The following is a 66,933-nucleotide window of genomic DNA, read 5'->3' as shown; positions in this document are numbered from 1 at the left end:
ACAACCCTCCGGACGAGTGTGAGTGGCACTACGAGCCCTGCGGGAACCGCAGCTTCGAGACCTGCAGGACCATCAACGGCATCCACTCCAACATCTCCGTGTCCTACCTGGAGGGTGAGCCGGGCGCCGGGCCGCCACCGGGGGGCGCTGCGGGGCGGGCCGAGGTCCAGGGCGGCGGCTGGTCCCGCTGCAGAATTCCTCCATTGAAGCGGGGGCTTGGAGCCTGAGCTAAGGGGAGAGGCAGGAGAGAAACAGGTCACCCCCACCTGTAAGGTCAGGCCTGGGAGTGCCAGGGACCGGCAGCGCCGGATGGGGGCGCATTTCCGAGGAGGGGCTGGGGGGCCTCTGAGTGGAGAACTAGCGGACATGAAGCAGTGAGAATGGCCAGGTCAGGGATCCGGGGTGCCGGACGTGGGCGGGGCCTGGCTGTCCCTGTACCCCTATGGGTGTTCCAGGCTCAGCCGGGGCGTGGATCTGGGCCCTGCCTTTCCCATCCTGCCCTTCCCGGAGGAACGGCCCAGCGAGAAGGACCTGCGGGCGGGCGGGCGGGCGGGCGGGTGGCCGCCGGGTGGGGTCTGAGGGGTATGGTTCCAGCCCTGTGCCCGGTGCCCACCAGGCTGCTACCCCCGGTGCCCTGAGGACCGGCCCATCTACGACGAGGATCTGAAGAAGTGTGTCACCAGAGACCAGTGTGGCTGCTACGTGGAGGACACCCACTACCCACCCGAAGCGTCCGTGCCCCCCAAGCACGACTGCCAGTCCTGGTACGTAAGCTCACATCTCAGGGGCCCTGGGGGCGGCCGGCACACACACGGGCCCCGTGCACACCCGTGCACACGCCTGCACGCGGGAGCCAGGGCCCAGGCCGCCCTTCTCGTCCTGGCCTCTCGGGCGGCTTGGCCTGCCTCCCCCCACCCACCCCCTGCCCTCTGTCGGGGCCCCGGGGGCTCTGGGCTGCACCGGGCACGAGACAGCCAGGTGCCCGGACTGCAGCCTGCACTTGCTTTGCAGCGTGTGTACCAACTCCTCGCAAGTTGTCTGCCAGCCGGAGGGAGGTGAGCTGCCCGCTGAGGCCGCCCTGAGAGCCCGTCCCTGGACGCCTGGGCCGGGGGAGGGGGATGGGGGGTGTCTCCTCTGGGTCCTTCCCGCCCAGAGCCTCTCTGGTCTGGAGGCTCCACCACCCACTGTGCTTCCCCGGGTGGCGAGCCCGTGACCCTCCTGGGATGCGGCTGCTGTTTGGGGGGGCCCTTACGGTTCTGGGATGGGGTTCCTGTGGGGTCCTTGGCTCACCACTGGCAGGAGTTGGGGGACGTCTGCCTGTGGCTCTGGGGCCAGGCCATGGGCTCTGGTTCCCTGTGTGCTGACGGCCGCCCCCCTCCGCCCCCAGGGAAGGTTCTCAATTTCACTCAGGACGGCTCCTTCTGCTACTGGGAGGTCTGTAGCCCCAACGGGACTGTGGAGAAGCACTTCAACATCTGTGTGTCCACCACGACCCCCGTCTCCTCCCCGACACCCATCACCACCACCCTCCCCACCACCACCACCACCACCACCACCCCGACCCCGACGCCCAGCACAGGTGAGGCCCAGGGCCACCCCCTCACCTCGGGGCCCCGCCTCCCCCAGCCCCCGAGCCAGCAGGAACTGGGGCAGGAGCGAGGCCCGTGTGGCCGGGTCTCACCCTCTGCTCCTGGGCGGGAGGTGTCACACACCTCTTGGCTCAGGGAATGGGTGTCCCCGGGCCCCAGCCTTGCCCGCGCCTGGACCGCACCCAGCCCTGGCTGCAGCGGAGGCGCCAGGGTCATTTCCTAAATCCAGCCAGAAAGTACCCCTGTGGGTCAGAGGGAGCAGAGGCTGTCCTTCGAGGCCTGGGCATTGGGCCGGTGGAACCGCAGCCTCACCGCCCGCGGGAGGGACAGACAGCCACGGGAGAGGGAAACCCGTGGGGGGGGGAGGCAGCGCCTGGGTCTCCAACCGTGTAGTGACGGGTCTTCTTCCCGCTCCCGCAGTGTCACCGCCCGCCTCCACGACTCCCAGTAAGTGTGTGGGCGCTGTCCCCGTGGGGGCCGGGGTGGGGGGCAGGGAGCGGCCCTGAGCCCCCTGGGCACCTGCTCTGAGGCCACAGATGGTCTGGGGGCTCATGCGAAGCACATGGCGAGCTCGGGGTGACATGTTGGTCAGGACTTGCGACCAAGCCCCTTCCGCGTGCTTCCTCCCTGGGTTGGGTGACCCTCCCTTCCTCCTTCCCTCCCTTCTTCCCTCCCTCCCGCTCTCTTTCCCCTCCCTCCCCCTCTCTTTCCCCTTCCTTCCTTCCATCCATCCTTCCTTCCTTCCTTCCTCCTCCCTCCCTCCCTCCCTCCCTCCCTCCCTCCCTCCCTCCCTTCCTTCCTTCCTTCCCCTCTCTTTCCCCTCCCTTCCTCCCTCCCTTTGTTAATCCTCACCTGAGAATCTTTTTCCCATTGCTTTTCCCAAAGAGAGTGGAAGGGAGGGAGGAAGGGGGAGAGGGAGAAACAGAGAGACAGGCACAGCCATCGGTTGTCTCCCACACACGAATCCACAACCCATGTCCTTCCGTGCGCGGGCCAATGCTCTACCCATTGCACCACCGGCCAGGGCTGTTACCTACTTTTTGGCACAAGGAGTGGACCGTAGCCGACGAAGGGGCCCGGGCTGGACTGTGTGGCCAGGGCCTGTCGCCTGGTGTGGGTCTGGGCCCCCCTCGCTGGGCCTCAGTGCTCAGCTGCAGGGGGGGTGGGGTGGTGTCCGGACCTCCAGTCTGGGCCTCTCAGGGGCAGGGACCGCCAGCCGGGGGCTCAGAGCCTCCTGGGTCCGGCCACCTCTCTGGAAGGTGCCACCGGGCACAGAGGACCGAGGCTGGGCCTTGCTCCCCAGAGCTGTGCTGCTTCTGGTCCGACTGGATCAACGAGAACCGCCCGAGCCAGGGCCCCGGCGGCGGCGACAGGGAGACCTTCGGCAGCGTCTGCCCGGCGCCGGAGGACATCCAGTGCCGGCCGGCCAAGGCGCCGCACCTCAGCTGGGAGGAGGCGGGCCAGAAGGCGCGGTGCGACCTCTCGGTCGGCTTCCTCTGCAAAAACGAGGACCAGTTTGAAAACGGACCGTTCGAGATGTGCTATGACTACGAGATACGCGTCAACTGCTGTCTGCCAATGGATGAGTGTCCTGTGCCCCCACCCTCGACCCCAACACCGACCCCCACCACCACCTCCACCACCACCACCACCCTCATCCCAACCACACCCACCACCACCACCACTGAGACACCAACCCCAACCCCCACCACCACAGTGACCCCGACCCCCACCCCCACCACCTCACCCACCACCCCCACACCAGAGCCGACCACCACCACCACCACCTCCACACCAGAGCCGACCACCACCACCACCACCCCCACCACCACCACCACCACCACACCAGAGCCTACCACCACCACCACCACCCCAACACCAGAGCCGACCACCACCCCCACCACCACCATTATCACCCCCATACTAGAGCCGACCACCACCACACCAGAGCCGACCACCACCACCACCACCACCACCACACCAGAGCCGACCACCACCACCACCACCACCACCACACCAGAGCCGACCACCACCACCACCACCACCACCCCCACACCAGAGCCGACCACCACCACCACCACCCCCACACCAGAGCCGACCACCGCCCCCACCACCATCATTATCACCTCCACACCAGAGCCGACCACCACCACTGCCACCACCACCTCACCCACCACCTCACCAATCACCTCCACACCAGAACCGACAACCACCGTGACGACCACTACTACGACATCCACTGCTACACCAACGCCCACCACGACGCTGACCACCAGCACGCCCGGACCAACATCCACGCCATGTATGGATGAGTGCCGATGGACGGGCTGGCAAGACAGTGGGAAACCGAGCTTCGGGGGATCAGGTGGAGACTTCGAGTCCATTGAGAAGGCCTGTCAGGAAGGCTGGGCAGCCAACATCTCCTGCAGAGCCGTCATGTTTCCGGATCGTCCCATCGGAGCCCTGGGACAGAAGGTGCTGTGTGACCTCGAAGAGGGGCTGGTGTGCAGAAACCAAGACCAGCTAGGGATCCCCGGCGGCATTCCCATGTGCTACAACTATGAGATCAACGTCTACTGCTGTGGGTACTGCTCTACCACCACCACAGTGACCCCGACACCCACACCCACCACCACCACCCATAGCCCCACCACCACCACCACCCCAGTGCCCTCCACCACCACACCCACCATCAGCTCAACAGAGATACCAACCACCACCCCCCATAGCACCACCACCACCGCCACCCCAGTGCCCCCCACCACCACACCCACCATCACCTCAACAGAGATACCAACCACCACCCCCCATAGCACCACCACCACCGCCACCCCAGTGCCCCCCACCACCACACCCACCATCACCTCAACAGAGATACCAACCACCACCCCGCATAGCACCACCACCACCACCACCACCCCAATGCCACCCACCACCACACCCACCATCAGCTCAACAGAGATGCCAACCACCACCCCCCATAGCACCACCACCACCACCACCACCACCCCAGTGCCCCCCACCACCACACCCACCATCAGCTCAACAGAGATACCAACCACCACCCCCCATAGCACCACCACCACCACCACCACCCCAGTGCCACCCACCACCACACCCACCATCAGCTCAACAGAGATGCCAACCACCACCCCCCATAGCACCACCACCACCACCCCAGTGCCACCCACCACCACACCCACCATCAGCTCAACAGAGATGCCAACCACCACCCCCCATAGCACCACCACCACCACCACCACCCCAGTGCCCCCCACCACCACACCTACTACCACCTCAACAGAGACACCAACCCCAGCCCCTACCACCACAGTGGCCCCGACCACCTCACCCACCACTTCACCAACCACCCCCACACCAGAGCCGACCACCACAACCACCACCACTACCGCCTCCACACCAGAGCCGACCACCACCTCACCCATCACCCCCACACCAGAGCCAACCACCACCACCACCACCACCTCACCCACCACCTCACCCATCACCCCCACACCAGAGCCAACCACCACCACTGCCACCACCACCTCACCCACCACCTCACCAATCACCTCCACACCAGAACCGACAACCACCGTGACGACCACTACTACGACATCCACCGCTACACCAACACCCACCACGACGGTGACCACCAGCACGCCCGGACCAACATCCACGCCATGTATGGATGAGTGCCGATGGACGGGCTGGCAAGACAGTGGGAAACCGAGCTTCGGGGGATCAGGTGGAGACTTCGAGTCCATTGAGAAGGCCTGTCAGGAAGGCTGGGCAGCCAACATCTCCTGCAGAGCCGTCATGTTTCCGGATCGTCCCATCGGAGCCCTGGGACAGAAGGTGCTGTGTGACCTCGAAGAGGGGCTGGTGTGCAGAAACCAAGACCAGCTAGGGATCCCCGGCGGCATTCCCATGTGCTACAACTATGAGATCAACGTCTACTGCTGTGGGTACTGCTCTACCACCACCACAGTGACCCCGACACCCACACCCACCACCACCACCCATAGCACCACCACCACCACCACCTCAGTGCCCCCCACCACCACACCCACCGTCAGCTCAACAGAGATACCAACCACCACCCCCCATAGCACCACCACCACCACCACCCCAGTGCCCCCCACCACCACCTCAACAGAGATACCAACCACCACCCCCCATAGCACCACCACCACCGCCACCCCAGTGCCCCCCCCCACCACACCCACCACCACCTCAACAGAGATACCAACCACCACCCCCCATAGCACCACCACCACCGCCACCCCAGTGCCCCCCACCACCACACCCACCACCACCTCAACAGAGATACCAACCACCACCCCCCCATAGCACCACCACCACCGCCACCCCAGTGCCCCCCACCACCACACCCACCACCACCTCAACAGAGATACCAACCACCACCCCCCATAGCACCACCACCACCGCCACCCCAGTGCCCCCCACCACCACACCCACCACCACCTCAACAGAGATACCAACCACCACCCCCCATAGCACCACCACCACCACCCCAGTGCCACCCACCACCACACCCACCATCAGCTCAACAGAGATACCAACCACCACCCCCCATAGCACCACCACCACCACCACCATCACCACCACCACCACACCCACCGTCAGCTCAACAGAGATACCAACCACCACCCCCCATAGCACCACCACCACCACCACCCCAGTGCCCCCCACCACCACACCCACCACCACCTCAACAGAGATACCAACCACCACCCCCCATAGCACCACCACCACCGCCACCCCAGTGCCCCCCACCACCACACCCACCATCACCTCAACAGAGATACCAACCACCACCCCCCATAGCACCACCACCACCGCCACCCCAGTGCCCCCCACCACCACACCCACCACCACCTCAACAGAGATACCAACCACCACCCCCCATAGCACCACCACCACCACCACCCCAGTGCCCCCCACCACCACACCCACCACCACCTCAACAGAGATACCAACCACCACCCCCCATAGCACCACCACCACCGCCACCCCAGTGCCCCCCACCACCACACCCACCACCACCTCAACAGAGATACCAACCACCACCCCCCATAGCACCACCACCACTGCCACCCCAGTGCCCCCCACCACCACACCCACCATCAGCTCAACAGAGATGCCAACCACCACCCCCCATAGCACCACCACCACCGCCACCCCAGTGCCCCCCACCACCACACCCACCATCAGCTCAACAGAGATACCAACCACCACCCCCCATAGCACCACCACCACCACCAGCCCAGTGCCCCCCCCCCACCACACCCACCACCACCTCAACAGAGATACCAACCACCACCCCCCATAGCACCAGCACCACCACCACCTCAGTGCCCCCCACCACCACACCCACCGTCAGCTCAACAGAGATACCAACCACCACCCCCCATAGCACCACCACCACCACCACCCCAGTGCCCCCCACCACCACACCCACCACCTCAACAGAGACACCAACCCCAGCCCCTACCACCACAGTGCCCCCGAGCACCACCTCAACAGAGATACCAACCACCACCCCCCATAGCACCACCACCACCACCACCACCCCAGTGCCCCCCACCACCACACCCACCATCAGCTCAACAGAGATACCAACCACCACCCCCCATAGCACCACCACCACCACCACCCCAGTGCCCCCCACCACCACACCCACCATCAGCTCAACAGAGATACCAACCACCACCCCCCATAGCACCACCACCACCACCACCACCCCAGTGCTCCCCACCACCACACCCACCATCAGCTCAACAGAGATACCAACCACCACCCCCCATAGCACCACCACCACCACCACCACCCCAGTGCCCCCCACCACCACACCCACCATCAGCTCAACAGAGATACCAACCACCACCCCCCATAGCACCACCACCACCACCACCACCCCAGTGCCACCCACCACCACACCCACCATCAGCTCAACAGAGATACCAACCACCACCCCCCATAGCACCACCACCACCACCACCACCCCAGTGCCCCCCACCACCACACCCACCATCAGCTCAACAGAGATACCAACCACCACCCCCCATAGCACCACCACCACCACCACCACCCCAGTGCCCCCCACCACCACACCCACCATCAGCTCAACAGAGATACCAACCACCACCCCCCATAGCACCACCACCACACCCACCACCACGCCTAAACCCCCGCCTGAGTCCTCCTCCCCTCCAACATCTCAGTCCACCTCCCCCTCTACCACGGAGTCAACCACACCTCTGACTACCTCTCCAACAACCGTGAAGACAACCAGCATTCCTTCACCCCCCACGGAAACGAAGCCCGTGGTCAGCACCCCGGGGAGCACCGTTTCAGGTATGGACACCGGAGCCAGTGTGGCAGCTGGCAACTCGCCCCGGTCCCTTATCACCCAGGGGAGCTTTGTAGGCCCTCGGACCTAAACCCTGGGCGCTGTGCTCTGTCCAGTGAGAATGGTCGCCGGGAGGGTCCAGGCCGGCTCGGCGAGCCTGGTGCCTGCCCAGCCCAGCCGGTGAGCGTTCCGTGGGCCACGGCCATGGGCCTATGCGAGGCCCCCACTTGCCCCACAGGATGCCTCTCCGCAGGCACAGGGCCCTTGGCCACCGCTGAGTGGTGGGGGGCGGTGCCATGCTGTCGGGAGGGGGGTGTGGGGCAGGGACAGGGGCTCCACCCTGCGGGCCTCGCGGCTACTCATACTGTGGACCGTGGGCCTTGCTCATCGGCCCCACCTGAGACTGAAAGCCCGACATGGGCGTGAGCCCTTCCGTGCCAGGCGCCACGCGGTGGTGAGGTGCCAGGCCCCTGCAGCATCGAAGGTGAGTGACGCCACCAGCCTCCCTGTAACCTCCGTTCTCGCAGGCACGCAGACCACCTCGCCTTCCACACGACCCCCGTCCACCCCCACCCCCACCCACACGACTCTTGCAACAACGACCACGGGAACCCCTACTCCGCCCGGACACCCGTCAACCACACCGATCACCACCGCCTCCACCGGTTTGCCCACCTCCTCGTCGACCCCGACCGTCACCGCTCACAACATCACATTTTGCTGCGTTTTGAATGACACCTACTATGACCCAGGTACCCAAGCGCTCTCTGCCGATCTCAGGGAGAGCGGCTGCCGGGACAGTGGTGGGGAGTCAGGCCCGCGGTCTAGCCCGGGAGCTGCTGGGGAAGCCGCACGCTGCGGGTGGCTGTCCCTGGCCGGCCCCCGCTCGCTGCGGCCACGGCCGGGGACCGGCCTCTCGGACGGCGTAGGGACCGCGCTCTCCCCTGCAGGTGAGATGGTGTACAACGGCACCCATGGGGAGACCTGCTACTACGTGAACTGCTCCCTGAACTGCTCCTTTGAGATCTTCAATTGGCCCTGCCCGTCCACACCCTCCACGCCCACCACGCCCTCCACGCCGCCCACGCCCTCCACGCCGACAACCCCTTCGACACCCAGCACGTCCACGCCCACCACCCGGCCACCCACCACGTCAAGCACGCCGACCACCACCAAACCCCCCGGGTGCCCAGACTTTGATCCTCCCAGAAAGGTCAGTGGGCTGTGGGCGGCTTTGGTCCCCTCGGCGCTGGATGCGCCGTCCAGGTCTGAAGCCCCGGGGGCTGCCTTCCTGCCCCCTACGTCCCGAGCCGCCCCTGTAGAGCCAAGCCTCCCGGGCACAGGGTCTGCAGAGCCCCCCCTTCTCGCTGGAACGAGATGCAGCTGCCTCCAGCCCCGGGGAGGGCTCCTCGGCTGCCCCTGGGCCTCACGAGCACAGCCCCTCCTGAGTGGGCAGCGGGGCTGGCCGACCCCGGCTGACCCCGGCCGGCCCCGGCTGACCCCGGCTGACCCGCGCCCTCCCGCCCGCAGGAGAACGAGACGTGGTGGCTGTGTAACTGCACCATGGCCGTCTGCAAGCACGACAACACGGTGGAGCTGGTGGAGGTGGAGTGCAAGCCCCCGCCCATGCCCACCTGCTCCAACAACCTCACTCCTGTGCGCGTGATGGACCCCGACGGCTGCTGCTGGCACTGGGAGTGTGACTGTAAGCCCGCCCAGGCCAGGCCCGCCCCTCCCGCCCCTCCCTCTGTGGGTGGAGGCTGCAGGCCCAGGGTGGGCTGGTGGCTGATGGCCAGGCACATGCCCCAGGGCTTCTCACACCCCACTTCTCATCCCAGGCAGGGGGCGCACAGGGGGCGGGGCTAGCCCAGCGGAGCTCTGCCTGAACCCAGCCCTCTGGCTCCAAAGCCAGGCCGGTCCTGTGGGAGGAGCCGGGAGAGGCCCTTCTGGGGGCTGGAGGCGGAACCAGACCCTCTGGCTTGGCCGCCTGGGAAGCAGTCTTTTCTGCCCCTGGTTCCCGCCCTGGCTCACCCGGCCCCCTCCGCAGGCTACTGCACGGGCTGGGGGGACCCCCACTACGTCACCTTCGACGGGCTCTACTACAGCTACCAGGGCAACTGCACCTACGTGCTGGTGGAGGAGGTGCGGCCCACGGTGGACAACTTCGGGGTCTACATCGACAACTACCACTGCGACGTCAACGACCAGGTGTCCTGCCCCCGCACGCTGATCGTGCGCCACGAGACGCAGGAGGTGCTGATCAAGACCGTGCAGATGGCGCCCATGAGGGTCCAGGTACGTCCACGGCCGGCACCACCCCCTCGGCGGGAGGCTGGGTGGGAGGGACAGCCCGCCCGGCCCTGACGGACGCATCGAGCTCCCGTCTCAGGGGGATGGGGCGGGCCGGGCGGCGGCTGTGGCCACTCGCTCCGGCCCCGGCCCCTGACCCCGCATGTGGGCCGCAGGTGCAGGTCAACAAGCAGGCGGTGGCCCTGCCCTACAAGAAGTACGGGCTGCAGGTGTACGAGTCGGGCATCAACTACGTGGTCAACATCCCCGAGCTGGACGCCCTCATCTCCTACAACGGCCTCTCCTTCACCATCCGGCTGCCCTACCGCCTGTTCGGCAACAACACCAAGGGCCAGTGCGGTGAGCGTGGCTCTCCCGCTTCTCTGCTCGGGGACCTGTGGGCTCAGGGACTTGGGGACCCGAGGCTGCTGGGGGCGGCCGGCACCCTTCCCGTGCGTTGTCCTGGGTTTGGCGCGTGTGGGACGCGGACAGGAGTCCGGTGCTGCCCGGCCAGCGGGTCACGGGGCGGCTGCGTGGGGGGCGGAGGGTTCAGCGTGGGTCTCTCGCCGCCGCAGGCACGTGCACCAACAACACGGCGGACGACTGCGTGCTGCCCAGCGGCGAGGTCGTCTCGGACTGCGAGGTGGCCGCCGACCAGTGGGTGGTGAACGACCCGTCCAAGCCGCACTGTCCCCACACCAGCTTCACCACCAGGCGCCCAGCCACCACGCTCCCCGGGGGCAGCACCGGCCCCAACAGGAACTGCTCCTCTCCTCTCTGCGAGCTCATCAAGGACAGGTGCCGGGCCGCCGCCAGCCGCAGGGTCTCAAGGGGCAGGCTCCTCTGTGTCTCCCCCCCCCATCAGCAAGGAGAGGAGGCGGGGCGCTGAGGGTGCCCGTCATAGAGGGGCCCCGGACTCAGGCTCCTGCTTCCTGTGGGCCGAGCTGCCTGGTCAGACGTCCCTCTGCCTTTTCTGAGCCCTAAAGCTACCCTGGGTAGACCAGCTGACTGGGTCAGGGTTGATATTGGAGGGAGAAGTGGGTTAGACAGAGGGGCCACTCCCAGAGCTGGGGGGAGGGGGGGCTCATCCCCAGGGGTGGGCAGGTGGAGGCAGGGTGGCCTCTGCTGCAGCTGCTGGGGCGGCTGGCCCCCCCTCACCCTGGGGCCACCGTGCTGGTGCCCTTCCCAGAGCCACCCACCCAGGGCCTCTCGGGGGCAGCGCAGGGCAGGGCTGGGTGGAGGGGAGTGTGAGAGGTGGGCCGTGACCCGTGTCCCTCCCCGCAGCCTCTTTGCCCAGTGCCACCCCCTGGCGCCCCCCCAGCACTACTACGAGGCCTGCGTGTTCGACACCTGCAGCGTGCCCAACTCGGGCCTGGAGTGCGCCAGCCTGCAGACCTACGCGGCCCTCTGTGCCCACGAGGGCGTCTGCATCGACTGGAGGAACCACACCCACGGGGCCTGCCGTAAGCACCCGCCCACCTGCCCGGACTGGGCTCCCGCAGGGCTCGGCTGGGTGCTGTGCCAGCCTGAAGCCAGGATGGGGCGGCCGGGCACGCATGGAGCGCAGGCCGGGGCCGGGGTGGGGGAGGGCTGGCTGGAGGCTGGGAGGGGGGAGGCTGCCGGCCTGGCTCAGACCACTGGGCACCTGCCGCTCAGCTGGAGACAGGGTGGGGTGCCGAGCCGAGCAGTGCGGGCGGCCCGCCACCCTCAGCCGTGTGGGAGGGAGGGGCTGGGTAGGACGGTCACTTTGGGGGCACAGGCTCCTCCCTCCTGACCCTGGCCTCTGCCTGCTGCCTCCCTCCTGCAGCGGTGACGTGCCCGGCTCACAGGGAGTACCGGGCCTGCGGTCCCGCGGAGGAACCCACCTGCAAGTCCAGGTCAGTCTCGGCGGCGGCTCCCCGGCCGGCGGGCGGCACTGCCAGGCTTGGTGCTCAGCCGCCCGCACACTCCGCTCACGATGCCTTCCTTCCCCCAGTGCCCCGAGTCTGCCCACCCCCAGCACCCCGCAGAACAGCACGCTGCTGGTGGAAGGCTGCTTCTGCCCCGAGGGCACCATGAACTACGCCCCCGGCTTTGACGTCTGCGTGGAAGTGTGTGGTACGTCTCCCGCCCTCGGGCCTCCCTCCGGCCTCCACGAGGCTGAGCCTGTGCTGTGGCCCCCGGACTCTGCTAACGGGATCTGTCTCCTCTCTCCTAGGCTGTGTGGGGCCTGACAACGTGCCCAGAGAGGTAGGCCTGCCCCTCGGTGTGGGGTGGTACTCTCTCACGGACCCTGAGTTTTTTGGGGTGGGGTGGGGTGGACATGAGAACCTGGGAGTTCAAAGACTCTGTAACCAGTCAATTAAGTCCTGCAAAGCTTGGCTAGCAGGGCCGTCCACCTTCCACCCAGCTGTGCCAACAACCCCTCCTCCCACCCCTCTGTCTGTTTGCCTGTCCCTCCATCCTTCCATCCCTACATCCTCTGTTTTTCTGTACATCATCCTTTTGCTCATTCACCTGTCCATCCATCTATCCATCCATCTATGCTTCCAACAATCCCTCCATCCATCATCCATCCATCCATCCATCCATCCAACCATCCATCCATCCACCCACCTACCACCTATCCAGCCAGCCAGCCACCCATCAATGTCTTTAACAATCTATCCATCCATCCATCCATCCACCCACCCACCCACCATCCATCTATCCATCCAACCAACCAACCATCCATCATCATCTGTCCAACCATCCATCCATCTGTCCGTCTGTCCATCCATCCATATGCCCATCTGTCCGTCCACACATCCCTCCATCCGTCCATCCACACTCCATGGTTCCCAATGCCCTGTCTAACCCTGAGCTGCAGTCCCAGCCACTGCCCGGTTGTCTGCCTCCTGCACGTGGTTGACCCCTTAGCTCTCCCTCACACACCCAGTGGCCACGTGTGGTTTGTCTGCCACATGCGTGGCCGCGGAGGGAAATGCTGGCGAGCAGGTCCCGGTTGTGTTATTCGTGGCCTGGCCCTGAATGACGGCCGCTGTCCTGGACCAGAACCCCCTGGTGCTGAGGTGCGGGGGGGCCGTCAGCGGTGCCCAGCGCAGTGCCTCTCCCTGCTGACCCCAGATGCGCCACGGAGCCGCCCGGGGGGGGGGGGAGGGGGCACAGCTCTCGTCCCCACTCACCGCGGCCCTCTCTGCAGTTTGGGGAGCACTTTGAGTTCGACTGCAAGGACTGTGTCTGCCTGGAGGGTGGGAGTGGCATCGTCTGCCAGCCCAAGAAGTGCAGCCAGGAGCCGCCCGCCCAGTGCAAGGAGGACGGCACGTACCTGGTCACGGAGGTCAACCCCGCGGACACCTGCTGCAACATCACCTTCTGCAGTAAGGCCCGGCCCTGCCCCGCCCTGTGACCCCCGGGGTCCCCGAGCCAGGCCCCCACCCCCGGGCCCGATTCCACCTCCTCTGTGAGCTGGGAGCCACCGACCCGGGGTGCTGAGGCTGGGGGGGCGGGGGGGGCTGGGAGCGGGTGCTGCTGGGGCGAGGCGCTCAGCACCGGGCCCTGCACGGGGGTCACCGTGTCCCGCGTCCCCGCCCTCCGCCCGCAGAGTGCAACACCAGCCTGTGCGAGGAGAAGCCCCCGCAGTGCCCGCTGGGCTTCGATGTGAAGAGCGAGATGAAACCCGGGCGCTGCTGCCCCTTCTACTCATGCGGTGAGAGGCCGGGCGGGGGCCAGGCGGCGGGGGCTGGGCTGTGGCGCGAGGGGCCCGTGGGGTGCAGGGGCTCACTTCTGGGGGGTCCCACCCACCCCCGGCCCCAGTGCCCACGCGGCCCCTGGGCTGTGCCTCTGACCCACGGCCCTGTTCTCTGTCTCCCCAGTGCCCAAGGGCGTCTGTGTTGTTGGGAACGCTGAGTACCAGGTGCGCCAGGGGCCGCCCTGGGGGAGGGGGCGGGGCCGGAGGGTGGGGTCCCAGCCAGGCTCGGGGCTCGCCCGCCTCACGCGCCCCTCCCTGCTCCCAGCCCGGCTCCCCAGTGTACTCCTCCAAGTGCGAGACCTGCGTCTGCACCAACATCACAGACAGCGCCACGCAGCTCAACAACGTGTCCTGCAGCCACGTGCCCTGCCCCAGCACCTGCAACCCCGTGAGTCCCCCGAGAGGAGCTGGGGGGGGGGGTGCCCCGCGCCTGCTCCCCAGCGCCGCGCTGAGCCGGCCTGTCTCCTAGGGCTTTGGGCTGGTGACCGTCCCGGGCGAGTGCTGCAAGAAGTGCGAGCAGACGGACTGCATCATCAACAGGCCGGGCGGCCAGAACCTCATCCTGAAGGTGCAGGGGCGGCCCAGAGGGGGCGGGGCTGCCGGGAGCCCAGGGCACACCCACGGCCCCTCCAGCCTGGCGCCAGTCACATGGCCTGGGGCCTCCATCCTTGGCTGGGGGGGGGGGCCTGCTGGGTGCCCCGTCGGTCTCTCGGGGAGGCCCTCACACACTGCCCTCCGCCCGCAGCCCGGGGACATGAAGAGTGATCCCAAGAACAACTGCACCTTCTTCAGCTGCGTGAAGATCCACAACCAACTCATCTCGTCCGTCTCCAACATCACCTGCCCCGACTTCGACCCCAGCGCCTGCCTCCCGGTGAGCGGCCGTCCAGGCGGGCTGTGTGCCCTCCACTGGCGGGGGGGGGGGGGGGCATTCCTCATGGTCCTGGAGGGCTGGCTCTATGCTGGGATGGTGGCCTCTGGCCTGGGCCCCTTCTGTAGCAGCTGCCCCTCTGACCCTGGTGACCGGGGACCTCCCCATGGGGGGGTCTGGGTCCCAGGCTCACTCTCCCTCTCTGTAGGGCTCCATCACGCTCATGCCCAATGGCTGCTGCAAGAAGTGTGAGTACCCTGACCCTGACCCTGACCTTAACCCTAACCCTAACCCTGACCCTGACCCTAACCCTAACCTTAACCTTAACCCTGACCCTGACCCTGACCCTAACCTTAACCCTAACCCTGACCCTGACCCTAACCCTAACCTAACCTTAACCTGACCCTGATCCTAACCCTAACCCTGACCCTGACCCTGACCCTGACCCGCACCGCGAGTCGGCCCCCGGAGCCAATCTCAGGCGGATGACGAGTTTGAGGGCTTCCCCTCGGCGGCCTGGCTGCCAGGGGCTCTGGGCGGTGGCCCCCCGGGAGGCGTGGAGGCCCCCCCCAAGCCTGCGCCTCGCTGTCCCCAGGCATCCCTCGCAATGAGACCAAGGTCCCCTGCTCCACCATCTCCGAGACCAAGGAGATCTCGGAAGGCGGCTGCACCAAGAAGGTCCTCATGAACTACTGCTCCGGGTCCTGCGGGACCTTCGCCATGTGAGTCTCGGGCTGTGTGGGGTGGGGCGGGCCGTGCCCGGGACGGGACCTCACGCCGGCGCCCCCGCAGGTACTCGGCCGAGGCGCAGGCGCTGGACCACAAGTGCTCCTGCTGCAAGGAGGAGCGCACCAGCCGGCGGACGGTGGAGCTGCTCTGCCCCGACGGCTCCTCGCGCAGCCACACCTACACCCACATCGAGAGCTGCCTGTGCCAGGACACGCTGTGCGAGCTGCCGCCCCAGCGCAGGGGGCCCGGCCGCGCCCGCCGCTCCGGGGCCCTGGGCCTGTCTCCCAGCCGGGGCTGAGCGGGGTGCCCCCCTGGCCCCCTCAGCACCGTCTGCACCGCACCCTCCGACCTGCGACCCTCTGATCCCCGCCCCCCCATCCCGCCCGACTGCCTTGTCTGTACGGGTATTTATTTCCGAGCCTTTGTCCAATGCTCCGCTTTCTGAAATAAACTTGCTGTAGAGACGGGTGTGCTTCAGTTGGCGCCTCGGGTCTGGCGGGCGGGGGCGGGGGGGTGCTGCCCCCGGGGGCCAGGGCATCCAGGAGGCCCAGAGGGGCCCCTACCCCCCACGGCACCGACCACCAGGTCTGCACACAGGACCGGGGACGCCGGGCACGTATGCCTGGCTTGGCGTTGGCTGATTGCATACACCAAACAGGACCCCACCCCTCATGACCGCCTTCTCCAGGGCTGTCCCAGGAGCCCTGTCTCGCCCGGTGCGCTCTGGCCCTCGCCGGGCCCTCAGGAGGCAGGCGGCCCCTCCAGGCAGCCCTCGGGCCCTGCCTGGTGAGATAGATGGACCCTCGGCTCCTCCTCTCACAGCCACGTCCAGGGCTTTGCACGGAGTGAGGCCTCGTCCGCCCCACGGCTGTGGGCAGGCGTGTGTGCGCATGTGCGTGTGTGACCCATGTGTGAGCGTGTGGCCCATGTGTGAGCGTGTGACCTGTGTGTGAGCGTGCACAACGAAACAGACCTCATTACGGTTGAAAACTCCTGCTCTTTGAAAGACAGTTACCAACTGGTCAGCCCCAGGCTGGCCGAAAACTGCAAAATGCGTGTCCAGAACAAACAAGGAACGCCTGCAAGTCAGTAAAGGCGCGTTGAACAACTCGATTAAAAATGGGGGGGACGACTGGCCAGCAAGCCCGTGAAAGGGTGTCCTGTGACATGGTCATCTGACAGCGCACCGCACACGCACGCACACACACAAGCGCACGCATACGTATACACACACACACACACACGGCAGGGACGGCCCGGAGGGTTGGCCGGAATGTGGGCAGCTGGGACCCTCCTGCGTTGCTGGGGGCCTGCGAGCTTGGACGGCCGCTCCGGCAAACAGTCATACAATGAAAGGGAACTCACTGCGCGACCGCAGCTCCCCCTGGAGGCAGGAAGACGGCAGGGGTCCCCCACTGAGACCCCCCAACCAGATCCGGGGGTTCATGCAGGAACCCAAGGACAGCCAACAGCGAGTTTAAGATCTGACAACTCAGGTTTCTCACTCGTTCCTGCTTTGGGTTTGTCCCCGAGTGGCTGGTGCCCGCTCTGCGCCCTCTCATGCCAGGACCTGGGCGATGGGCAGCTGTCGCCTCAGAGATGCCATGCGCCCTGCGGGGGGGTGAGGGGGGGGGTCCCTGCCCGGTGTCTGAACCCTCAGAGTGAAATAAAGGTCACCTGCCTCCTGGCGGCCACAGGCGCCGGGGTGTGCAATGCCGCGTGCGACCAGGAGGGGGGGCCAGCATGCTTGTGAACCGCAAGGCTGATTTCAGGAGAAAACCCCTTAACAGAGCAGAAAACACACCTGGGAAAGGTGTGTGTGTGTGTGTGTGTGTGTGTGAGAGAGAGAGAGAGAGAGAGAGAGAGAGAGAGAGAGAGAGAGAGAGAGAGAGAGAGAGAGGAGAGAGAGAGAGAGGAGAGAGAGAGAGAGGAGAGAGCAAACGAAGACGAAGGAAAGATGCTTAACATGTTAAGGGATATTTGTCCCCCCAAATTCAGCCAACATTAGATTCAGGCTGGGCTTTCAGCAGCCTATGCGGTCCTGGGGGTTCTCCCAATACGAAGGGACAGACGTGGAAAGAGGGGGCGCTGCCTGAGCTCCCGACACCGACTATCCAGGCTGAAGGGGAGCCGAGAGCACACGGGCACCTGGCACCTGGACCAGGTCGGGTCGGTAACACGGTAACGAAGAAAATCACAGGAAACAACGGCTCTTACTTACCCAGGAAACACCAAGTAGAAATTCTATCAGAGCCTTGGCCACGCAGCTCAGCTGACTGGAGCCTCATCCTGATACCCCAAGGCTGGGGGTTCGATCCCCAGTCAGGGCACATACAAGACTCAACCAATGAAAGCACACACGGGTGGAACAACAAGTCGATCTCGCTCTCTCTCTCTCTCTCTCTCTCTCTGATCCATCAATAAATAAAAAGAAACTATAGCCCTGGCCAGTTTGGCTCAGTGGGCAGAATGTTGGCCTGTGGACTGAAGGGTCCCGGGTTTGATTCTGGTCAAGGGCATACGCCTGGGTTGCAGGCTCCATCCCCAGTGGGGGGCGTGCAGGAGGCAGCCGATCCATGATTCGCTCTCATCATTGAGGTTTCTCTCTCTTTCCCTCTCTTCCTCTCTGAAGTCAATACAAAAAAAATATTTTTTTAAGAAACTGTAACAGGACATCACCTCTGTGCCAAGCCGGCGTTGGGCACCTTATGTGCCACGCCAGCTCAGCCAGGTCCGGGAGCCTGAGAGGGGGCGGTGGAGGGTTGAGAAAAGACAGACAAGGGAAGAAAGCTGGGGCGGGTGGGACGCTGCCCTCCCTGATGGAGAGCCTCCCTGATGGAGAGACAGCGCCCCGGCCTGCGAGCCGAGTCTTCATTTGATAGCAGATTCCACGAGGCACAGTGAGGGCGTGGCCAAGATGCTTACAGCGTTCTCGCGGGTTTCGAATCCACTCAATCACAGGCACCTGATCGAGCTTTGTTTACTCGCTGCCCCTCCCGCAGCCCACATCACTCAGCCACGTGGGCCCACAGGTTCGGGCCATGAGGTCAAGCTCACAGCCACAGCCTTTGGCTGTAACTGTGCTGGGACCTGCACGTGGCTTTGCCACGAGAGGGGATCGTGCCCTCTCATTAGGCCCAGGCTTGAACCTGTCCAAACGCTGTGGCCGCTCTCCGCACCCCTCACCAGAGCAGCCGCTAAGCCTCCGTAGGTCCCTGGAACACGGACGGAACACGCCCCAGGCCGTGCCGGGAAAGCTGCCGCCGCCTCGGGGCTGCGGGGAGAGGTGAGCCACTGCCAACGGCCGGTTCCCTGTGGAAAAGGAAGGTCGGCCTCGAAACCAGCTGCATCGCCGGGACGCGCCTTTCCCACAGCGAGCGCCCTCCCTGCAGCCGCACGTGGCGGCGAAGGGCCGAGGAGAATCGAGAGCGTTCAGACTCCCGGGCGCGCGGGCTCGGTGTGGGGACAGGCAGAGGGGCGGGGGGACAGACCCCAGGCTCCGCAGCGGGAAGCGGGAGGGCCTCCGTCACTGCGGCCGCCAGGGCTCTCTCTGCGCAGAAATCGACGCCAGGCAGCTGGCGGGCGGCCGAGCCCCTCCCTCCGCCTGCACCGGGGCCAGGGCCGGGCTGTCCCCCGGAACCTGATCGAGTGTGACCGGGGTACTCATGACAAGAGGGACCGGGACACAGGCACCCACAGAGGGACACTGTGGGGACCTGGGAGAGAGGCCTCGGTCCAGCCTCCAGGATGGGCAGTGCGTGTCCAGGGTTCCAGCTGCCCGGCTCAGGCCACGAGGACGCTCGCGAACGACCATCTTGAGGGGCCGGCCCCCACCTTCACTTCACAGATGGCGAAACTGGCTGAAACCGGCCACTGGCCAGGGCGTCACAGGGCTGCGCCCGCAGCACCCACCATGTGGTGCGTCTGCCGGAGACGCTGTGCCCGGCGGGCGAGAGGTGGGCCACGGGGACCTGGGCAGGCGCTGCCCCTCAAAGCACCCCTTTGTTCCACCCGGAGCACCCCCGAGCCCTGGATTCCTGCTCCCCCAGCCCGGGAAGCCCGCCCCCCTCAGACAGCCCCGCTTGCACGGTCTTGTCCCACCGCGTGGCCCAGAGGCGGCTGGCGGCCCCCACAGCCGGCGCCCCTCCTGCATTATCGGCGATCGTTTGGGCACTTTCACCCCCAATCTCCTCGCACGGCAGCAGCTTATTTAACAAGGCCCAGTGCGCTCGCGGCCAGCAGGGGAGGGGCCGCTCAGTGGCGGGGGAGCAGCGGTGTCCTCTCATCTCCGCGTCCTTGGGCCTGCACCAGCCCAGCACCCCCAGGTCTGCACCCCCAGCCCAGCACCCCCAGCTTGTGCCGGCCCCCAAGACCTCCCTGAGAAGGACGTTGGGCAGGGGCCTAGGGGTGCGGCCTGTCCCAGGCACCAGGGCCCCCGGGGCCTCCTATATGTGAATCCAGGGCTCAGATAAGACCAGACCCAGAGCAGCCGCACGGGGCCAAACCGCAGGCACCGCAGAGCCTCCGGCTGTCGGCAGGAGACTGCCACGCCCCGGCCCTGGAAGTGCACCCACCTCCTGTCCCTCCCGTGGCGGCAGCTGCCAGGGCCCACTGACCTCTGGGTAAGCCTCGGTGGGGAGCCCGGGGCCGTCCCCGTCCAGCCTGTGGCCCTGTCGGGTGGGGGCGGGGTCTGCCATCACGTCCCAGGGGGCCCGTCGGTGCCCGAGGCCACGCGGAGAGCCACGCTGCCCGCACCGATGGGGGGAGGAGGGCCGAGGGCTCTGAGCGCAGCCAGGTGGACGGAGGTGCCTCCCCCCGGCTCTCCCTTCTGCAGCCCCAAGTCTGGACTCCCCACTGGGCCCCCGTGGATCCGCCCCTGTGGCTTGGGCAACGGCAAACTCTCCCGCACGCCCTTCGGGACCGTCCGGCTCCTCAGTCCTCCTAGACTGTCGTCATCGCGGTCTCTTCGCGGCTGGAGAACCGGACAGCTTCACGTCCTCACGCTGAGTGACAATTGGCTGCAGCAGGGTCTTCCTTTCAGCACTTTAAAGCTCTCACCAGCCCTGGCCGGTGTGGCCCAGAGGGTGGAGCGTCAGCCTGCGGACTCAAGGGTCCCGGGTTCGGTTCTGGTCAAGGGCATGCACCTTGGTTGCTTGTGGGCACGTCCCCAGTGGGGGGTGTGCAGGGGGGGCTGATCGATGTTTCTCTCTCATCGATTGTTTTTTTTGCTGGGTCCAATGCTCTCTTTATTTTACCTCGGCGGCCTCCATCCTGACCTGAGCCCTGGCCGGGCGGGTCAGCAGGTCAATCGGAGCGTCAGCCGGTGCCCGAGCGGCCGAGTTCAATTCCCGGTCCGGCACGGCGCCCGGCGGCCGGTCGTGTACGGGAGGCAGCCAGGGATATGGATCTCTCTCTCTCCCCTTCCTCCCTCCCCCGTCCTCTCTAAAAACCAGTAACACACCCTCAGGGGAGGATTTAAAAAGATCAGCACTGGCTGCCAGCACCGCCTTGTATGGGGTATCGGGGACGTGCAGCCGTGGGCCCCCCGGGAGCCGCAGGCAGCCAGGTGGCCGGTGAGCTGCTCACCTCCCTGCGGTCAGGCCGGCGCCGGCTCCCGGCCGGGCCCGGGACATCAGCACCCAGAGGCCTCCCTCTCGGACCCGCCCGGTTCTGCCCCGACCCGCGCTCGCTCGGGCGAGGGCGAGGAGGGCCCGCGTGCGCCCCGGTTTCCTGTCACCCCGGCTTCCGCTCTGGATGCGCTCTCGCCGGGGCTGGCGGGGACCGAACCCTCCCGGACTCGGTGAGTCTCCCCGGAAGCTCAGACGTAAACCCCTCAGGAAGAGCCGCCCCTGCACGTGGAAACCTCTCGGGGTTTCCTAGTCCCGGGCGCCGTCCGTGTCAACAACATGACGCCGCGGTCCGCACTGCGACCCCCACAGGAAGCTCCGCCAGCGGGGCCACCGCTGCGGCGCCCGGAGCCCGAGTCCTCGGGGCGAGGCCGGCCCGTCCCCCTTCCTCTCCTCAGGCCCCATCAGCGTCCGTGGGGCGTTTTGAAACAGGTGGTCCTGGTTCAGAATGTTTACACACGTTACCAAGCGACGCCCTGCGGGTGTTGTCATCTCACCTCGCTCTGTGCCCTCCATGGCGCCCCCATCCTGCGCGGAAACTCTCTATCCCTCTCCCTTTCTCTCGGTAAAAAATCAATAAAATATATTAAAAAAAAGAAACCGGTTTGGCTCAGTGGATAGAGCATCGGCCTGCGGACTGAAGGGTCCCAGGTTCGATTCCGGTCAAGGGCATGTACCTGGGTTGCGGGCACATCCCCAGTGGGAGATGTGCAGGAAGCAGCTGATCGATGTTTCTCTCTTATCGATGTTTCTAACTCTCTGTCTCTCTCCCTTCCTCTCTGTAAAAAATCAATAAAATATATAAAAAAAAAAAAAAAAAAAAAAAAAAGCCGAAGCCGGTTTGGCTCAGTGGATAGAGCGTCGGCCTGCGGACTGAAAGGTCCCGGGTTCGATTCCGGTCAGGGGCATGTACCTGGGTTGCGGGCACATCCCCAGTGGGAGATGTGCAGGAGGCAGCTGATCGATGTTTCTCTCTCATCGATGTTTCTGACTTTCTATCTCTTTCCCTTCCTCTCTGTGAAAAATCAATAAAATATATTTAAAAAAAAAAAAATAAAATAAAGCTCTCACCAGTTCTTGGCTCTTATGAATAGAGTCGCTATAAACACACACACACACACACACACTTGCACACTCCCACGTGCACACACTCACACGCATACTCACACCCCCACACACACGCACACTCACACACACTCACGTGCACACACACCCACACACTTGCACACTCCCATGTGCACACACTCACACACACACTCACACCCCCACACACACTCGCACATTCCCATGCACACACACACAGTATGCGACCATCATGTCTGTTGGGCAAAGACCAGGAGCGGAATTGCTGGCCCTGTATCGGGGGCACGGCTTCCCACCGTGCTCACGGCCGCCAGCCCTGCCCGGGGCTCCACGAGCTCCCCACACGCTCCCTACATGCTGCTGGCCCAGCCGTCTCCATGTCCCTCTGGCTGGGCTCCGTGTCCCCCCCGCCCCCCAGGCTCTGAGGCTCAGCCCTTTGCTGTGGGAAGGTTCCCCGTTGTGGCTGTAACATGCTTCCTCGCCACTGAAGTTCTTAGAAACATTGTCTTTGTGGTAAAAACAGCGCCTGACGTAAAATCGACCACCTTCACATCTCTAAGGGCTCGGCTCAGGCGTGAGCACAGTCGCGCTGAGGGGCAGCCGTGACCACCACCGTCCCCAGAGCTTTCCACCCTCCAGACGGAAGCTCTGTCCCCGTTAAACACCCCCGCCCGCCCCCTCCCCGGCCCCACCACCTACTTCCTGTCTGTGGGTCTGACTCGGGGACCTCCTCTGAGCGGGTGGCACAGGGCCCGTCCCTCTGGGTCTGGCTTATTGGCTCGGCGCAGCGTCCTCACGTCCCCCCCACCCCTGGGGGCAGGCAGCAGGGCCCCTTCCCCTTTAAGGCGGGTGAGGTCCGCGTGCAGAGGGACCGCGTGCCGTGTGCCCATTCCTCGGTCACCGATGGACACCCGGCTGCCTGCCCTCGCCCGCTGTGCCTGCTGCTGGGCCCCGGCCTCAGTGTCCTGGGGGCACTCGGTGTTTTCTACGCAGAAAGGAGGGGGGCCCAGGCCCTCCACCCCTTGGCCAGGCCCCGCTGGTCGAACCCTCCCCTGAGCCCTCCCGCGGGTCTGACCCCCGCCCGGGGCTCAGAGGGAAAGCGCGAACCCGGAGCGCCGGCCTAGGTTTCGTCATGGTCACCCACGTCTTCACCCCTTCTGGCCGGACGCTGATGCCGACCTCTGACCCTGACCTTTGACTTCCAACCCAGGCGCCTGATGTGGGGTGAGACCAGTGAGAGGCTGCAAGGCCCTCATCCAGCATGCAGTGGCCTCCGACTGACCCTGCCCAGCGGTGCCCGCTGTGCCCGCTGCAGCCACTGCCTGACCGCCTGACCCCCCGCCCCCCCCCCCCCGCCCCAGGGGCAGCTCAGGTCTCTGGCAGCTGCCTTTTCCTCGTTCCCTTTCTCTCCCTGTCTCTGTCTCTCCCTGTCTCTCTGTCTCTCTGTCTCTGTACCTCTGTCTCTCTCCCTGTCTCTCTCTCTGTCTCTCCCTGTCTCTCTGTCTCTGTCTCTCTGTCTCTCTCCCTGTCTCTCCCTCTGTCTCTCAGGCCGCTCCCTGGCCCGGGTGGTGCCCAGCGGCGGTGTCACCTGATACGGCCTAATTAAAACCCCATCCGTCTAGCTCTCCCGGCAGCCCGCAGCCAGGCCAGCCCTGTGTGCAAACAAGCATTGTGGCCCCCGCCCTCGGTTTGGGGATTTGGGGACCGGCTGTGGGGTTGCAGGGGGACAGCCCTCCCTCCTGCCCTCCCCCCAAACACGCCGACACCTCCCTCCAGGCCCCTTGGAAGTGGGGGGCTGGGGCGCATCTGCTGGCCCTAGGCTGCTCCCCTCCCCTCCCCGGACCCACAGCCTGCCCGCCGGCCTGGTGTGGGCTCCCCAGGCGGCTGGCAGGGCCGGGGGAGGGGCGGATCCTGGGGTCTCCGGGAGCCACTTGGGGAACTGCTGGGGCTGAGGGCACCGGCCCCGACCCCGCCTCCTCCCTGAGGCCCCCCTGCAGGCCGCTCCTGCCCGGCCGGTGGGCGCAAGGTGCCTGCTGGGGGGCGGCTGGTGCTGCAGCCCCCCCTCTGTGGCAGCCTCGGGGTCTCAGAGGCTGAGAGGAGGGTCCCACCCACGGAAATCGCCGTCCACGGCATCAGTGCTGAACCCCGAGTCCGACGGGGCCAGCCGCCAGGGTCCCACGTGCAGACGGCCCGGTTGGGGGGGTGGCGAGTCTCAAGCCTCAGGAAGTTCTGCTTTGAGAGGAAGCCGGGCCCCTCTGCAGCCCCCCTTCTTGCTCCCCACCTGCTGTCATTCTCCCGTGGGCAGGCCCCGCCCGTCCTCACACCTGGGGGCCCCTCAGGTGTGCCCGTGGGACGTGGAGAAGGTGTCCGAGCGGGGCAGCCCCTGGGGCGGCCGGGCGCAGGGTCCCCGCCACACAGCCTGCAGCCGCCCGGCCCTGGGTGACCACCCCCCCCAGAGCCCCGGCCAGCACCGTCGTGGACGGGCCCGCGAGTGGCCTGAGAGCCCACGGACACGCCACCCGGGCAGCCCCGCATGCAGGGGGGTGCCTCCCGCTCCGAACTGGACGCTGCTGCCCAGGGGCCTGGGGCCTTCCGAGGGGGTGTCGGGGAGCCTGAACGGGGCGGCAGCTCGGGGCTGGGTCACGGTTCTGAGCCACACTTCCCGTCACCCTCGGCGACCTCTCCCAAGGCCAAGGGCACAGGGGGACCCGCCTGTTTCCCAGGGGAATAGACGGGACTTCCGCTGCCCCCTCCGCTCCGACTGCCTGGCTCACGGGCCCCTCGAACCTGAGGGGCTGCAGCCGGACTCGCCTCCCCAGGGACCCGGAACCGCCCGCCCGCAGGCTGGAAGAGGTCGGGTCAGCTGGACGGAAGGCGCGCAGGGCCCGTCCTCCGCCTCCACTTTGGGGAACCTGCACCCGCTGATCCACCGCGGACGCCCACAAAGTGCACGTCCTCAGCCAAGGTGTCCTCCGGGGCCCCAGGCTGGTCAACCCTCCCACCCCGGCCCCACCTCCTACTTCCTGTCTGTGGGTCTGACTCGGGGACCTCCTCTGAGCGGGTCGCACAGGGCCCGTCCCTCTGGGTCTGGCTTATTCGCTGGGTGCAGTGTCCTCAGGGGCCTTCCCTCCTCGGGCGGGTGAGGTCCGCGTGGAGGGACCGCACTGTCTGGATGGACCTGGTTTCTCCGCCTCCAGGCGGCTGGGAGCCTGTGTGCAAAGGGCAGGCTGCCCGGACGAGGGCTCTCTGGGTGGGCAGCTCCCCGTGGCCGTGGCTGGGGGACAGGGCCGTGGCGCTAGAGGGGCCTGGGGGCACCCCCAGCGCCCATTACCAAGGCCTGCCACAGCCACGGAAGCCCACCGCCGCTGCCTCTCTGCCCACCACGGGCCCGAGTGCTCCAGCGCCCACCGCACCCCGCTCCCCGTGCCGGCGGCAGCCTGGGGGCTCATTTCTCCCCGCGGGTCCCGCTCACCGCCGGCGGGACCCAGCCCTGCATCCATCCCAACACTCTCAGGTGTGGACGGAGACTGAGGCCCAGGGTCCCCAGCAGTGCCGCTCTGCCCCCTGCCCGGAGCCACCTGATTGGCAGGGACCGTGGGGGCAGACCTGGGGTGTGCAGACTTGTCCAGCCATGTGAGAGCGTCAGGACACCCCAGCCTTCCCTCTTACTGACTGGGGGACACATGGATGGAGGCCACTGCCTCTCCCAGCCGTCCTGCCGGTGGGCACGGCCCCCAGGTGAGCCCGCAGGTGTGGAGAGCAGGGCCAGGGGGAGCCTGCTGGACTCTCAGGTCTGGCCTCGGGGGACAGTGAGGCAGCAGAGCGAGCCACGCCCTCCCGGTCTGGGCCCAGCGGGCTCCCCTTGGGCGCGGCCTGGCCGGGGCCGCGGGAATCAGATTAGTGTGCGGCCTCCTGCGAACCCGGCCTTATCGAGGCCAGGATGTTGTCTCAGGTGGAGCCGGCAGGCTCAGTGCGCTCGGCCCCCACCCACAGCCGGGAGCGGGAGGGTCACTGGATGGCCTGCTGGTCACGGGCGGGGGACGGGGCCAGCGTTCCTGTCGTTGGGGCAGGAGCGGCCACGGAGCAGGAGGAGGGGCCACGGCTCAGAGGTGGGGTGCGGTTAAGAGGGGTGAGTGGTGGGGGGTTGGAGAAGTGGGAGTTTGGGGGCTGGCAGAGGGGGCCAGGCCGGTGGGTCTCCCCATCTGTTCCCTCCCTGCCGGGGCCACCCGCGTCCAGGCAGGCTGAGCTGCTCGCCCCCCGCTCCCCCCATAATCCTGAGTGGGCACGAACATTCCCTCCCGAGTCGCGGCCCTCGGACGCCTGCCCACTGCCAGCCCACGGGAGCCTCACCCCATGCGCCCTCCAGGAGACCGTCTGCCCCCCACGGGCAGTGGGCCCCTCCCCCGATGCCGTGTCCACGGGCGGGCCCCTCGGCCGAGCCCCAGAACGGCCACATGTGGGGCTCCTGCAGCCAGTCTGTGGCTGTCTGTCCCCCGGGCGGTGGGCCTGGGCCCCGGGCGGCTCTGAGCGGGCGGAGTCGCTGGGAGAGGAAAGCAAACAGCTCTTTGTCTGCGGCCTTGGCTTCTGCTCGAGGGGCACCGGGGACAAAAGCCCAGCGGGCCAGCAGCCTGCCGTCTAGACAGCCCCCCGCCCAGTGGGCAGTGGGGCTGGGCCCCCAGGAACCTGCTGAGGGGCCGGAGGAGTGAGAGCCGAGAGCCGAGACTCCAGACCCCGGCTCAGAGGGCCTGTCCCATCAGACGCCTCCTTTCTGCGTCCCCCCATTGTCCCCCGAGCTCCTCTCCCGGAGCCGGGATGGGGCCCCTGCAGGGCCTGAGCTGCCGTCACCGCGTGGGGTCTCGTGTGGTGCCATGTGGTCCCGTGTAGTCCCGTGTGGGGTCCCGTGTAGTCCCGTGTGGCCCCGTGTCCGCCATATGCACTTCAGATGCCCTGGGCCCACAGGGACCACAGTGCGCCCACCCTCCCCGCATCTGGTCTCCACTCCCGTCCTCACCGCGCCCTCCAGGCCCCACACCCTCCAGGCCCCTCGCCCTCCAGGCCCCACGCCCTCCAGGCCCCTCGCCCTCCAGGCCCCTCGCCCAGGTGTGCGCAGCTGTGGACCTTCTCAGCGGCCTCCACACCGGCACCTCCACGGAGCACCTGGCTGCGCAGCTGCAGACACTCGGCCATCTCACCATCACCCTCCCCCTTCCCCTCCCAGCGGTGTCCCTGTCACCCACCCCCTCCCCTCCCGCCCGTCTCACCATCACTCACCCCCTCCCCTCCCGCCCCTCTCACCATCACCCACCCCCTCCACCCCCCCCCATGTCCCCGTCACCCACCCCCTGCCCCTCCCGCCCCAGCCGCCTCCCTCGGGGACCAGCTCCCAGACTCGAGTCCCGTGCCTGCCTGGGAACATCTCCGACACCCGCGGGCGACCCCGGAAATCGCTCCCTGTTGCCTCTGCCGGGCTCGCGGAGATGGACCCCTGGCCGGGCCGGAGCAGGACCCCCGCGGCAGCCGGCCCGCTCCCGGCGGACCAGCCGATGAGCCCCAGCCGGGAGGTCTCTGCCGTCCAGCCACCAGCGACTCACTCACAGCTGGTGGCCTGAGAGGCCGGATAACAAACCTAAACATGACCCGCTCGGGCCAGGCGACCCACCAACAGCCGGCCGCCTGCAGGAGGCCCGGAGCCCGAGGCCCCGCGTGCGACGGCACAGGGTCCAGGTCCAAGACGCCGGTGACCAGGGGCCTTGGCCACGAGGAAGGCAGTCGGTGGACACACCCCCCGACCACGCGCAGAAACCACCACACACTGCAGCCTGGGCGGTGCGCCCAGTGGGGAGAGCCTCCGCCGCCCCCCAAAGGGTCGCGGGTTCGAGTGCTGGTCAAGGGCACGGGCCCGGGTTGCTGGGCTGATCCCTGGCCCCAGTCGGGGTGAGTGCAGGAGGCAACCAATCGCTGTGTCTCTCTCATATCAACGTCTCTCTCTCTCTCTCTCTCTCTCTCTCTCTCTCTCTCTCTTCCTCTCTCGCTCCCACTCTCTCTAAAATCAATAGGCCCCGCTGGTGTCCTCAGTGGTTGAGCATCAACCTATGAACCAGGAGGTCTTGGTTTGATTCCTGGTCAACACACATGCCTGGGTTTCGGGCTCCCTTCCTCTCCGGAAAAAAAAAATCTAGCTATATTTAAATCAACAGAAAACTATCCTCGGGTGAGGATCAGTGAATTAATAAATAAAATAAAATAAAATAAAGTAAAATAAAATAAAATAAAATAAAATAAAATAAAACTCTGACGCGTCACCTCTTGGGAGCAGCAACCCGAGGGACAGCAGATTCCTCATCAGAAACCAAAGCCCCGGACGAAGCGCGAGCCTGGGCAGGAGCAGGAGGAGGCCCTGCCCTCGTGAAAGCCGCCCCCAGAGCACCCCCCCCCCACCCCCACGGGGAGGACAGACGCGGGGCCCGCCCGGGAGGCGCACCGAGAGCTGCGGGCGCGGGAAGAAAGGGGGGATTACGGGTCAGCTCCCCATGGAGACTGTAGCGCCAACACCCCTGTCCTGACAATCATAGAAAACAGGACAGAAACCAACACGGATGCAGGGGAACCTGACACCGTCACCAGGATGTCGTGCGGGGAACGCCCGGCCCCACGCTCAGCTCAGCGCCCGGGACCTGGGCCCAGACGGCCGCGTCCTGGGCCGGGGAACCGCAAGTTCACTTCATTGGAATCACAGTGTCTCCTCTGACAACAAGGGAACCAGCTGGGAACCAGTAACAGGAAGTTAAAGGAAAGTTTACAGAAAACCCTCAAATACTCAGAAATATATTTCTAACTAATCCTGCCCCTGCCCTGCCCTGCCCCTGCCCTGCCCCTGCCCCTGACCTGCCAGGGCAGGGCTGAGGGATGCGGCTGAGCAGGGAGGAGGGTAATGCAGACCAGCAGCCAGCGGCCGGGGCAGGGACTGAGGTCCCGGTGCAGGGACCCGAGGGTCTAAGGGGCCCACGGCTCTGCTCGCTGCACTTCCTCAGCTCCGGGCACGTGGCCCCGGGGCAGGACCCGCAGCCCAGCACCGCCCTCCTCCAGCCCAGGGCTCAGAGAGGGCGTCTGACCTCGGGAGGGGCCCGGCCGTGCTAGGGGGCCTCTGCTGCCCCCTCCCCAGAGCTCCCCACTCAATCTCCCAGCCAGAGGCCCAGCTCCATCTGGTGAGGATGTCAGGGCCCCCAGGACCCTCTGCACCCCCAACGCTACTGAGCAGACGAGGGCCTGGGGGGCTGAGGGGAGAGAGTCAGCCGTCCAGTGAAAGAGCTGCCACGGATGCAGGGGCCACAGCTCAGGGGCCACGGGGGCCACGGAAAACGGGGGGCCACAGTGTGGGGAACCCGGATACCGGCTGAGGGAGGTGGGGAGTCAGAGTCCAGGCTCCATGCAGCCTGGGGGCCGAGGGCACCCCGACTGTGTGTGGGGGAGGGCAGTGGCTCAGAGCGGGTGTGTGGGGCGCCTGGGGCCCGGGCGGGAGCGAGCACACAGGCCCCTGTGTTTGCCAAGGAGGAGCCGGGCAGGACGGGCCCCGAAGTGGGCCCGGGGCTCGCGCTCCTAGAGGTGGGCGGCGCCGGCCTGGGAAGACCTGCCCCCAGGAGTTTCAGGAGCCCCCCCCCCCCCATCCTCTCAGCCACACTCGGAGAAGGGCCCTGGAGACACGGCTGGTCTGTGCCCTGGGGTGACACGGGGTCAGGGGTCAGGAGCGTGCCCTGTGACCCCCCTTTTCAGGCCTGGCGGGACCTCACCAACGCACTTACGGCGGCTTGCTGGGGGGGGGGGGAGTGCTATGATTGTTTAATTTGTGCTGAAATACTCATCACATGACATTCTACCACCCATTGCCCATCACAGGGCATAGCTCCGCGTCTGCCCAACTGACACCGTCCCCATCAAACACCGGGCCCTCCCCCCGCGCCCGCCCCTGGCCCCCCAACCTGCTTCCTGTCTCTATGGAGGCCCTGGGGACCTCCTCGGAGGGGGCCACACAGTGTCTGTCCCTCTGGGACTGGCTGATCCACGGTCTGTCGGGGGCAGGCGCCAGGGCCCCGTCCCCTCCCAGGCGGAGTGAGGTCCGTGTGCGATGGGCCGCGTGCTGGCCGCCTGCTGTGTGTCCGTCCCTGTCACGGGTCCTTGGCCGCCCCCCCCCCCCCCACCCCGCCTGCTGTCCTGCGCTGCTGCGGCCGCGGGGTGCACGTGTCCCGGAGACCTCACCCTCCATCCGTTTGCAGATGCGCCCGGATCGGTGCCTGGACTTCTGCGTGTGATTGACACTGAGGAAGGCGTCTGCTGAAGAGCTGAGCCCTCAGAAAGCTCCCCCTCCCCCTCCGTGCTGAGGGTCCCCTCCTCCTGGGCCTGCAGGCCCGTGCCCTGGGAGCCCCGGCCTCCACCTGCCCTCTCTCGGGACCCTTTCTTTGTCCTCACGTAGGCCCCCCGCCTGGCAGGCCCCCAGGTGCACGGGCTTGGGCTGCGGGGGGCGGGGGGGACAGAGGAGAGGGGTCTGAGTGCAGAGAGCCACTCCCCACCCTCCGTGCCAGCCACCTGGGCTTCAGGGAGCAGCCCCAGGGTCTGCGCCCACGGCCCCCGCCCGGCCCGGGGGCAGGAGCGAGAGGCACTCAGGTCGGGAGGGAGGGGATCTGGGAGCAGCTCTGCCCCAGGGTCTGGGAACACCCCACGCGGACTCCATGGCGGGTGAGGGGCACCTGGGGGGGCGGTGGCCTGTCGGGGGAGTGCTGAGGGCCTTTGCGTTTCCTGGGGCTGGAGGAGGGCAGGGGGCAGGCGGGCTGCAGGAGCCTGTGCCCAGGTGGGGAAGAGCCCTCTAGCCCAGCAAGGCCGGCCCAGCCGGGGCAGGAGAGGCAGGAGGTGGGGGGTGTGAGGGGAGCGGGGGGCCCAGGAGGGGCCTCCCTGCGGCGGGAGTTGTGGGGCCAGAACCGGGTCCTGGGCAGAGACCTGGGGAGGAATTCTGTTTGTCCAGTGATTCAGACGAACAAACACACGCACGCACGGAGGCCCTGGGCAGCGGGCCCCGCCACGAAACCAAACGTAATCCGCCACTCAGAGCGCACCCGCCCCTGGCCCATCAGGAGGCGGGCCCCACCCGTGGGCACCCCATGGCTCTCCCTCGGTCCGAAGCCAAGCAGAGGGGCCCGGGCGCCTCCTCCTTATCGGGAAGTTCCTGGCCGGGAGAGAGGGCAGCCCACCCAGCCTCTGTCAACAGGCGATAATCCTTAAGCCTCCTCCACCAGCCCAGCTGCTTCCGCCTCCCCGAGGCGGGGCCGGGGTCCCCATCTCACGGAGGCCCGGTGATGCCCCCACCTGTGACCTCGGCAGCCGCCGCAGCTGGTAGGGTGGGTGGCCCCTGACCCCATCGCATCCCGCTCACGGGCGGCGGAGATGTGAGCGCCCCCAGGACCGAAGGCGCGGCCTTCACATCCCGACGCCAGCCGGACCCAACCCGGGAGGCACGGCCACTCCGTGTGGGGGACACAGAAGCAGGGGAGGGGGGGCTCCTTTCGGATGCGTCCGGGCCAGGCCCTGCAGCTGTTGACCTCTGGATTGGAGGCGCCCCGAGTGGGGGTGGAATTCGAGGATCTGCGCTGTGGTCGCTTCTCCTGGGCCCTGAGGGTGAACGCCGGCCCCAGGAGCCTCTTTTCTGCCCCAAAGCCAGGCCGGGCAGAGGAGAGGCAGGCAGCCCGCGGGGGAGAGCGGGCGGGGCGGGGGGGGGGCAGCCCCAGGTCCGCCCCCAACCAGTGACCCAGTGCCAGGACCTCGGCTGTGCTCAAGACTGGAACCGGCCAGGCCGCCGGCAGCTCAGGGCTTGAGCGTCGACCTGTGAACCAGGAGGTCAGGGTTCGATTCCGGGTCAGGGCCCGGGTTGTGGGCTCAATCCCTAGAGGCGGGCGTGCAGAATCAGTGATTCTCTCTCATCACTGACGTTTCTCTCTCTCTCCCCCCCTCGCCCTTCCTCTCTGAAATCAATAAAAATATATTTAAAAAAAAAAAAAAGGACCGACTCACAGCGATGAGCAGGGAGAAGCCGGCACAGGGACAGGCCGGGCGGGAACCAGCCCCCTGGTGGCCTTGCCAGGAACAGGCGGGGTCAGGCTGGGCCGGGCCGGGTCGGGGTCAGGGCTGGGGTCCGTCCAGGGCTGGGCAGAGCCGGTCCTCGTGGTGCCGCAGCCCAGAGCTGCCTCCTTTATGGGCGGGTGTTGAGGGAGCAGGAGGGCAGGGGAGTGGGTGGGACCCCCAAGAGAGACCCCTGAGGAGAGAGACCCCTGCGGGGGCGGGGGCTGCGTCGGTCCTACCACGAGTCCCGGGGCCCAGGCCTCATCCTCATCCTCCCCTGAGAGGGGCGCGTGGAGGGGCAGCTCGTGCCGGACCGGTGGGTCCCCCGGGCCCCACACTGCACCCCACCTGCAGGTCCGAGTCCCTGTTCAGGGTGGGACCCGGGCTGGCGGGTGCCTCATCCTCCTCTGGGTGGGCTGGCCGTCACCCCCACACACAGGTTATCTGCTACCTGCTTCCTGTCCCGCTCCCAGCGCCCCCGTGAGTCATGCCCGCGATAGCGTGGCAGCAAGAGTGACGCTCTGGGATGCAGCCAGGGCCTCCTCCCAGCTCCCCACACCCCCACGGACCTCCCGTCCCCATGGCAACGCCTGGGAGGTCCTGAGGGTGGGACCCCAGCTCGCTCTCGCTCTCGCGCGCTCTCTCTCTCTCTCTCTGACTCCGAGAGCTTATCAGGCCTGGGAGGGGGGCTGGCACGACCCAGGCACAGGGTGGGCAGCCCCAGGCACCCAGGGAACAAAGCCTGCTTGGGCCCCGCCCTGGGCCAGGGTGTCCTCACGTGTGCCCCCCCCGACTCCCTGCACACAGCCCCAAACTGAGTCCCCTGCCCGTGTGACCCTCTTCCTGCAGGGACTTTCAGACCCCTTTTCCGGATGAGGAAACTGAGGCTCAGAGAGCCAGCGGCTCGTCCCAGCGGGGCCCCCCCCGCACGCCCCTCCCTGAGCGGGAAGCCCCCAAGAGCGGGGACAGAGCCGCTGCCAGGCTGCGTCAGGGACCCCGTGCCCCCACCCTGCCACGGCCCCCACTGGGCTCGGGAGGTCACAGGGCGGACCCTGAGTTTCGAGTCCGGGCCAGGACCCAGGCCAAGGGAGCGTGAGGGACACAGGCCTGTCCCTGTCACGCCCCAGAGGCAGGGAGGCCACAGGTCAACCAGTCACAGGCCTGAGTCCACGCCACAACCCCTGACCCACCTGACTCACCAGCCTGGCCCTCCGAAGACCATGCCGTGCACGTCCGAGGCCGAGCTGACCCGCCCGGCAGTGGGCACGGCCGGCCGCCTGGAGCTCACACCCGAACTTGCAGCTCATAAGATGCCGGCCTGGCCGCGCTGGGCTTCCCCCTGGAGCCCCCCTCGAACCACCTGACGCGGGCCACCAGGCCACCCGCCTGGCCCCTGAGAATCTAACCCAGACGGACACCTCGGGGGCCCAGGCTGGGGCTGCTCAGCCTGAGGGTCCCCAGCTCCCGAGGGGCCGCGGGGAGGGCGGAGTCAGGCCCTGGTTCCTACGTCCCCGTCTAAGGACAAGCAGACCCGTCCGCCTGCCCCGACCCCTCCGCCCGGCTCAGCACCAGGTGACAGGTGTCCGGCTCCGAGGCCGGGCCGGGTTCCCGCCTGTGCTGCAGGGTGAGGACGTCGGGTCCCACGCCCCCCATCCTGCCGGCACCCCCTCTCCTGTGCGATCCCTCACCAACCCACTCGCTCGCTCATCGTCCCCCAGGCGCCTGCGACGGGTGAGGAGTGAGTTCTCTCTCCCAGGCGCCAGGGCTGAGCCAGGGCTCGGACGCTGAGCACCAGGTGACCGGGAGCCTGGGGAGGTCCTGAGCGTGGCTGCAGGTTCTCAGAGCAGCTCTGAGCCCCTCGGGTCCCAGACCCCAGCCCAGCCGCCCCCACTCCCTGAGCTGCCTCCCCTCCTCCGGGGGGGCCGGGTGTCCACACGCTGTGGCCTGGGGCTGGGGGTCCACACACTCTGGTGCCGTTTCTGCCGGAGCCACCAGGGCTGAGACCTGGGGGACGGTGCCTGGCCAGGTGGCATTGCCACACAGCTGGGCACAGACACCCCTGTTCTCACAGCTACAGGCCACTGTGAATCCAGCTGCCCACTGCCCACTGTCTGCCGGGGCGAGGAGCTGAAGCACAGCAGGGAGCCGGCGGCAGTAGGATGGGCTGCGCAGGTGGGGGGTGGGGAAGAAGGGCCTGCCCTGGGAGCAGCCCCCCAGTCCCCTCTCCAGGGAGCGCAAGGCTGGCCTGGTGAGGAGACCCGTGGCCTCTGGCTGCATGAGCACGGGTCAGAGCGATCCCCAGGGCGGGGGCCCAGCAGCAGGATGCCTGAGCTAGGACTGGGGGTGCCCTCAGGAAGCCAGCCCCCCACCCCCCTCACCCTCCCACCCCCCTGGCACACACGCTCATCTCTGCCTGGTTCCGGCCGCCGGCCAGCCCACAGCCAGTGCCCACTGTTTACCTGGGCGAGGGGGGCCGCGGCCGAGCCCCGCCCGCCCGGTGGAGTCACGTGGCCTCAGCCCGGGTACAAAGCCTCCTGCCTGCAGCCCTCCCCAGAGGCGGCCACTTCTCCCACCTCTCGACATGGGTGTCGGCCTCGGGGAGCCCGCGCGGCTCTGGGCCCTGGCCCTCGCCCTCGCCCTGGCCTGCGCCCAGCACACAGGTGAGGCTCTCCTGGGGCTGCCCTGTCCATGGTGGCCCTGGTCCCGGCGGGAGCGGTGGCCCAGGAGCCCTGTCCTGCTCCGGACCAGCTGAGGGTGCCCGCCAGCAGCTCCGGGAACTCGGCCTCCGCCTCAGCCGCCCGCCGTGTCCAGCTCCCGGGGCTGGTGGGCGCTCGGGCTGCAGGCCTGGGTCTCGGCCCTTGCCCACCCGCCGCCCTGTCGGTGGGCAGCCCTGACCCACACGACTCGCCCTCCGGTTCCCTGTGCTCACAGCTCTCGGCCCCCTCCCCCTCGGGCCCCGGGGGTGGGCTGGCGCCCCTCCTGCCATCTGGGCTGCCTCTGAGGACCCCAAAAATCAGCCTCCGGTACTCGGGCGGCCTCGGGGCTGACACCACCGTCCCTGGGCCCCCCGGCCTGGCCAGCTGTGCCCCCCGCTCCGTGGCTGGCACCCCCTGTAGGGTCAGCTCCTCCCCACTTTCGGCCCCTAACCTGCCCCGTTTTCCTGGGGAGCCCGGTGCCTCCTGACCAGCTTTCGGGACCCTGGGTTTACTGACGGGCCCCTCAGAGGCCGCGCCCCGGGCGCTGCTGGGCACGGTGTCTGCCGTGTGGACACGCACTGTGAATGAGGGAGTAGCGAGTAGATGCCCTGGAGATCCCAGGTCTGGCTGGGGGACCCCCAGCTGGTGGACTCAGCTGAGGGGTGCTCCTGGAGGGCCCAGGCGGCCGGCCCAGAGCCCCGCAGACGGCCCTCCCTCCAGCACCGCACGCCTCTCGCCCGCCCGGCTCAGGCCAGTCCTCCTCTCCCCACAGGCGGGGCCCAGTTCAGCTCTGCACCCAGCTCGGAGCACCCGCACCCCCCTCCTGCCCCCCAGGGGCCCGGCGGTGAGTCTCCCCCTCCTCTCAGGGCCGCCCCACCCGTCCCGGGACCCGAGGGGCCACCCACCCTGGGTGCCTGCCAGCCGGCCCCACCGCGGGGCCAGGGCTTGGCTGGGGACACCCACATGCAGGCAGGGGCTGGCGGGCGCCTCTCGGGGTGGGTCTGTGTCCACGCTGCCTGTGCAGGGCCCAGAGCTCGGCCTGCTGCCCTCCCGGCCCTGGCGCGGGGGGAGGCGAGGGGCATCTCCCAGGGGCTCTCAGGGGTTCCCAGGGGCTCCCTGCCCCGACCTCGGCACCATGGGGCCCGCTCCAGCGCTGGGCCCCTTTGGGCGTTTTGAGATTCTGGGCGTAAGGAGCCTCCCGGCCTCGTCTGGGTGAGCACCGCCAGCAGGTGGCTGGGCGAAGGCCTGAGGAAGCAGAGCCAGCTGCTGTGGGAGCCACAAGACGCGGGCAGACCCCCCAACCCCCCCATCCCCCCGCTGTGTGGGCAGAGGAGCGGGAGGGGCTGTGTGTCACCTGCCCTGTCCCCGCAGGCGACGCCCTGCGCGGGGTGACCATCCTCCCGCCTCTGAGGACCGCCCCCGTGGTGCGCGGTGAGTGGCCCCGCAAGGCTGGGGGCTGTGGTCGGGGGTCCTCCTCCCTCAGGCCGGGGCCCCGCTTCCTGGGTGGACACTAAGTGTTGGAAAAGGGCCCCCGGGTGCTGGCAGGACCCCCCAGGCGCCCGGGCTCGGGCAGGTGCCGGCGGAGGGGGCCATCAGCACGGCTGCGCTCCCCACAGCCCTGAACCCGGCGCACAACGGGCGGGTCTGCAGCACGTGGGGCGACTTCCACTACAAGACCTTCGACGGCGACGTGTTCCGCTTCCCCGGCCGCTGCAACTACGTCTTCTCGGCGCACTGCGGGGCCGCCTACGAGGACTTCAACGTCCAGCTACGCCGCAGCCCCGACGCCCCCGCCGGCGCCCCGCTCAGCGTCACCATGAAGCTCCGCGGCCTGGTCCTGCAGCTGAGCCCTGGCTCCGTCCTGGTCAACGGCCGCCCGTGAGTCTGGGCCCCGGGGCGGTCCTGGGGGGGACGTGGGCTCTGGGCTGCTCCTGGGAGTGTCCCTGTCCCACCCGCTGCCCCATCCGTGGCTCAGGGAACTTGTCACAGCCAAGGCCGGAGGACCCTCCCTGCCAGGGTCCAGCCCCCGCCACCCTGTCCACTTCGGCCCCTCTCCCCGCAGGACCCAGCTGCCCTTCAGCCAGTCGGGGGTGCTGGTGGAGCACAGCGCCAGCTACCTGAAGGTGGTGGCCCGGCTGGGCCTGGTCTTCATGTGGAACCAGGACGGCAGCCTCCTGGTGAGTCGGGGGACCGCAGGCCCCGCGGTGGCGCGGGGAGGGCGGGCGGGTGGCCTCGGGTGAAGCTGGGTGGGCAGGCGGGGGCCGGGGCTGGGGCGTCGCCTCCAGAACTGGACGCCGCTGGGTCCGTGGCTCCGTGGGGCGCGCGGGCGGGTCCCCTAGCCCAGGTGCCCTCTGAGCGGCCTGAGTCCCTCCCTGGGGTGCCAGGCTCCACCCTCGCGGCGCCTCCTGCCGGACGCCCTGGTGGGCCCGGCCTGACGCGGCCTCTCCCTCAGCTCGAGCTGGACACCAAGTACGCCAACCAGACCTGCGGGCTCTGCGGGGACTTCAACGGCGTCCCCGCCTTCGACGAGTTCTTCTCCCACGGTGAGCCCGCGCCCCGCGCCCCGCACCCCGCGCCCCGCGCCCCGCGCCCGCCACTCCGCTCCCTGCAGGGTGCCGCCAGGGCCCAGGTCCACCTTTGTGCACCTGCGCCCATACGCATGTACACTCACACATGCGTGCAGACCTGCACACAGCTATGCACAGGCATGTGCATGGACGCACCTGCACACACCCACACGATCCCAGCAAACACGCATACACACACGCACACGCATGTGATCCCAGCCCAAGGCATGCTCTCAGCACGCCCATGTGATCCTAGCTGCCGGCTCTTTCTCAGTGAGGTTGCTCAGGGCTGTGGCAGACCCTGAACACACACCCTCACCTGACATTAGGCTCTGTCACTGCTCTGCGTCCCGAGGCTTTGCCACCCAGCAGTGCCCCAGGCCCCCTCGGCCAGGCCCTGGGAGCCCACCCATCAGGGGTTCTCAGCCCTGGGGGACCGAGCCTGCCCAGTGTCCGGGGGCCCTGGCCAGGGAGCTCCAGCGCAGGCGGGCCGGGCTCCGAGGGCCGGCAGGCGCTCAGGGCCACGCTCCCGCCCTCTGGGCTGCGTGCCCGCCTCAGCCTGTGCCGGGTGTCATCTTCACAGCCCGCATGTCCATGTAGCAGTGTGGACGGGGCGGCGGGCATGGCCGGGTTCCCTCGGGCGTGGGACGGGAGGGGCCCCAGGGCCTGCACAGCCAGCCCTGTGCTTCCCGCAGGCACCAAGCTGAGCGCCGTGGAGTTTGGGAACCTGCAGAAGCTGGACGGCCCCACGGAGCAGTGCCAGGACCCCGCCCCTGAGCCCCCGGGGAACTGCTCCATCAGTTCGGTGAGCCCCGGTGGCTGGGCTGGGCCGGGCCGGGGTCACTGGCTGGGGTGAGGGACCGGGGACCCAGGCCCCGAGCCCGGACTCAGATGCCCGCTCTGCCCCAGGGCCTCTGCGAGGAGCTGCTGCTGGGCGAGCGGTTCCTGGGCTGCAACGCCCTGGTGGACGCCGGCAGCTACGTGCGCGCCTGCTGGCAGGACCTGTGCCTGTGCGAGCACGCCGACCTGGCCAGCTGCGCCTGCCCCACGCTGGCCGAGTACTCCCGCCAGTGCGCCCACGCCGGCGGGCGGCCCCTGGACTGGCGGGGCCCCGGCCTCTGCCGTGAGTGTCACGCTGCCCTGCCCGCCCCCCCCCCCGCCCCCCACCCCTGCCCTGCCTTGGGCCCCGCGCTGGGCGGGGTGTGACGAGGCCCGCCTCCTCCCCGCAGCCCAGACCTGCCCCCACAACATGCAGTACCGGGAGTGCGGCTCGCCCTGCACCGACACCTGCTCCAACCTGGAGCACTCCCAGCTCTGCGAGGACCACTGCGTGGCTGGCTGCTTCTGCCCCGAGGGTGAGCCCCCCTCCCCCGCACTCCCCTCCCCCAGGACCACACGGTGCCTCCTGCATCCCGCTGCCGGAAGGCCCCGACCCGGCCGTGGCCGCTGAGCCCTGGGACGGAGGGGCCGAGGCACAGGGCCACCAGAGCAGAGGGCCCACCCCCTCCACACGCTCACGCGTGGACAAGCCTCCCCCCCACCTCGCACCTGCCACACAGCCTGCCCGCTTCCCCAGGGACGGTGCTCGATGACATCGGCCAGACCGGCTGCATCCCTGTGTCCCAGTGTCCCTGTGTGCACAACGGGGCCACCTACGCCCCGGGAGCCACCTACTCCACAGACTGCACCAACTGGTAGGACCCCGTCCCTCCCCCCATGTGGCCCCCCCACCCCCCGCCCTGCGATGGCCCCTCCTGGGGCTGCTGCCCGACATTCCGTCCTCTCCCACTCGGCGGTCTGCGGGGGGTCGGGGGGCTGGGGAGAACGCGGGGCGGCACCCAAGGCCTGTCTCTGCCTCAGCACCTGCTCCGGGGGCCGGTGGAGCTGCCGGGAGCTTCCGTGCCCCGGCACTTGCGCGGTGCTGGGAGGTGCCCACTTCTCCACCTTCGACGAGAGGCCATACACGGTGCACGGGGACTGCAGCTACGTGCTGGCCAAGGTGCGGCGGGTCCTCGCGGGACTGCTGTCGGCTGTGGGGCCACCCCCTGGGCCCTGGGCGTCCTGGGGTTCGGCGTGGGCGGGAAGGGGAGGCGGCGGGGCAGAGCCTGAGGCCCGGTGTCTGGTGTCCGCAGCCCTGCAACAGCAGCGCCTTCACCGTGCTGGCCGAGCTGCGCAGGTGCGGCCTGACGGACAGCGAGACCTGCCTGCGGAGCCTGACGCTGAGCCTGGACGGGGGGCAGACGGTGAGTGCAGAGCCCGGCCGGGGAGGGGCGGGCCTCATGGGGGGGACACTGCCCCCGCCCTGGCCCTGGCATGGGCAGCGAGCGCCTGGCCTGGCCCCAGGACCTCCCGCCCCGGCCACTGCGTCCATCCCCGAGGGCAGCGCGGTGGGGTGGCTGCTCCAACCACCCACGAAGGGTGGTGGCTTCTCTGTGGATAAAAGCACCTCGGGTTTTATGTGATTACAAAAGCGCCTCCTCGGTCCCTGTAGAAAACTTGGGGTGAGCACGGCCCGGGGGACACGGGGCATCAGCTCCGGTCGGGCCAGAGGCCTCAGGCACATTTCACAGCCTCGGGGGGCGGCTGGGGCCCCGCAGAGCCCCCCCCCCCAATTGCAAACGCGCCCGCTGCTCCCAGGTCGTGGAGGTCAAGGCCAGCGGGGAGGTGCTAGTGAACCAGCTCGTCACCCAGCTGCCCATCTCGGCAGGTGAGGCCCCGCCCCGCCCCGGCCCCGGGACCCCCTGAGCCCCGCCCCGGGACCCCCCTGAGCCCGGCCCTATGTCCGCAGCCGCCGTCACGCTCTTCAGACCGTCCACCTTCTTCATCGTGGCGCAGACGCACCTGGGGCTGCAGGTGGAGGTGCAGCTGGTGCCCACCATGCAGGTGTTCCTGAGGGCGGCGCCCGCGCTCCGCGGCCAGACCTGCGGTAAGAGCGCCGCCCGCCCGCCCGCCTGCCCGCCGGTGCCCCCGGGCCGCCCCGCCCCTCGGCTGTTCCCGTCTCACGCGCCCGCCCCCCCTCCCTCCCAGGCCTCTGCGGGAACTTCAACCAGAACCAGGCGGACGACTTCCGCGCCCTGAGCGGCGTGGTGGAGGGCACGGCCGCCGCCTTCGCCAACACCTGGAAGACCCAGGCCGCCTGCCCCAACGTCAGGAACAGCTTGGAGGACCCCTGCGCCCTGAGCGTGGAGAACGGTACGTGCTCGCACCCGCGCCCGCCGGCTCCGGCCGCGCTCCGGCTGCCCACGGGGGCGTGGTGCAGGGGCGCTCCGGCTGCCCACGGGGGGGGGGGGGGGTGCAGGGGCGCTCCGGCTGCCCATGGGGGCGTGGTGCAGGGGCGCTCCGGCTGCCCACGGGGGCGAAGGTGCAGGGGCGCTCCGGCTGCCCACGGGGGGGGGCAGGGGGGCTCCGGCTGCCCACGAGGCTGGGGGGGGCAGGGGGGGGCAGGGGCGCTCCGGCTGCCCACGGGGCTGGGGGCAGGGGCGTTTGGCGGTGAAGGTGGATGAGCGTGCGCCCCGGAGAAAAGGAACAAGCGCCGGGGCTGCGGACCCAGGCAGGGGGGCGCCCGGGAGTCCGGGGGCGCTCGCCCAGCACGGCGGGAATTCGGGTAGAAGCCTGGCGCCCCGGCTGCCCGCGACCCCCTCCCTCCTCTGCCCACAGAGAAGTACGCTCAGCATTGGTGCTCGCTGCTGACCGACCCGCAGGGCCCCTTCGCTCCGTGCCACGCCGCCGTGAGCCCCGGCCCCCACTACTCGGTGAGCCGCCCGCCCGCCGCCCGGGGTGGTCCCGGGCAGTGCAGCGGGGTCTGGGCCGACCAGTCCCCATTCAGTCAGTCAGTCGCGCACACGGTCTCCGGTCTCCCGGGTGTCGGGAGCCTCCAGCCCTGCTCCGCCCCCCGCGGCAGAGGATGGGGCGGGGCGCCCGGATGCTCTAGCCCAGTGGTCCCCACCTTTTCTTGGCCACGCCCACCCAGGCGTCTCTAAAACCCCGATGCCCCGCCCCCCGACATATAATTCTTACTATTCAAAAAGCGAACCCCTGCTCACGTGGAGGAAGCCCGAAAGGCCATGAACTGGGCCCAAACCAGCTTCCCGAGAACATGGCGTCCACGAAGGAGAAACATCAAAGAACGGAAGGACAGTGGGAGTCCTGGGGAAGAAATCACTAAGAAACTGTTAAAAAATAATAATAATATGGAGGGATAGGAAAAACAGCAAAGTTTCGAAACATATAATAGAGAACAAATATGTCACAATATCTATTTATATTCTATATATGAGGCCCCTAGGACCAGAAGAAATGCAAAAAGCTCACTGAATAACTCATTCTGGAACTTCCCCCTTTAACGGCTAATTGCCCCCCTGCGGGCTGCGCCCCACGCTGGGAACCTGCCCCAGAGTCCCGGCCGCCAGCAGGGCTGGGCGTGGTCACAGGGACGGGCCCAGGTCTCTGCAGTTCTGCTGGGGGGAGGGGGGCGGTCCGGGAGCAGGCGGGGTGCGGGGCAGGCTCCGGGGTGCGGGCCGGGTCCCTGACGCCCCACGCTCCGCGCCCAGAACTGCCTGTTCGACACGTGCAACTGCGAGAAGAGCGAGGACTGCCTGTGCGCCGCGCTGTCCGCCTACGTCCGCGCCTGCGCCGCGCGGGGCGTGCTGCTGGGCGGCTGGAGGGCCGGCGTCTGCGGTGAGTGGGCGGTGGCGCCCGGGCTGGGGCTGGAGTCGGGCTCCGTGGGTCCCGGCGCAGGAGGGCGGCCCGGTGGGGCCGGGAGCGGGGCCTGGGGCGGCGGGCGGCGTGCTGAGTGCCCCCCCCCGCCCTGGCACCTGCAGCAGCGCCCGTGGACACCTGCCCGCCGTCCATGACCTACCGCTACCACGTCAGCACCTGCCAGCCCACCTGCCGCGCCCTGAGCCGCGAGGACCCCACCTGCGCCATCAGCTTCGTGCCCGTGGACGGCTGCACCTGCCCCGACGGCACCTTCCTGGACGACGCGGGCAAGTGTGTGCCGGCCGCCAGCTGTCCCTGCTACCACGGGGACGCGGTGATCCCCAACGGGGAGTCTCTGCACGAGCAGGGGGCTGTCTGGTAAGGGCCCTGCAGGGTAGGAGGGGGCAGGAGGAGAGGGGGTGGGCAGGAGGGCGGGGGAGGGGCAGGAGGGGCGGGGCGGACCCCTGACCGCCCTCTCCTCTCAGCACCTGCACGCAGGGCACACTGACCTGCATCGGAGGCAACACCCCCGACCCAGGTGAGGGAAGGAGGGAGAGGGGGGGAGGGAGAGGGGGGAGGGGGGAGGGAGAGGGGCAGGAGGGGGAGAGGGGAGGAGGGAGAAGGGAGAGGGGAGAGGGAGAGGGGGCAGGAGGGAGAGGAGGCAGGAGGGAGAGGGGGGAGGAGGGAGAGGGGGGAGGGGGGACAGGACCTTGGTTATCTTCCCGTGAAACTTCAGGGTTAAACACCCCGCACGCCTGCGGGTGGGTACCGGTCAGCGTCGGGGCCACCAGCCCTCGGGGCTCAGAGTGGGGTGTCAGGGGGCACACACACACACACGCGGGCACAAACACATATCCACACATGCGCACAGCACAGCCTAGGTTGGAGGGAATTACGGGTGGGGGCGCTGTGGGCGGGTCCTCTGAGCGCCCCTCCCTCCCGCGCAGTCTGTGCCCCCCCCATGGTGTACGTGGACTGCCGCAACGCCACGCCGGGGGCCGCGGGCGCCGGCTGCCAGAAGAGCTGCCACACCCTGGACATGGACTGTGTGAGTGACCGTGACCCCCACGCCCGGGACCACAGTGACCCCACACCTGCTGGGCCCTGGGGGCCCCCTGTGGAGACCCCCGCCCAGGCTGGTCCCAGGAGGAGACCGCTGGAAGTGTGCGGGCCTCGGGGGACCCTCTGCCCTCGGGACGAGTGTCTGCCCGGTCCCTGGGCACTGAGTGTGTCTGCCCCGCCCACAGTACAGCCCCCAGTGCGTGCCCGGCTGCGTGTGCCCCGCGGGGCTGGTGGCTGACGGCGAGGGCGGCTGCGTGGCGCCGGACGCCTGCCCCTGCATGCACAACGAGGCCAGCTACCCCGCCGGCCAGACCATCCGCGTGGGCTGCAACACCTGGTATGTGCGGCCGGGGCGTGGGGGGGGGCCGGCAGGGGGTGCGAGGCCTCGGGCTGGAGCTGCCCCCCCAGCCAGCCCGCCTGGGGCCTGACCACCCCACCCCGCCCCTCCCCCAGCACCTGCAAGAGCTGGAAGTGGCAGTGCACGGACCAGCCCTGCCTGGGCACCTGCGCCGTGTACGGCGACGGCCACTACCTCACCTTCGACGGGCAGCGCTACAGCTTTGACGGGGCCTGCGAGTACACGCTGCTGCAGGTACGGCGGCCGCCCTCCCAGAGGCCCCAGACTCTGGCCCGAGGGCTGGCCCCACCTCCCCCGGCGCGTGAGCCGTGAGCGGACCCTCCTTGTCCCCGCAGGACCACTGTGGCGGGAACGGCAGCGCCCAGGATGCCTTCCGCGTGGTCACGGAGAACGTCCCCTGCGGCACCACGGGCACCACCTGCTCCAAGGCCATCAAGATCTTCCTGGGGGTGAGCGGGGCGCCGGGCAGGGCCAGGGCACCCGTGGGGGCTCCAGGAACCCCGAGGAGGCCCCACGCCACGGCCGAGCCAGGATGGCACCACGGGCCGGTGGACCCTCCCGGGAGGTGGCCTGGGGTCCCCGCCAGCCCCTGAGTGACCCCTCCCTGCGCAGAGCTACGAGCTGAAGCTGAGCGAGGGGCAAGTGGAGGTGATCGAGAAGGGCCCGGGGCAGGAGGCGCCCTACTCCATCCGCCAGGTGGGCATCTACCTGGTGGTGGACACCGAGGCCGGCCTGGTGCTGCTGTGGGACAAGAAGACCAGCATCTTCCTCAGACTCAGCCCCGAGTTCAAGGTGAGGCTCCGCCCACCTGCCACCCCCTTGCCCCAGACCCACGGGGAAGCAGGGGGTGTGGGGTGGGGGAGAAAGACAGACAGAAGAGAGGCGGGTGTGGGCCTGGGCTGGCCTCCTGGGAGGTGGGGTGGGAGACCCTGAGCTGTGGGTGGCAGGTCCTGTGGCTGCGGGACAAGTCAGAGCACCAGTCTGGAGCCAGAGGTCCCGTCCAGGGGTCACAGGGGTAGCAGGGGTCGCAGGGGTCGCAGGGCTGGTCCCTCCGAAGGCTCCGGGCTTGTGGCCACATCACCCCACCTGTGCCTCCGAGACCACAAGCCTCCCCGCTGTGCGTTGTCTGACTGCTCACTCCCCTCGTCCGAGGACGCCCGTCCCGCTCCCCCCTCCCCCCAGCATGCTCTCATGTTCACTGCCTCCCGCCTGCACAGACCGTGTTTCCACACAAGGACACACCCGGGGGCCTGAGCCTGTCTTAGGGGGACACCATCTAGCCCTCACCCCTGTCCCCGGGGAGGGCCGTCAGCCTCAGGCGCCCCTCCTCTCCTGGGTCCGGGGCGGGGCAGGGGCTCCGGCTCCCCCTGCGCTTGCCCTGAGGCCCCCACTCTCTGCCTCTGCAGGGGCGGGTCTGCGGGCTGTGCGGGAACTTCGACGACAACGCCGTCAACGACTTCACCACGCGCAGCCAGTCCGTGGTGGGCGACGCTCTGGAGTTCGGCAACAGCTGGAAATTCTCCCCCACCTGCCCCGACGCCCCGGCCCCCCGGGACCCCTGCACCGCCAACCCCTACCGCAAGTCCTGGGCGCAGCGGCAGTGCAGCCTCATCAACAGCGCCACCTTCCAGGCCTGCCACGCCCACGTACGCGGCCCTTCCTCCCTCCGGGCGCCTGGGAGGTGGGGGGGGCATCCCCTAGCTGGGGCCGGGCCACCTGGTGGGGAGCCTGCATTTGCTGTGCCTGAGCTCCACAGTGCAGGCCTGAACCCGCCAGCACCCTGGGGCGTCCCCGGAATCTGAGGCCTGTCCCCCACAGGTGGAGCCAGCCCCGTACTACGAGGCCTGCGTGAGCGACGCGTGCGCCTGTGACTCGGGGGGCGACTGCGAGTGTTTCTGCACCGCCGTGGCCGCCTACGCCCAGGCCTGCCACGACGCGGGCGTGTGCGTGGCCTGGCGCACCCCGGACATCTGCCGTGAGTTTGCGCGCTCACCCCTGGGAGGGGTGGGGTGAGCTGGAAGGGAAATGGGTGTGTATGTTGCTGATGGAGAGAGGCAGCTGTGGTAGAATCTTCTGGAACTGAGAGGTAGCAGAGCCCCCCAGCCCCACCTCTTTCCAGCACAGACAGTTTGTCCAGAGGGCGACATAGCTGGGGAGCTGCTGTGAGCGAGTCCCCCACCCCAAGGGGGTGCCTCTGAGAGGCAGGGGGCCCTAGCGGCCACCCTCCCCACTGCCCATTTGAGCCACAGGAGTCTAGGCCACGCCCTCCGAGGCCACGTCCGAGAGTCACGGGAGGGAAAAGTCCAGAACAGTGATGGGACTTGCTCAAAATGGGGGTGCAGGGTGCCGGCTGGGCCAGCGGGCGGCCCCAGCTGTCCCTCTGCGGGCGCTGCCCCCTGGGCTGGTGGGAGGCCGGCTCAGGCTGAGCGTGTCCCTGCCCACAGCCCTGTTCTGCGACTACTACAACCCCGAGGGCCAGTGCGAGTGGCACTACCAGCCCTGTGGGGCGCCCTGCCTGCGGACCTGCCGGAACCCCCGTGGCCAGTGCCTGCACGACACGCACAGCCTGGAAGGTGGGCTGGGCTGCTGGCCGGGGCGGGCTGTCCTGGGGGGCCTGGCACCCTGAACCGCCGGACTCTCCCTGACCCCTCGTGATGCCTTTGTGGGTGCAGCCTGGTACCCCCTGTGGTGCTGCGGGCAAGGCCCAGGCCTGGGGACAGCGCTGAGGCCATGGGGGCGAGGCGGCGGGCAGCCGTGCACTGGAACTCAGTCTCCCTGGCCCCCAGGCTGCTACCCCAAATGCCCGCCGGAGGCTCCCATCTTTGACGAGGACGCCATGCAGTGTGTGGCCACGTGCCCGACCCCGCCCCCACCGCCACCCTGCCAAGTCCAGGGCAAGTCGTACCGGCCAGGTGCGGTCGTGCCCTCGGACGAGAACTGCCACTCCTGGTGAGTGGCCCCATGAGCATTCCCCCGGCCCCCACCCTCAGGACGAGGCCCCCACAGGCCGCCTCCCAGAGGGCCCAAGGGGAGGGGTCCTGGTGGCCTGGGTTTCCCTGGGTCACAGAGCCTCCTGCTGCAGGGCAGGGAGGGGCCTGGAAGGTGAAGGGAAGTGGGTGAAGGGATGGGGCTGGGGGCGGAGCCTGAGGCCACCCAGGGACCCAGGACAGACAACCTGGGGAGGAAGTCAGTGGGGCTCACGGGCCATTGATTGGAGGGGCCTCCCTGGGAGGGTGACCCCAGGCTCCCACGGGCACCCCAAGGGGCTGCTCCTGCCCCCCCACCCCCCCCCCCACCCCCAGCTGGGACGATCTACCCCCCAGCCTCACCTCTTTCCTCTGCCACCAGCGTTTGCACAGAGAATGGCGTGCGGTGCGCCTACGATGCCAAGGGTGAGCAGGGGGCCTTCCTCAGGGCCGGGGTCTGGGGTCCTCCTGCACCTCAGCCCCTGACCCGCCTGGGGCTCTGCTCCCACAGCCTGTGTCTGCAGCTATGACGGGCGGCGCTTCCGCCCGGGAGACGTCATCTACCACACGACGGATGGCACCGGCGGCTGCATCTCCGCCCGCTGTGGGCCCAATGGCACCATCGAGCGGACCGTCCACGCCTGCAGCTCCAGCTCCCCCGCCCCCCCCACCACCTTCTCCTTCTCCTCCTCTACGCCCCCCAGCGGTAGGCAGCCTCCTCCTCCTCCTCCTCCTCCTCCTCCTCCTCCTCCTCCTCCTCCTCGCCCCCCAGCGGTAGGCAGCTGTGCCAGGACCATGCAGGGCAGCCTGGCCCTGAGACTCGATGAGGAGGGACTAGAGCGGGCAGAGGGCGGTCACCTGTGTGGAGGTCGGCCTCCCTGGGCCTCCCGGGGGACTGGTGCCCAGGGCAGCGCTGCCAGTGCAGGCTCCCAGGCTGGCCAAGAGGAGGATGCCCCCCGTCCTGCCCCATCACAGCCGCCGCTCCCCGCACACCGTGGTCCTCACCTGCTTCTGGGGGCATCCTAGCGCCTCATCAGAGATCCCCCCAAGAGTGAGGAGTCCCCAGAACTCTGGCTTTTGGGTCCCCGTGTCCAGGGTCCATTCAGGGCGAGCCTGGGGGCGGGCTTCCCATCATGGAGGTCAGTTGCCTGTTCATTCAGTGCTGCGCACGCCACCGCGCACGTGCGGCGCGCCTCGGGGACCGGGTGCCCATCGTGGACAGACAGGCCGCTGACAGGCAGGGGCAAGGACGCGTCAGGGCGGGGGCCGAGTGCGTGCTGGTCCCTGACGCTGGGCCCTCTGCTGTCCCTCCTTCCCGCAGCCGTGAGCTCCACAGGCCCGCCCGGCCCGCGCCCCAGCCCTGCCACCAGCCCGGCCCCCGCCAGCACCCCCAGGCCGCGGCCTTCAACGGCCTCCGTCGCCTCCAGCCCCGCCTGTGGGGAGGACTGCCAGTGGTCAGCATGGCTGGACGTCAGCCGCCCGGGACGCGGCCTCGACAGCGGTGACTTCGACACGCTGGACAACCTCCGTGCCCACGGGTACCGGGTCTGCCAGGCCCCGAGGGCGGTGGAGTGCCAGGCCGAGCACGCCCCCGACGTGCCGTTCCAGGTCCTGGGGCAGCATGTGCAGTGCAGCCCGACCGCAGGGCTGACCTGTTACAACAGGGACCAGGTCTCAGGGCTCTGCTTCAACTACCAGATCAGGGTCCTGTGCTGCTCCCCCCGGGCCTGCCCCACCTCCCGGGGCCCTGCCACCTACAGCACAACCAACATATCCGTGCTGACAGCCCCTGTCACCACCACCACACCTGCCCCAAGAACCTGCACACCTGCCCCAGGCACCACCTTACCTGCCCCAGCCACCACCTCACCTGCCCCAGCCAGCACCTCACCTGCCCCAGCCACCACCTCACCTGCCCCAGCCACCACCACTCGCACCTCTACACCTGCCCCAGCCAGCACCTCACCTGCCCCAGCCACCACCACACCTGCCCCAGCCACCACCACTCCTGCCCCAGCCACCACCACACCTGTCCCAGCCACCACCACTCCTGCCCCAGCCACCACCACTCCTGTCCCAGCCACCACCACTCCTGCCCCAGCCACCACCACACCTGTCCCAGCCACCACCACTCCTGCCCCAGCCACCACCACACCTGTCCCAGCCACCACCACTCCTGCCCCAGCCACCACCACACCTGCCCCAGCCACCACCACTCCTGCCCCAGCCACCACCACTCGCACCTCTACACCTGCCCCAGGCACCACCACTCCTGCCCCAGCCACCACCACATCTGTCCCAGCCACCACCACATCTGTCCCAGCCACCACCACTCGCACCTCTACCCCTGCCCCAGCCACCACCACACCTGCCCCAGTCACCACCTCACCTGTGAAAACAACTGGCTCAGCTCCCAGCCCAATGCCAGTTTCAACCACTGCTTCCACCACAGCCTCCGTGGCGACCTCAGCCCCAGGGCCCTCCGAAGTCCCGGGTGTGCCCACCACCTCTCAGCCCAGCATCATCTCCTGCCTGCAGAAGTACTGCAGCTGGACCAAGTGGCTGGACGGCAGCTACCCCGAGGCTGGGATCAACAGTGGAGATTTTGACACGTTCCAGAATTTGCGATCCAAAGGGTATGCGTTCTGCGAGCGGCCCAGCCAGGTGCAGTGCAGGGCTGAGCGCTTCCCGGACACCCCGCTGGCGGAGCTGGGGCAGACCGTGGTCTGCAGCGACAGCGTGGGCCTGCTGTGCCTCAACAAGGACCAGCTGCCCCCCATCTGCTACAACTACCAAATCCGGATCCAGTGCTGCGAGTGGGTGGACGTGTGCACAGAGAGGACCACCCCACCGGGGACATCGAGGGCCATGCGCTCGACCCCACAGGACACAGCCAAAACCCAGCCCCCCTGGACCTCCACACAGCGCTGGACGGCCAGCTCGATCCATGTGCCCCCGGCCACCAAAACCATACTCAGCACACACACAGTCATACCACCTGGGACCACCCCCTGCCAGCCACAGTGCACGTGGACCAAATGGTTCGACGTGGACTTCCCGTATCCGGGGCCCCACGGAGGAGACCTGGAAACCTACAGCAACATCATCCACAGTGGACAGAAGATCTGCCGCCGGCCCGAGTACATCACCCACCTGGAGTGCCGAGCCGAGAGCCACCCCGAGGTCAGCATCGACCGGCTGGGCCAGGTGGTGCAGTGCAGCCCCGACGTGGGCCTGGTGTGCCACAACCGAGACCAGACGGGCAGGTTCAAGATGTGCCTCAACTACGAGGTCCGCGTGCTGTGCTGTGAGCCCCAACCAGGCTGCCCTACCTTCGAACCAATCACCACACCCAGCACCCTAACTGTGAGCATCACCAGTCCTACTGAGACAACCTCCCACATGGCCACTTCCAGGACAACTTCTGTGCCAGAAACCAGCACCACCCCCGTGCCAGAAACCAGCACCACCTCAGCTCCCATAACCACCACAACCCCTGTGCCTGCACCTCAGACGACCCACCCCACATCGGGGACCACCCGCTGCCAGCCACAGTGCACGTGGACCAAGTGGTTCGACGTGGACTTCCCGTCCCCCGGGCCCCACGGAGGAGACCTGGAAACCTACAGCAACATCATCCACAGTGGACAGAAGATCTGCCGCCGGCCCGAGTACATCACCCACCTGGAGTGCCGAGCCGAGAGTCACCCCGAGGTCAGCATCGACCGGCTGGGCCAGGTGGTGCAGTGCAGCCCCGACGTGGGCCTGGTGTGCCACAACCGAGACCAGACGGGCAGGTTCAAGATGTGCCTCAACTACGAGGTCCGCGTGCTGTGCTGTGAGCCCCAACCAGGCTGCCCTACCTTCGAACCAATCACCACACCCAGCACCCCAACTGTGAGCATCACCAGTCCTACTGAGACAACCTCCCACATGGCCACTTCCAGGACAACTTCTGTGCCGGAAACCAGCACCACCCCCGTGCCGGAAACCAGCACCACCCCCGTACCAGAAACCAGCACCACCTCTGTGCCAAAAACCAGCACCCCTGTGCGGGAAACCAGCACCACCTCTGTGCCAGAAACCAGTACCCCTGTGCCGGAAACCAGCACCACCTCAGCTCCCATAACCACCACAACCCCTGTGCCTGCACCTCAGACGACCCACCCCACATCGGGGACCACCAGCTGCCAGCCACAGTGCACGTGGACCAAGTGGTTCGACGTGGACTTCCCGTCCCCCGGGCCCCACGGAGGAGACCTGGAAACCTACAGCAACATCATCCACAGTGGACAGAAGATCTGCCGCCGGCCCGAGTACATCACCCACCTGGAGTGCCGAGCCGAGAGTCACCCCGAGGTCAGCATCGACCGGCTGGGCCAGGTGGTGCAGTGCAGCCCCGACGTGGGCCTGGTGTGCCACAACCGAGACCAGACGGGCAGGTTCAAGATGTGCCTCAACTACGAGGTCCGCGTGCTGTGCTGTGAGCCCCAACCAGGCTGCCCTACCTTCGAACCAATCACCACACCCAGCACCCCAACTGTGAGCATCACCAGTCCTACTGAGACAACCTCCCACATGGCCACTTCCAGGACAACTTCTGTGCCGGAAACCAGCACCACTTCTGTGCCGGAAACCAGCACCACCCCCGGGCCAGAAACCAGCACCACCCCCGTACCAGAAACCAGCACCACCTCTGTGCCAAAAACCAGCACCCCTGTGCGGGAAACCAGCACCACCTCTGTGCCAGAAACCAGTACCCCTGTGCCGGAAACCAGCACCACCTCAGCTCCCATAACCACCACAACCCCTGTGCCTGCACCTCAGACGACCCACCCCACATCGGGGACCACCCGCTGCCAGCCACAGTGCACATGGACCAAGTGGTTCGACGTGGACTTCCCGTCCCCGGGGCCCCACGGAGGAGACCTGGAAACCTACAGCAACATCATCCACAGTGGACAGAAGATCTGCCGCCGGCCCGAGTACATCACCCACCTGGAGTGCCGAGCCGAGAGTCACCCCGAGGTCAGCATCGACCGGCTGGGCCAGGTGGTGCAGTGCAGCCCCGACGTGGGCCTGGTGTGCCACAACCGAGACCAGACGGGCAGGTTCAAGATGTGCCTCAACTACGAGGTCCGCGTGCTGTGCTGTGAGCCCCAACCAGGCTGCCCTACCTTCGAACCAATCACCACACCCAGCACCCCAACTGTGAGCATCACCAGTCCTACTGAGACAACCTCCCACATGGCCACTTCCAGGACAACTTCTGTGCCGGAAACCAGCACCACATCTGTGCCGGAAACCAGCACCACCCCAGTGCCAGAAACCAGCACCACCCCCGTACCAGAAACCAGCACCACCTCTGTGCCAAAAACCAGCACCCCTGTGCGGGAAACCAGCACCACCTCTGTGCCAGAAACCAGTACCCCTGTGCCGGAAACCAGCACCACCTCAGCTCCCATAACCACCACAACCCCTGTGCCTGCACCTCAGACGACCCACCCCACATCGGGGACCACCCGCTGCCAGCCACAGTGCACATGGACCAAGTGGTTCGACGTGGACTTCCCGTCCCCGGGGCCCCACGGAGGAGACCTGGAAACCTACAGCAACATCATCCACAGTGGACAGAAGATCTGCCGCCGGCCCGAGTACATCACCCACCTGGAGTGCCGAGCCGAGAGTCACCCCGAGGTCAGCATCGACCGGCTGGGCCAGGTGGTGCAGTGCAGCCCCGACGTGGGCCTGGTGTGCCACAACCGAGACCAGACGGGCAGGTTCAAGATGTGTCTCAACTACGAGGTCCGCGTGCTGTGCTGTGAGCCCCAACCAGGCTGCCCTCTGACTTCCGTGACCCCTTATGTGACTTCTACCAAGTCCCTGCCCACCACAGAGCCCTCCTCCATGGTTCCTACGGTGACCGCCCTCAGCTCGGCAGCACCGTCAGTCCAGACGTGCTACTGCAGCGTGTCCAACAAGCTCTACCCCGCAGGTAGGTGACGGCTGCCTGGCTGTGCTGCCCCGTCACGGGTCCCCTTTCCTCACACAGCCACAGTGTGACCCACAAACAGGCGCTGTGATCACAGCTTCACCTGGGCCGCCTTCGAGCCTTTATCCACGGACATCTGGTCGGAAGGCCGCTGACCAGATCAGCCCTGGGGTGGACCACGTGGGCGGTCGGCCCCGCCCTGCCCTCCCCGACACCGCTGACGGCCGTCCCTTTGTCTGCAGGGTCCATCATATACCAGGAGGCAGACCTCGCCGGCCACTGCTACTATTCCGTGTGCAGCCTGGACTGCCATGTGGTGCGGCAGATGGACCACGCCTGTCCCACCAGCATGCCACCTACCGCCCCGGCGACCCTCCCACCTGGCTCTTCCACTTCGGCCCCTGTGACTGTCACTACGCAAGGCTGTCCCAATGCTGTCCCCCCAAGAACGGTAACCTACCCTTCCCGCCTTTCCTGGGGGCTCTGGGCTGGTGTGGGACCCCAGCCCCCTTCCAATTGGGCCCTGGCTTCAGTGGGTGATGACTGGGCTTTGCAGCTGAGCGCGGGGCTGTGGCCGGGAGAAGGGGGCCGGAGCGGGTGGCTGGTGCTCTGGGCAGGGCCCGACAGTGAGGGAGGGTGTGTGGGGTCAGGGCAGAGGACCAGGAGTGGAGCCTGGAAAACCCACGTGTGGGGAACAGGGTAGAAATGGAAGGAGAGGGAGGCGGCAACCCTCACACCCTCTTATCGGGGACCCTCCTGGCCAGCCCGGCAGTCGGCACTCAGTGGGATGGGGGCGGGAGGCCTGGCCAGTGCTGGACCCAACAGCACGGTCCCCACCCGTTCCCTGGGCGCGGAGGGGCGGCTGGGCGGGCGCCTGCAGCTGTCTTTGCTCCCGCAGAAAGGACAGACCTGGCCCATGCCTAACTGCTCCCAGGCCACCTGTGAGGGCAACAACGTCATCACCCTGGGGCCGCGTCCGTGCCCGCATGTGCCCGAGCCGACCTGCGCCAACGGCTACCCTGCCCTGAAGGTGCCCGACCAGGATGGCTGCTGCCTGCACTACCAATGCCAGTGTGAGCCAGGGAGACCGCCGGGCGGTCGGGCAGGGACTCGGGTGCGACACCGGGAAGGGCTTCCCAACAGTAGGCAGTGGCGGGGCGGGCCGCTCCACCAGGGTGTCCAGGGCAGAGCTGCCCCAGGCCCCACTCAGGCCTCCTCCAGCACCTCCCGGGCGGCTCAGAGCCCGGCCTCGCGGCTCCCGCTGGTGCCCGGGGCAGATGTGTTCTTGGGGAGGGCCCTGCGCGGCCGGGGCGGCCGCTGGCCCCGCTGACGCCCTGCTGGCGCCCGCAGGTGTGTGCAGCGGCTGGGGCGACCCCCACTACATCACCTTTGACGGCACCTACTACACGTTCCTGGACAACTGCACCTACGTGCTGGTGCAGCAGATCGTGCCCGTGTACGGCCACTTCCGCGTGCTCATCGACAACTACTTCTGCGACTCCGAGGACGGGCTGTCCTGCCCGCAGTCCATCATCGTGGAGTATGGGCAGGAGCGCGTCGTGCTCACCCGCAAGCCGGTCCGCGGGGTGATGACCAATGAGGTGGGGCCACACGTGGGGTGGGCGGGGCTTACAGGGTGCATTTGGTGCTCAGCACTTGGGTGGGCGGGGCGCTGGGTGCCATGCACAGGGTGGGCGGGGCGCTGGGTGATGACCAATGAGGTGGGGCCATGCACAGGGTGGGCGGGGCACTGGGTGATGACCAATGAGGTGGGGCCTCACACGGGGTGGGCGGGGCTTACCGGTGCATTTGGTGCAGGGGCGCTCGGGTGGGCGGGGCGGAGGCTGACGGCCTGTCCGGTTCCCCTCCGGGTGTTGCGTGTTGCGTGTCGCCGGATCTAGATCATCTTCAACAACAAGGTGGTCAGCCCGGGCTTCCGGAAAGGCGGCATCGTCATCTCCCAAGTCGGCATCAGGATGTACGTGAGCATCCCCGAGATCGGCGTCCAGGTCATGTTCACGGGCCTCATCTTCTCGGTGGAGGTGCCCTTCAGCAAGTTCGCCAACAACACGGAGGGGCAGTGCGGTGAGCCCCCCTCCCCCACCCCTGCCCGGCTCCGGGGACGCCAGCCGCGTCCCTGGTCATTAAATGCTGCTGACAGTGTCCATTGGGCGGACGCTCCCTGCCAGTGAGTCCCTGGGAGGGGCCGGGTACTCGGCAGGGTGCAGCCGCCCTGAGCGCTGAGCCTGCGGGGACACCACCCCCCCTAGGCCCCACCTGTCCCTCCTCCTGGGCGCTGTCCAGGGTCCAGCTTCCCGGGGTGAGGGAAACACAGGGTGGTCGGGGACCCACTGGTGCAGCTTGAGGACACTGGCCCGGGAAGGTGGGCGTGGCTGCCTGACTCCGTCCCGCCCTCTCCCCCAGGCACCTGCACCAATGACCCCAAGGACGAGTGCCGCCTCCCTGGCGGGGCGGTGGTGACCTCCTGCTCGGACATGTCCGGGTACTGGAAGGTGACAAACCCCGACCAGCCGTCCTGCCACGGGCCTCCCCAGACACGCCCTAAGGTGCGGCCCACGACCTCGCCTGCCCCGTGCCCGCCCTCGCCAATCTGCGAGCTGATTCTGAGCGAGTGAGATTCTGGGAGGGGTTGTGGGGGGCGGGGGGCTGTTCGGCTGACCACACCGTCGGTGCTGGTGGGGAGAGATGGGCCTGCGGGCTCCCGGGGAGGCGGGCACCCCTGGAGAGCAGAGCTGTCTCTTGGCCCGCCCACGGGTGCTACTGCTGCTGGCATGCCAGGCGCAGGGCTGGGCAGGGCGGGCGGGCGCCTCTGAGCTCTGGCGGCCAGCTCACGGTGGACCTGTGCATACGGCATCACCCAGGTTTGCAGGGCGAGGGGGAGCCCAGTGGGGGATTTGCAGAAAGAAATGGCCGTGCTGTGGCCACAGGAACTGGGGGCACCAGGCACTCGAGGGGCTCAGCCGCCCCCACTCCCGGGCTGTCTCCTGGGGAAGCCTGAGCCTGGCGGCCGGAGGCAGGGCTGCCCCATGACCGCGTGTCCTTGGCCGCAGCGTCTTCCAGCCGTGCCACGCCGTGATCCCCCCGAGGCCTTACTACCAGGGCTGTGCTTTCGACCACTGCCACATGACCAACGCCGACGTGGTGTGCTCCGGCCTGGAGCTGTACGCCGCGCTCTGCGCCTCCCACGGCGTGTGCATCGACTGGCGCGGCCGGACCAACCACACCTGCCGTGAGTGCCGCCCATGGGCAGCATAGCCGGGGGCCTCCTGGAGGAGGAGGAGGAAGAGGAAGAGGAAGAGGGTGGACTCCAGGGCAGAACACACTGGCCTCCGGCGCAGGGGTGGGGCCTGAGGGGCCGGCTTCCGGGATGCAGGCCCCCAGCAGGTGTCCGCTCTCCGCCAGAGCCTGGCTGGAGCCGTGGCCTCAGGTGTGGCTTCTCTCTCCACAGCCTTCACCTGCCCCGCCGACAAGGTGTACCAGCCCTGCGGCCCCTCCAACCCATCCTACTGCTACGGGGGCGACAGCGCCAGCCTCGTGTATGTGCCTGCCCCTCCCTCCCGTACCCCCAGAACCCCAGGGGGGAGGGCACAGGAGCCAGAACACCCCTCCGCTCCCCTGCAGGGCCCTTCAGAACGCCGGCCCCGTCACGGAAGGCTGCTTCTGTCCGGAGGGCATGACGCTTTTCAGCGCGAGCAAGGAAGTCTGCGTGCCCACGGGCTGCCCTCGTACGTCCCCACGGGGGGCTTGGGGCAGGCGGGGTGTGCCCTCAGCGGGACCGGGGGCTTCCTGTAGCTGTGAGTCTGCGGGTTCTGCCCCAGAGACTGGATGGGGGGCGTGGCTGCCCAGCAGTGACCTTAATCTCTGTCCCTCCAGGCTGCCTGGGGCCCCACGGGGAGCCTGTGGAGGTGAGTGTGGGGCTCTGGGGGGCAGGGCTTCCTCTCAGTGCCAGAGGCTCAGGGGAGGGCCAGCAAGGGGGACACAGTGTCCCAGCAGGACGGGGAGCCCTGGGCCCTGGAGGAGTGTGGGTGCTGGCCAGCCCCATCCTCACTGGGACCCCTCCTGCTCTGCTAAGAGGTGAAGGAGGAGCTGGGCACCAGGGGCCCCCAGAGGCCTCAGGCACTACCTCACTGTAAAGCCCCTCCCTCAGGCCCCCTGCGCCCCTGCCTCTGGCTGCCTCCGGGACAGGCAGGTGACGCGGGGGTTGGGGCTCATGTGTGTCTCCCCTGCAGCCTGGCCACACAATCAGCTCCGACTGCCAGGAGTGTACTTGCGAGGCCGGCACATGGACCATGAGCTGCCGGAGACAGCCCTGCGCGCCGCCCCCCGCCTGCCCCAAGCCTGGACTTGTGCCCGTGCCTGTGTCCCCTCAGGCCGGCCAGTGCTGTCCCCAATACACCTGCGGTGAGCCCCGGGCTGGTGGGGGTGGCCGCTGTCCTCAGGTCTGCCGAGGGTCGCTTGCGCCGGCTCGGGACTGGCCACTTGCCATGGGGGCTCAGTGCTGGCACCGACGGGACAGTCCAGGAGAACGGGCAGTGCCTGCCCCTGCTGTGGCCTCATCGGGTGACCCCAGCAGGTGTCCCGGGAGGGTGGGGCTCGTCGGCCCAGGCTGCCAGGAAGCCACACCCTGGGGGCGGGCAGTGCCCCCTGGAGAGCCCACCCCCACCCACTGGGCGGTCAGCACCCCTGGGGACGACACGCAGGTCTCTGAGCGCTTCCTTCCGCCCTCGCAGCCTGCAACACCAGCTACTGCCCGGCGCTCCCGGCCTGTCCCGAGGGCACACGCCAGATCCTGACCCACGAGGAGGGGGCCTGCTGCCCCAGCCAGAAATGCGGTGAGTGAGCCAGCCCACTGCCTGCGACCCGCGTGCGTCCAGGCCTGTCCCCGGCGCTCTGGCACAGGCGCTGCCCCCTGGGGCCGGGCCTCGCTCGGGCACAGCTAGAAGGGGCCACTGGTGATGAGCGTGGGCACTGCGCCCGGGAGGCCCAGGGGGCGGGTGCAGGGGGCGGGTGCAGGGGGAGGGCGGGGGGAGGGCAGGGGTGCGGGGCACCCAGGGCGGGGCTGCAGCTGCTTCTCCTCCCAACAGCCTGGACGGCCTGCAGTGTGAACGGCACCTTGTACCAGGTGAGCACCCGCCGGAGATCAGCACCCGGCTCCGTGCTGAGCACGACCAAGCCCCGCCCGTTTCTCCACCGGGCCGGAGATGGTGACCTCCACGGGGCTCAGCCTGGGGGCTCTGACCCTGAGACCGAGGCCCTGAGGGCCACCCCGGGGGGCAGGGCACCAGCCTTGAGGGGATATCCGGGAAGGCAGGGCCACCAGCTCGCTGACGCGGCTGCCCTGCCTCCCGCAGCCCGGCGCCGTGGTCTCCTCCAGCCTGTGCGAGACCTGCAGGTGCGAGGTGCCCGGCGGGCCCCCGGCGGACACGTTCAGGATCAGCTGTGAGACCCAGACCTGCCACAGCCACTGCCCAGCGGTGAGTGCCCGCCGCCGGCCCCATGCCAAGCCCCCTGGCGGCGCTGCCCCGGGGCTCAGGCCGCACGTGCCCCCTCCCCGCAGGGCTCCGAGTACCGGGTGCAGAGCGGGCAGTGCTGCGGGTCGTGTGTGCCAGTGGCCTGCGTCATGAACACCAGCGACGGCTCCGCCCGCCTCTTCTCCGTGAGTAGTGGCAGCGGGACTGCTGGGGTGTCCTCCGCTGGGGAGACAGGGGCTGCAGACAGGCGGGGGCGGATCAAAGCCACTCCTAGGAGCCTGGGGGGAGGGGGCAGCCCCACCCCCTCCCCCGCCCATGGGGAAGGCCCTGTGAGGACCGTTCGGGCTGAGAGGGCGGGATCCCGGGGCACTGGGGTCCCCGGGGAGACGTCCCTGCCAGGCATGCTCCTGGCAGAGGCCAGGGAGACCTTCGGACGCCACAGGCTGGGGACAGACAGACGGACTCAGGGCCCCTCCGCTGGAGGTCCCTGGGGAGATCGCTCACCAGCTGGGGGGCCCTGCAGCCCGGAGAGACCTGGTCGGAGCCTGGCGACCGCTGTGTGACCCATGAGTGTGAGCAGCACCAGGACGGGCTCGTGGTGGTGACCACGAAGAAGGCGTGCCCCCCGCTCAGCTGCCCGGCGGTGAGTCCGGCCCGCCGCCTGCCCGGCCTGCGCCGACAGGATGGGGAGTGCAGTCGGCCCCGCAGGGCTGCAAGGCCACCCTCCCACCCGGGCGCGGTCCACTCCCGTCCGAGCCTGGCCCTGCGTCCCGGCCCCATTTCCGGGGCTGCCGGGCACTGATGGCACCCACTTTGTTGGCCCAGGACCAGGCTCAGTTGAGCAAGGACGGCTGCTGCCTCTCCTGTCCGCCACCCAAGCCCCAGAACCGTGAGTGGGCTTCTCCGGGGGGGCCAGGGGGGGGGCTCAGGGAGCACTGGGCAGCCCTGACCCTCTGCGCCCCGCCCCGCCCCTCCCAGAGTCTACCTGCACCGTCCAGCACAAGCACCAGGTCATCCGGCTGCAGGGCTGCAGCTCCGCGGGCCCCGTGCGCCTCGCCTACTGCCAGGGCAACTGCGGGGACACCGCCTCCATGTATGTGAGCCCCCCACCCCCACCCCACCCCCCGGGCAGGCCAGGGGCTGCGGCCGGCTGCCCGGGGCTCCGTATTTGCAGACGGGGAGGGGTGGGCGAGGGGGGCAGGAAGGGGAAGCAGTGACTACTCCCCCAAGTGGCCCAAGGGGGCAGGGGCCAGCAGGGGTCCTGGGTGGGCTGAGGGCTCGGGGCTGGGGTTGGGACCGAGGCCCTTAGCTGTTAGGAATCATGTGACCCTGTTTACCGAGACCAGACGCAGCGTCCCCCTCAGTGGCTTGGTGAGCCCCCCGTGCACCCCCCCCCCCCAGCCCTGAGACGAGCCGTGGGGGTATTTTTTTAAATATACGTTTATTGATTTCAGAGAGGAAGGGAGAGGGAGAGAGAGAGAAACATCAATGATGAGAATCATTGGTTGATTGCCTTCTGTACGCCCCCTACTGGGGATGGAGCCGGCAACCCAGGCACGTGCCCTGACTAGGAATCGAACCAGGACCTCCTGGTTCATCACAGATGCTCAGCCACTGAGCCATGCCGGCTGGGCCAGCCACGGGAGTATTGACACGTGGTTGTTGGACGACGGCCAGCGTGCCTCCGAGAGCAGGGTGTCCCCGCGGGCGGTGCTGGGGGTGCGTGGTGGGGTGCGTGGCTCCAGGCTGAGCCCCCTGCCACCCGCAGGTACTCCCTGGAGGCCCAGGCGCTGGAGCACAGCTGCCGCTGCTGCCAGGAGCTGCGGGCCTCGCCCAGGAACGTGACTCTGCGCTGCGCGGACGGATCGCGCCGCGCCTTCAGCTACACGCAGGTGGAGGAGTGCGGCTGCGTGGGCCAGCGCTGCGACGCCCGCGGGGACCTGCAGAGGCAGGACCCTGAGCTCGGGCGCTGGAGCCGAGGGACCCGGGCCCTGCCCCTGGCTGAGGGGCGCCTCCCTCCCCACTGAACCCCCTGTGTTCCCTGCGATCCAGCTCCCACAGCCAGGAGCCTGAGCCCCCTGGCCCGGGCTGGCAGCCGAGCCTGGGGTGTGCTGTCCACCCGCCTGTCTCCTCTGGGGGCCCAGTCTGGCCGTGGATCCGGCCACTGCTCCCAGACGTAAGCCTCGCGCGGGGTCGTATCCACGACGTTGCTTGGACACACGGCCGGCTGCTCGGGGCTGCGGGGACAGAGCCCCCCTACCTCTGCCCTGGGCCTCAGGAGGGTCCGACCTTCCAGAAATATACGTGGAGCATTTTGCAAGACCCGGCTCTGTGTGGTGTTTTATGTCCATGGGCCCAGGGGAGGGGGGGGGGAGGGGAGGAGGCCCCCACATCTACCCACCCACTGACCACCCACCCACTGACCACGTCCGGCACCAGAGGGCCCCCTGAGGGGGAAATTTCTAGGGGAGGGTTCCATCTCCTCCCCACAAAGCTTCCGGACCCTCCCACCACACGATGCAAGTTGGGTGTGTGTGTGCAAACGTGTGTGTGTGTCCATGTGCATACCCATGAGTGTGTGCATACCCGTGTGTTCATAACCACGTAAGCATGTGCAGATCATGTGTGCGCATGTGTTGTGCATTCATACCCGTGTGTGTGTGCACCTGCAGGCACTCTGAGACCAATCCCCCGCGGAGGGTGGACGTGCCCTGATCAGTGAAGGTCCTGCTGCCCCCTCCACCAGCCGGCAGGCCTCAGCCTCGCCCTGAGCGCCCACATTCCCAAAGCCTGGCCCCACCCTGGGTGGCTCCAGGGGAGTGTGCAGACCCCCCATCCACATGCTCGCCAAAGGCTGCACGGGGGGCTGTTGGAGGCTGAGAGTGTGGGGACAGGGAAGCTGAGGTCAGCCCCAGACACAGCTGGTCCCACGCAGGAATCCTGGGGGGTCCCAAGTGTGGGGAGGGGTCACCCAGAGCAGACCAACCGACAGGACCAGGCACCAGCCAGCTGATGGTGCTGGGGGTGCATGGCAGTGCTGAGGGGTGCGTGGTGGGGTGTGTGGCTCCGGACTGGCCACTGGCCGAGGCTGGCCGGCGGGACTGGGGGCCCGCAGGCTGGACAGTTGGGCCGCCAGGGGCCATCCTCAGGCTCAGGGTCCTGTGGACACCGGGCAGGGGGCTGAGGAGCCTGGCGAGGATTCAGGGTGGAGGGTGAGGCCTAAGCACCGTCCTCTGGGACAGCAAGGGGCTCCTCCCCTGGTCTCACAAAGGGAAACTGAGGCCGGGTGCTGCCTGCTGGGGGTCCGCAGCCCGGGCGCAGGAAGCCGGTGCCGTGGCCCCCAGCTGGTGGGCAGTGTCTCAGCCCCGTCCTGGAGCTAGATGCCCAAGGCTCTGTCCCCCAAATCACGCCGCCTCAGCTGCAAGAACTGGGTTGAGTCGGGGGTGGAGGTGGGACTGGGGCCACGGCACCAACCCTCCATCTCCGGGGTTCAGTAGCCACGGGGGCAGCTCGTGGCCCACGCCTCCAGCTCAGGCCTGGGCGGCGGGAGCTGAGCCAGGGGTCCCAAGAGTCCCGGCGTGGACTGATGTCCGTGGAGGCTGGGCCAGCTGCACCGGGGGACGTGGCAGGGCTGAGCCACGGAGGGGCCGAGGCCCCAGGGTCTCAGGGCAGAGAGGTCCCCGGGTGAGGCTGGATGTATGTGGCCGCACGCTTGGCTCACGCTGCCTCTCCCACCCCCGGCCACCCTGTCCTTCGAGTCTGGGCCTGAGCAGGACGTGCGGGTCCTGCCCCAGTCCCTGGCTGCCCCTCTGACGGGCTGTTTGCCCGGGTGTGGGCAGTGGAGCAGACCCGAGCCTGACCCTCCTGTGGTGACCCTGGCCAGGCGGGAGCAGACGGGGAGGGGTCAGCGGGGAGGCCAGGCAGCCGCTCACGCCGGAGATGGCCCGAGCGTGAGGGACTGACCCGGCCACAGGGCGGCAGGGCACCTCCCTCCCCAGCAGAGAGCTCTCTGCGGAGGCTCTGGGAGCTGCTGGCCCCGTGACCTGCTGACCCTCAGCCTCAGAGGCCCCCTGAGCGGATCGGGTGTCGGAGCGAGCCGCCCCTTCCTCTTGGGCGGGATGGGTGCCAAGGTGACTAATCCCCCACCGTCAGCAAGACCTTCCTGCCTGGAACCCAGGCCGGTGGCAGGACGTAACCCGAGCGGGTCCCTGCCCGCCCCCCACGGCCGCAGCCCCCCAGGTTATGCAAGTGACACTTTCCGGAAAGAGCTGCAGAGCTGGGCGTGGCCCACGCGGCCACCACACCGCCTGCCACCGCAGTGGCTCCTCCAGGCCCAGGCCCGCGCCTCCCCCTCCCTGCGGGGCACCAGGAGGGGGCGGGGTGACTGCCCACCTGGTGAGTGGGCACATGGCCAGAGGGAACCCCGGAGCCTGGGCCTCTCTGGAGCCCATGCCCCCGGAGGTCTCACTGGGGGCCTTCCCGGTGGCGCCCGAGGGCCACCCTGCGCTGCCGGTGCCACCCTGCCCACCACCGACTCGCTGGGCAGCCCGTGACCGTGGTGGGCAGGGCAGGTCACAGCCGCCTCTGGCCTCTGCTGCCAGCGCCCACCCACCCGGGACACTGGGTGCTGGGCCTCCCACCCTGGCACCGAGTCACTGGAGAAGGCCACTTGGTCTGAGGCCCGCGTGCCGGACACCCAGCCCCTGCCCTTGGGTGTGCCCGGGGCCGGACAGCCTTCTGCACGGGCAGGGGCCCTGCGGGCGGTGGCGCACCTCGCGGGCAGGACGCTGCAGGCAAAGCCCAGGGTCGGGAACGCGGGCACCGGCGACAGTCAGGCGGCCGGACCCGAGCAGCCCCTGAGCGCAGCCCCTGAGCGGCGCCTCCCCTCCCTCGGCCCCGAGGACCATGTCCTTGGGATGCAGCCGCCTCGCCCAGGGTCCAGCTGCCCCGCGGCCCAGCGGAGTGGCCACGCCCTGGGGGGCCGGACCCGGAGCAGGACCCGCTGAGAGGGGAGCAGCTCCGTGAGTCAGCACGGCTCCCACCCAGCGGGTGGGTCCTGAGGAAGTTGGCAAACTCCCTGTAGAATCTGCACGACGTCAAAGTCTTACTCAAATATCCTGTCGGCTGACGAGGAAGGACAGGAGGGCACTGCCCTGCCCGCGCGGGGAGGGGGGGCGGGTGACAGCGGCCTTGGGGCCAGGGGTGCACCGTGGTCCCCGAGGGCCTCCCTGCGCGGCCGGTGCTGCTGCGGGAGGAGCAGAAGGGACCAAGGGGCGTTGGGTGAGGGCGGGGTCTGGACTCGGTGGCTGGGGTCCAAGGGGGCGTCCAGGCAGGGGGAGGGTGGGAGGCCGGGAGGCCAGGTGCACCGATGGCAGGACGGAGAGGGGGGCAGTGGAAAGGGCCAGGCCGCTCGGCCCTGCTGCTGGGGGTGACCGGAGCAAGAGACCAGCTGGGGATGGGCTGGGAGGGCAGAGGGTGAGGAGGGGCTGGGAGGGAAGGTGAGGATGGCCCAGCGGTGGGCGCGGGTGAAGGGCCAGGACCACTCCACGGGGAGGAGACGGGCTTGGGGAGGGTCGTGCGGCTGTGTGACCAGCAGAGGCAGGCGGCGGTGGTCCCAGCCCAGGGCTGACTGCGGAGCTCACAGCTCTCCGCCGGGGAGGCCGTCAGGGAGGGTGAGAGGAGCGTGGGCCTCGTCCCGCTGCCGGCGACTCGGGACCTGGGCCGGGAGGACTGGGCCCTGGGTTTCTAGGACCTGAGGGGCGGGGGTTCCTCGAGCGGGTATCACCAGCTGTGGGCAGCAGTGCGGCTCCGCCAGCCAGGCGGTGACCCGGCTGCTACAGAGGGGCCTTCTCCCGCCTCTCCCCTCTCGGTCACCCCCCCCCCCCACCTCCATCCACCTAGAGGGCCACACCAGGTTTATATTTCCTTACAGAAAAAATAAAATAAAATAAAACGTAAAGCCCGGCCAGCATGGCTCAGTGGTTGAGTGTCGACCTAGGAACCAGGGGGTCACAGTTTGATTCCAGGTCAGGGCACAGGCCCGGGTTGTGGGGCATGCGGGAGGCAGCCGATCAGTGCTTCTCTCTCATCATTGGTGTTCCTCTCTCTCTGCCTCTCCCTTCTTCTCTGAAATCAATAAAAAGATATTTTAAAAAATAAACATGAAGTGTTGCTGTTGCAAAGCCCGTGTGTCCCAGGCCCCAGAGGGAAGTGTGCTCACGACTAAAGTTCCAAAGAACACGGGTGTGACCGAATACGCCCAGGACTGCGGGTCAGAACAGCCGGACACACGGACAGAGGCCCCGGGGATCGGCCCTGGGGCTCAGGACCCACCTCGTCCAGTACCCACCCCTCCCTGGGCCTCAGGCGCCATGTAGGACAGCCTGGGTGGGACGGCCAGGGACGGCCCCCAGGACAGGCCAGAGCTGACGCAGCCGGACACAAACCCGCCCCACCTCCAAGGCAAACAGCCCAGCGGGGCTCAGGGGACTTGGCACCACGAGCAGGGGGTGGGGGGCCAAGTCCACTCCCCATCAGCAGGCCCGAGGGTCTGTCCCTCCCCCACCCCCCGCTGGTGCCAGGCTCAGCGCCACCCTGTCCCTCTGTGAGCCACGCAGTCCCTCGCCCCACGCAATGGAGGAGCAGGCAGAGCGCCCAGGAGGCCCAGCCTGTCCGCGGTGTGGCCCCCCTCAGGGGCCCGTCTAAGTGGGGGACCCAGCCCGCCAGGGGGGCCAGCAGGGGAGCCCGCCGCTGTGCATTCGCCAGGCAGCTGGGCATCTGCAGATGGTCCCCAGGTGACAGCGATGGCCCGGGCCCCCCATCCCCTGGGCTCAGTCTCATGTGCCCCAAGTCAGGCCCATGGAGGGGGTATCTTCCCGCCCAGTCTCCAGACTCAGGCCCCTTCCTGAACCCCCACCCCAGCCTGCGGGCAGCTGCTGCCCCCCAGGTCTCAGAGGAAAGCAGGGGCTGGCGGGATGGGCCAGAGCAGCGGGCAGGGCTCGGTACCAGGCGCCTTTCAGCACCGCGAGGAGGGAGGGGGCCGGGGCTGTGAGGGGCCACGTCTGGGCCCCTCTGCCAACTCTGCGGTTGCTGAGCCAACACCGGGGTTCCTGGAGGGAAGGGAGGGCCTGTTTGTCGGCGGACACTCGGTTAATCTCCGCCACGGACCCAGGCGGAGGTCCCGCTGCTGTTTCCGTGGCCCTGAGCTGGCTTAATCCTGAGCAAACGGGCCCGGGGCTGCCTGGCCTCCTCCTCTGTCCACACCGTCCACCGCGGGGCCGCGCCGTCCCCACCAAGCTGGCTGTGCTCCCCATCGAGGGGACCCCGGGAGACTCCTCAAACCTGGCCCTGTTTGGGGCGCTGCTTCCGCAGGGCAGTCACCAGGGCTAGGGAGGAGCAGGGGGCGCGGAGGAGGGGACCTGCCGCCTCACGCACACCTGCTGACAGCTCAGGCGGCTCTGCCCAGAAGATGGAGGGTGCCCCTCCTCCTCCCCTCCCCCCTCCCACCCCACCAAGGCCTCCCTCCCCTGGGTTCCTCTCCCCACCTCCCCCCTTCCCACTTCCCCCTGCCCCTCCCCCACTGCTCACCACGGTGTCCCCCCCGTCCAGGTCCAGGTCCAGCCGGGGCCGCCGCACCGGCCTCCCTCCCGGCCGTGCAGGGAGCATCAGCCCAGCCAGCGCGGACCTTCCGGGAGGACGTGCGCTCTGCTGTGGTTTCCAGCTTAGGGATGAGCTGCAGAAACAGCAGGCTGCCTCCCCCAGGTCACACTGCCTGCCTGCGGCCCCCTCCTCCTGTTTGCTCAGGTGTGCGCGTGCCCCTCCCTGGCCCTCTCGCTCCCTGGCTGCGTCTGCCTGCCTTTCTCAACCTCTGCTGCGTGAGAGGACGCCCTGGCCCCCTGGCCACCAAGGAGGCGGGTGCGTGTCTCCCAGAAGCAGGGCAGGGCCCTCCACTCCGCTGTCCTGGCCGCGCTCGCGTCTCCGCGTCTGGGATCCGACCCGGGACCCGAGTCCCATGAACGGGGCCTTTCGCCTCCTTCCACCTGGAATCGGCCCCAGCCGTTCTCCGTGTTTCCTGACCGTGACCTTTGGGGGGCGCGGGCGGTGATGCCGCGTGGCACCCTCAGACCTGGCCTCTCGCAGCCTCCCCTGGCTCCGGTGGGAGCAGGCGCTCAGCAGGGACGATGCTGTGAACCCATGTCCTTCTCGGGGCGTCGGGCCCAGGACCACGGGACAGGGAGCGGGGCCAGTGCTGGGCTGCTCGCCTGCATCGCTGTCCGCCAGGGTCTCCGCGGGAAAGGGCCCGTCGCCCTTGGAAGGCTCGGGGACCAGGGAAGGGCCCCACTCGCCCCGGCCGCACCACGGGGTTGGCCCCGCGCGGCCTTTCCGTCCCCCCTCTCCTCTCCCTCAGCACCCCGCCCGGGGAGAACGTCCTTGTCCTCCCACCCGTTCGTTTTTATCTATTCATTTATATCAGCATCGGCTCATGCACGTCTCTCCTCAGAACTATACACCCACATGTGTAATACTTCCACAACAAAGATTTCATAAAAATAATAAAAATGTAAAAACACAAAAACTATATGGTGGACTGGAAAGCCCTGGTTTCCCACAGAAACACTGAGAGAGAGAGAGAGAGAGAGAGAGAGAGAGAGAGAGAGAGAGAGAGAGAGAGAGAGAGAGAGAACCGACTTTTCAGAACTACAGA

The 66,933-nt window shown here is 68.0% G+C and overlaps 2 protein-coding genes across 2 annotated transcripts in view; both read left to right on the top strand.

Moving 5' to 3' along the window:
• The window catches only part of MUC2 (mucin 2, oligomeric mucus/gel-forming), a 25,514-nt gene extending 9,632 nt beyond the window's left edge, over nucleotides 1-15,882 (top strand). Inside the window, exons 25-55 of the mRNA XM_036295550.1 lie at nucleotides 1-114; nucleotides 617-764; nucleotides 1,012-1,055; nucleotides 1,388-1,579; nucleotides 2,010-2,036; nucleotides 2,893-5,873; nucleotides 6,211-6,288; nucleotides 6,394-6,540; nucleotides 6,640-6,876; nucleotides 6,968-7,045; nucleotides 7,088-7,124; nucleotides 7,191-7,690; nucleotides 7,838-7,970; nucleotides 8,493-9,178; nucleotides 9,496-9,670; nucleotides 10,013-10,260; nucleotides 10,431-10,614; nucleotides 10,830-11,052; nucleotides 11,539-11,717; nucleotides 12,062-12,131; nucleotides 12,239-12,351; nucleotides 12,452-12,483; nucleotides 13,436-13,613; nucleotides 13,838-13,942; nucleotides 14,109-14,149; nucleotides 14,250-14,372; nucleotides 14,454-14,552; nucleotides 14,730-14,858; nucleotides 15,064-15,103; nucleotides 15,451-15,577; nucleotides 15,648-15,882. The exon at nucleotides 1-114 is cut by the window's left edge and continues 18 nt beyond it. Of these exons, the coding sequence (XP_036151443.1) occupies nucleotides 1-114; nucleotides 617-764; nucleotides 1,012-1,055; nucleotides 1,388-1,579; nucleotides 2,010-2,036; nucleotides 2,893-5,873; nucleotides 6,211-6,288; nucleotides 6,394-6,540; nucleotides 6,640-6,876; nucleotides 6,968-7,045; nucleotides 7,088-7,124; nucleotides 7,191-7,690; nucleotides 7,838-7,970; nucleotides 8,493-9,178; nucleotides 9,496-9,670; nucleotides 10,013-10,260; nucleotides 10,431-10,614; nucleotides 10,830-11,052; nucleotides 11,539-11,717; nucleotides 12,062-12,131; nucleotides 12,239-12,351; nucleotides 12,452-12,483; nucleotides 13,436-13,613; nucleotides 13,838-13,942; nucleotides 14,109-14,149; nucleotides 14,250-14,372; nucleotides 14,454-14,552; nucleotides 14,730-14,858; nucleotides 15,064-15,103; nucleotides 15,451-15,577; nucleotides 15,648-15,882 (7,703 nt within the window). The remainder of the gene's footprint in view (nucleotides 115-616; nucleotides 765-1,011; nucleotides 1,056-1,387; nucleotides 1,580-2,009; nucleotides 2,037-2,892; nucleotides 5,874-6,210; nucleotides 6,289-6,393; nucleotides 6,541-6,639; nucleotides 6,877-6,967; nucleotides 7,046-7,087; nucleotides 7,125-7,190; nucleotides 7,691-7,837; nucleotides 7,971-8,492; nucleotides 9,179-9,495; nucleotides 9,671-10,012; nucleotides 10,261-10,430; nucleotides 10,615-10,829; nucleotides 11,053-11,538; nucleotides 11,718-12,061; nucleotides 12,132-12,238; nucleotides 12,352-12,451; nucleotides 12,484-13,435; nucleotides 13,614-13,837; nucleotides 13,943-14,108; nucleotides 14,150-14,249; nucleotides 14,373-14,453; nucleotides 14,553-14,729; nucleotides 14,859-15,063; nucleotides 15,104-15,450; nucleotides 15,578-15,647) is intronic.
• A 19,097-nt stretch (nucleotides 15,883-34,979) lies between these two features.
• Nucleotides 34,980-60,256, top strand: MUC5AC (mucin 5AC, oligomeric mucus/gel-forming). Its single transcript, XM_036295549.1, has 50 exons — nucleotides 34,980-35,058; nucleotides 35,867-35,938; nucleotides 36,466-36,525; nucleotides 36,711-36,972; nucleotides 37,157-37,271; nucleotides 37,547-37,637; nucleotides 38,357-38,466; nucleotides 38,571-38,784; nucleotides 38,891-39,016; nucleotides 39,238-39,355; nucleotides 39,522-39,660; nucleotides 39,794-39,904; nucleotides 40,299-40,368; nucleotides 40,450-40,587; nucleotides 40,689-40,853; nucleotides 41,319-41,413; nucleotides 42,212-42,338; nucleotides 42,482-42,737; nucleotides 42,845-42,897; nucleotides 43,307-43,407; nucleotides 43,607-43,758; nucleotides 43,875-44,013; nucleotides 44,115-44,228; nucleotides 44,392-44,571; nucleotides 45,186-45,425; nucleotides 45,598-45,754; nucleotides 46,224-46,352; nucleotides 46,566-46,728; nucleotides 47,128-47,171; nucleotides 47,257-47,451; nucleotides 48,067-48,504; nucleotides 49,006-52,740; nucleotides 52,980-53,188; nucleotides 53,636-53,810; nucleotides 54,088-54,338; nucleotides 54,639-54,822; nucleotides 55,162-55,369; nucleotides 55,809-55,987; nucleotides 56,207-56,294; nucleotides 56,380-56,483; nucleotides 56,632-56,663; nucleotides 56,988-57,159; nucleotides 57,489-57,590; nucleotides 57,843-57,880; nucleotides 58,110-58,232; nucleotides 58,316-58,414; nucleotides 58,753-58,872; nucleotides 59,055-59,118; nucleotides 59,208-59,322; nucleotides 59,998-60,256. The coding sequence occupies exons 1-50, from the start codon at nucleotides 34,980-34,982 to the stop codon at nucleotides 60,254-60,256; spliced, it is 10,710 nt and encodes a 3,569-aa protein (XP_036151442.1).
• The last annotated feature ends 6,677 nt before the right edge of the window (nucleotides 60,257-66,933 follow it).

The sequence above is a fragment of the Myotis myotis genome, unplaced genomic scaffold (assembly GCF_014108235.1).
Source record: "Myotis myotis isolate mMyoMyo1 unplaced genomic scaffold, mMyoMyo1.p scaffold_m19_p_27, whole genome shotgun sequence".
In the NCBI taxonomy this organism is placed as follows: Eukaryota; Metazoa; Chordata; class Mammalia; order Chiroptera; family Vespertilionidae; genus Myotis; species Myotis myotis.
This window is presented reverse-complemented; position numbering and strand designations above follow the sequence as displayed.

What these genes read in the sequence shown, in the direction of transcription:
- MUC5AC (XM_036295549.1), top strand. Translation starts at nt 34,980, where the DNA reads ATGGGTGTCGGCCTCGGGGAGCCCGCGCGGCTCTGGGCCCTGGCCCTC. An exon ending in GACTCAGCCCCGAGTTCAAG is followed by an intron (nt 44,572 to 45,185) that starts GTGAGGCTCCGC and finishes CTGCCTCTGCAG; the next exon opens with GGGCGGGTCTGCGGGCTGTG. An exon ending in GCTCCGCCCGCCTCTTCTCC is followed by an intron (nt 58,415 to 58,752) that starts GTGAGTAGTGGC and finishes GGGGCCCTGCAG; the next exon opens with CCCGGAGAGACCTGGTCGGA.